The 72,089-nt window shown below is 35.9% G+C and overlaps 1 protein-coding gene across 7 annotated transcripts; it reads left to right on the top strand.

Annotated features, from left to right (window-relative positions):
- The first annotated feature begins 24,041 nt into the window (after window positions 1–24,041).
- Plag1 (PLAG1 zinc finger) lies at window positions 24,042–42,509 on the top strand. Of its 7 annotated transcripts, none has more exons than XM_048782921.1 (5): window positions 24,042–25,564; window positions 26,796–26,914; window positions 32,815–32,913; window positions 35,327–35,685; window positions 36,212–42,509. In XM_048782921.1, exons 4-5 carry the CDS (start codon window positions 35,444–35,446, stop codon window positions 37,467–37,469), a joined length of 1,500 nt encoding a protein of 499 aa, XP_048638878.1. In that variant the 5' UTR covers window positions 24,042–25,564; window positions 26,796–26,914; window positions 32,815–32,913; window positions 35,327–35,443; the 3' UTR covers window positions 37,470–42,509. The 7 variants fall into 7 exon arrangements, with proteins under 7 accessions (XP_048638878.1, XP_048638879.1, XP_015341292.1 ...); XM_048782922.1 differs by lacking the exon at window positions 35,327–35,685 and adding an exon at window positions 34,408–34,479; XM_015485806.2 differs by lacking the exon at window positions 26,796–26,914.
- Window positions 42,510–72,089: the final 29,580 nt, after the last annotated feature.

The raw sequence follows: 72,089 nt of genomic DNA, 5'->3' as shown, positions 1-72,089 counted from the left end.
TAACTTTGAAGCTTTGAAATGAAAATATTTTAAAATTATGAGAACCATCAGTTTGCATCTTTTATATTGAATATATTTGTGGTACTTAACAGGAAATGTTTATCAATCATAAAATACTATCAGCCCGTATGTTTCAGATGTCCACAGTGTTTTCAAAATTTAAAATGTGCGAGTTGTTAGCTGTACTCTATTTGGGATTAAGATTAATCTTGAACAGAAGTTACTGATGTTCGTTTTCCACAGGTATATGGAGTTTCTGAGATAAATTCCTATTTTCCTTTGTTTTTATGATTTATAGAAATGGACTAAAGTTAAAGCTGAATTTTTAGACTTTTTACACAGAATGTTTTTCCTTGCCATACTATATAAACAAATTATTGTTTCATAGTCTATTGTATGTTAACTTGTGTTCCTAGCTGAGCTCTGGGCATCTTTCTGTAAATACCTCCATAGCAATATTACATTGGTGTGGTAGTGTTTGAGTCCATCATCTTGAGACTTCTCATTTTGGAAATGATTAAAACTTTCTAAGAACTTGTCTTAAAAATTAATGCCATGAACCACTGCTAATAAAAATTGATTGGAAAGGGATTGATCTACTAATGGAAAAACCCCCTCCCAACAATCTTTTGTGTAAAGGTTTTAGAATACCACCAATAATTATAAAACCTTTGAGGTTTATCTTGCATTTTCATTGTTTTGGCTCAAGACAGTTACATTTACTGTAAGTGGTCAGAATTTTTCTTCCTATTAAAAATAAATGATACTTTTAGATTTGAATAGTTGCCACTTTGACAAGCCAGATACTAATATCAATAAATTCAATCTCTATAAAAGTGAAGGGAAAGCATTTCTTCCAGTTATATTAAATCATTGAGCTGTTTAGATTGTTCAGACCCTTCAAGTTATGGTTAGGTTATTGTCAATCTAAATAAAAGTGCTGGTGTTGTGGGATTTTTTTTTTTTTTTCCCCTTACTATGACATTCTTGTTTGGGTTTTACACAACTAGTTACTTGCCTGTATTAGAAAATGCACTCAGAGTGCACAAATATGAAATCTATAATTCCTTAGAGAGTTATTTAGATAGGTCACAGCATAATACCTAATTTGAATTGGTTGTGTTAAGGTTTTTTGATGCCTTTAGAAATATTACCTGTTGAACATCCTTTGTCTGAAGCTACTATAAAATTATACCAGTTTAAAGAAATAATCTAAGGATATTATATACCCAGAATGCTCTTTTATTTGGAGAAACCTCACAGATTAATACTTTTATTTGAAATTTATATGCCTAATTTTGTTATTCTAAATGCTAAAGAATTTAGCTGCTCTGGAAGATGATTTTATAAGTATGGACTAATACTGGCAAAATATTATACATTTATTATAACCAAAGTATTTTAATAAACAGGCATTTTAAAGCTAAATAGTGAATTTTCTTTTATCAATATAGTTTTAAAATTTTAAGGATATTCTTTGTGTTTTAATATCAATCAAATATGAGGAATTTCCCTTCATTTTTAAGATAATCCTTGTTGTCACTGAATATATTTTGGTTTGGTATTCTGGAAATGTACCTTTCTTAGGATTAAGTTATTGTTTTCTAAATTAAATGTAATGTTCTTACATTAACTGAGATTTGAAAAGCCAGACAACTAAAACATATCTATAGCAATCTTTGAAGTTTTGTTTTAGTAATCAATTTGCTTCTTGAACTATATAATGAAAAATAGTCATACTTCTAGGATTGTTTTTAATATTTTTTTGTTTAGAATCTTATTCTTTGAAAAATCAAGATACGTGAAAAACTACCTGTTACACACGCACACAAACACACATACATACACACAAATATCAAGATAAGTTTTACCTGAATAATTTTACTTACAGTGCTTGGAATACATGTTCTTTTTTATATGTTTGCAAATGTATAAGAAATAAGTGTAATTTTTTAAATTTTGATAACATCTTAGATTCTTTAGTTGGGTGAAGGAAGAGTTTCAGAAAAGGGAGAAAACTGAATCTGTACAACAAAATCTAAGATAGTGAATATGTTCAAAGTGAAATGACTATAAATTGTCCCTTGAACCAGATCTTAAATGTTTTAAGAAACTAATAAACACCTTTTCTGGAACATTGAATACTTTGAAAAAAAAAAATCAGCCATTGCTAAAAAACAAAGGTGAACCTTTAATTTCTTTAATTTTAACAGGAATTAATGTAGGCAGCATATTTAACCAATTAGTAAGTGTTTAGGTAGCCTTGGAAAAGTATTTACAAATAAGTTAAATGTAAGGGCAGGGTACATCAGATTGATGAACTGTAAAGTTAACTATGATTTTATAATTCATGCATGAGAATTCTTTTATATTTTACCATAAGAACACTTCAGAGGTAACTAATTCTTGCTTTTGGTATCTATTTCATTGCCTAAATTTTTTGAAATGCCCAAACCCAAATTCAGTATGTTAATGCTTTTCCTTTATGTTAGGGAAACTTTTATATCTCATTTGCAAATTTAATTATAAAATTTAATTTAATAAATTAAATGAAAAATTTCAGATTAAAATGGTTTATAAGAATACTGGTGTAGGGTGTATACTTAATTAACATTTGAAGTTATGAGAAATATACTGGTACAAAAGCCTAGTAGAAATTATTACAGAGGTACAATTTGATTTTTACTTTTAATTGGCCTACTAGCCTATGGTTTACATTCTACTTAGTGTGTACACCTGTCCCTGCCTCCTCTTTGCAGGGTGGTATTGACCAGGATATAGTGATGTGAGACTATCAAGGACACTGGAACATTTTTTTTTAATTTTGTATATGTATTGGTATTTGTTGTTCTAAGAATTTTGCTTTAAAAAAAAAGAATTGAAAAAATATTATACAACAGAAATAATATCTCATTTTTAAAAAGTGAAGTAGTGTGATATTGCATTAAAATTGTTAGTATTTTAAAATCCCTGGATGTCTTGTAAACAGAGTTACTACAGGATCATGGTATTAAAACTAACCACAGTGTGTGTTGGGAATTTGAGATGACTACCTAAGAAATGTGTGTGTGTGTGTGTGTGTGTGTGTGTAGAATGAATGAACTTATGCAATTATATTCTAGGTTAATAGGAAAAGCAGTTTGCTTAAAACATTTCCTTGCTTTGTTTCTAAGTGGAATCTTTCCCTAATTTTAAAACATAGAAAACTTAGAAATGTGAAAGTGTTAAAAAGTAAAAATGTCTTTTTGATGCCTTTTTAAAATAAGAGTTTTAAACAATGAAAGTGTATAACAACAGCATAAGTGTAAACTAAAATGCTCAAAATTGATGGTAAAGAACTAGGTAAGTAAGAATTTCAGAATAAAATAACAATTGTGGTAAACTTAAAATTCAACATATGTGAGTAAAGAATAGCCAACTATAAAGCAAAAATAATAATTTTACTAAAAAATAAGCATGACAATTGGGGGAACCTATCAGAGAATATTTTTAATCAAATTGCTAGATTTACAGTGTCCTTTAAAAAATAAATCCCAAACCTTTCCTTCTTCATAGATTTGAATTAAACTAAAGTGGAAGAATAATTTGTAGTAATTATTTGAAGTTATTTTTTTAAAAAATAAGAAAAATCATTTTCTGCTATTTAAAAAACATTTTGAAGATTATTTTAAAAGTGTACCTGAGTGAAATGTTCTGAGAACCTTATAAACTATTGAAAATTGTTTTCTTCACTGTTATCAGAAAGCTTAAAACTTTAAGTTAGTGAAATAAATTTTAAAACTTCAGTCTAAAAATAGTTTGCTCTGTGGACTTCCTTGGGGCAATTTAAATTTCTGACAGACTTAATAACACTTCAAAAGCTTTTCATAAGATGAAGACAACATTTCACAAACAAAGTTCTTAATTTTTGAATGTTTTTAGGTGTATAGTGGCTGATTAAAGGAACTTTTCTTTCTCATTTATTAACAATTGATTTTTCTGAAAGAGAAATGAAACCTGTTGGTGTTATATTCTGGAATAGAAGTTGTCTTTAGTATTAGAAAATATTTTGAGAGTGCAGGAAGCATCTTTTCCTTAAGGCATCAGAATCCTCTACCTTGTAGGTGGTAGAATGTGAATCTTGAACTCTACCTTTTTTGAAAATGAGAGTCTCATTTTAGATTCCAGTTATTAAGTATCTGAATTATTGTCTCAAACCAATAGTGGAGTTGCACATATCTATTATTTATGACTTCATATCTTTTAGTTTCTGAATATAAGAATATTAATCCTCAGGAAAATCATACAGCTAAAGGGCTGCCATCTGATTTTTTAAAAATTATATCCCTTTAATCAATAATTTAGACATTAGACCTTTTAAGTTACATCTTTGGAGAACATTAGACTAAAAATCAATTAGAGAATGAGGAATTTAGCCCTTTGGCTAAAAAGCAAAATTAGAAAATGCTGTCAGTTTTGTTTCCTTGAAGATACATTAGTAAACGTTGATTGAATTGTTTTTGATCAGGAAATTTTAAAAAATCAAACTTGGAAACAAGGTAGTTCAAGAGTGCAGGTTCAGCATAGCACCAATTGAACTTTAGTCTGCTTGATTCTTCTCAATAACTTGATTTTATTTTCTTGTATTAATGCTAGAATTACATAGAACCAACATTGCTTTTTAGCATGCCCTAAATGATTTATAATAAGTAGATTTTACTTTTTATCATCTTTAGGCAATGAAGTGAAAATACCATTTTATATAGGAGTGTGTTTCCTTTCTTAGGTTGCTTTTTGCATTTCCTAAATATAATTTCTTTTAAAGTCTTCCATTTCAAAGAAATTAGCTTCATTACTTTAAAACTAAATTTGTTATAAATTTGCATATTATAGGAAAATTGTCAATTTCTATAGTTGGACAAGACCTATTATAACCTTAAAAATAAATATTAAATATTACTAGCCTATCTGAATATATGCTGCATCCCAGACATGAATTTGCTTTCCTTGTACCTTTACAACTGTTTTCTAAATAAATCTAAGAAAATCTTTTTCCCTATGTTTAGGAAATTGGTTATTGTCTGAAGTAGCAATTGAGTAAAATTTCAATCTAGATTGTTTGTTTCTCTTCTAATATTGGTAGTATTTTATTTGAAAAAAATCACTACTCACATGCATAGGATTTCAATATTAAAACAGAATTAGACATAAAATAAAACTGGTTAATTATACCAACAGTATAGAAGCAGCCCTACTAGTTCTTATTTGGAAGAGTTTGAAATATTTCAAAGAAGGAAAGGGCACACCAAACACGGGGTTAGAGACATTTTGTGCTTTTCTTTTTCTTGCTTCATAAAAATTGTGCATCCTCAGAGCTACTGTCATGCAAATAATTGATTTAACTCTGCCTCTGTAAAGTACATATACTAGGTTTAGCTTTTAATGTGATTTGCTTCAGTTTACTTCTAAGAAAAAGATTTAAGAAAAGGCAGATATTCATCAGGAATAATTTGGCATACATCACATTTAAAAATATATTACCATAATTGTTAACCCAAGCTGAAATGAAAATAAAACTATCAAGTAGTACATATAATTACACATAAAATAAAGTTTAAAACATTTAACCAAGTATCTTGATTTACTACTAGAGTATATGAATTTTAATCAAAAGAGTTATTTTTGTATCTGAATCTATTTTTAAGCCTAGAAGTTTGTAAACAAAGTGAATACATATAAAAGTCTGACAATCTACAGAAGTTCCTCAACATCTTCTTTGACAATTAATAAAAATATTTTTTTTCAAATAGCCAAAATTACTTACAAGATTTTGGTATAACCAACTATTCTAGGTATTTTTCAAAGAAAAATGGTGATGAATGGGGTAGTAATTAGGTAAATGTATATTGTATTTGAATTTTTCAATCATTAAGTATTTAATGCTTACATTGATATTTTAGGTTTTTTTTTTAAATACCATTGTAGTTATTTTTTTTAGAGCCCTTCTTTTGGGGTATTATAATATAATGCAGACATTTATTTTAAAACTCTTTAACTTTCTAACTACTACTTATTTTTTTAAAAGTACTCCTGTTCCCAAGATCAGGCTATTCTTAAATTCCTGTCTTAGAGCACTTTTAATCATAGTTTGGGTTATATTTTTAAATATATACTAGAGATGCAATTGCTCAACTTAAACATTGGGTCTGATGTGATGCTTAAATTTAATCATACTCAGTTCATCTTTTATTGGTGAGTGCAGGAAGAGGAAGAGAAAGCAGTTTGTTATGAGAGAAGTGCAATTGATCCCATTCAGAGGCTGACTCATAATAGCTTTTCTACAATGCATGATACCTCTGCCAGAATTAAAAGGAATTTCTTAATTAAAACCAAAACACCCGTGTGTCTAAGAACTTTTTTTCTAATCAGACTTCAGGCACACACACTTGTGTGCTTCCATTGGCCATCCCAAGTGTTGTTGCTATTTGGCTCTGTTTTGTTCTCAGTGCTGCCACCCTGTGTTTGGCAGCGCCTCACTACATGCACTTCTTTTCTGTGCTTTATTATCAAGCGATAACATCCCAAAACCACTCCTGGAAAGTGAGCATGTGTATTGAGATTAACATAAAAGGCTTTGTGGTGTATTCTGTTTCTGTGTTTAATGCTATGCTAAACCTAGATTTTTTTAAAGTTACACAGTTCAGAAGTATAGTATTCAACTGCCAGAAGTGAAATTTGGACATGTTTAAAGGTAAATACCTTTCTGTTTCATCTGTCATTTCACTAAAATAAAGTAGAATTGGATAAGTTTTTTTTTTTTTTAATCTATCTTGAAATTGGTCAAATAAGGAAGCAGAGGTTCTGGTCCTTTATTAAAGACGAGAGATATAGTACAACATTTTTTTTTAACATAGCCAAGTTTTAGTTAAAAGTTCTCTGTAGTGAAAACAAAACCAAAAATGAGCACAAAAAAAGAGACTGTTTCTGCTTAAAAGAAAAAGAAACTTAACTTGATTGGTTAAATTATTCCCCGAATCACTAGCCAACATGACTTTTAAATTATATCACCCAAAATATTTTGAGTATTAATACTGTGTTCCAGCCATGAAATACTTTGCCTGGATCACAGTCTTTGTTTTTACCTATATTGTCTCATTTCTCTTTCACAGCAAACAGTAAGATAGGAAGTGCGGGCATAATGCATATGCAAGAAACATGAATGATTTCAGAAATTGGAATTTTTACTTTTTACAATCTTTAGAGTGGATGGTCCATAGAAGCTAATTATTATAAATTGATTTGTTAGTATAAAGCTAAATTATGTACATATTTAGGTTATTATATTTTTAAAGTTACAGAAATAAAATTTTCAGGCATAAATTTTACATTGAATAAGTAGCTCAAGTTAGGAAGTACTGTGTGTCTACTTACTTTTAAGCTACCCATAAGGAGTTGGGGGGAAATTTACAAACTTTCTAAGTTAAAGGAGGTTTTTAAAGATATAAATCCAAACTTTGTTTTATAGTAAGGATCTCAGTTTTATTGATTTAACTCTGCCTGTGTAAAGTACATATACTAGGTTTTGCTTTTAATGTGATTTGCACAGTTTTATTAATTTTTGCTTTAAAACAAACTATTAGGAAAGTCATTTTTTGACTCTAATTTTAGAGTGAGTCCACATTTCTAAATTTGTGAATGGTTTTAGTTCAATAAATAATGTAATTCTATATGGTGACAATTGAAAGTATTGCTTAGTTTGGTTTAATTTTAGGTGTTAGGCTTCTAAGATAAAAATGCTACTCTTGATCTTCCCGCCCAGCAGAGCTGAAAAGAATTCAATACAGAACACAGTATTGTCCCTATGACTATAAAATTCCAAGTTCAAGATCTCTTTTTGTTATTCATATAATTCTCTCCATAGGTTTGGGGGATTAGGGATTTCTCTCTTCTCTCTTTCTTCCCCATAACACACAGAAATACCACTTTCAAATTAAAAAAAAAAAACTCAATCAACATGGGAAATATGATTAAATATTGAATCAGGATAGGAGTATTATTGCCTGGAGAAAGAAAAAAAACTTTAAAAATTGTCTGCTTCATTTTATTTTATTTTTTGTTCTTTTTAGTAACCTTAAGGTAAGACTAGATGTGAGATAGATGTGTGTGTGTGTGTGTGTGTGTGTGTGTTTCCTTCCCCAGAGACACAGAGATTTATTTAGGAAAGCAAGTACACATTCAAGGGATAATATGGTCCATCTCCAGAGGGAGAGAGAGCCTGCTAAACTTATTTCGATAAATAAAACAATATAAAAGATTTGTCTAAAATCACAAGATTTTACACTTTGATTTAAAATATAAATATGGGGCTGGGGTTGTGGCTCAGTGGTATAGTGCTCGCCTAGTATGTGTGAGGCCCTGGGTTCAATCCTCAGCACCACATAAAAATAAATAAAATAAAAGTATTGTGTCCATCTACAACTAAAAAAATAAATATTTTTAAAAAATAAAAATAAAATATAAATACAGACGCTTAGTTTCTTGCCTTTGCCCAACTCTTAGACTCATGTTGCTACTTTGAGCGATTAGTCATCAGTTATCAACCATTGATACCTTCTACAGTGAGAGAATGTGATTTATGTTTTGTTTTGCCTCCCATTGATTAAAACTTCATTCTTGTGCTGAGTAGGAACCAGAAGTGGTAAGAGTGCCCTGTGCCATTCTTAAGATACTTACATTTGCCTTCTCCTTTTTCCTTTTTAAAATGCCTAATTAATGTACAAAAGATCACAAAGCAGTGTATTTAAAAATGCCTAATGAATGATACAGAGTGGAAACAATAGGTTTTGGAGGGAGGGAGAAGTAGAACTTGAGATGGGCTTTAAAGAAGGCTTAAGTGAGAAATAGGAAGAAAGAAGAGAGGATGACATTCCGGTGAACGAAATGGCTTCAGCAGAGATTTAAGAGGACACAATGTGCCTTTTTTCCATGCCCACCAAGACCAGTCAGACTGGAGTGGATGGCTTATGAGGCAGCCGTGCAAGGGAAGTTGATAGAAAGGTGTGCTGAGGCCTGACCACCAACTGGAGGAGTTTGCACTATGTACTGTAGAAGGCATTGAGCAGGGAGAATGGATTTGGAAAATTAAGTTGACTTAAAATTCAGAATAAATTGAGGCCTAGGATGGCCTGGTTTAAATGAAACACCCATCAGATACCCATCAGTAGCCCCCAGGCATCAAATCTAGTGGCGTGTTTTACTTTTTACCTCCACGTGGCTATTCTGTAATATTCCACAGCTCTACAGACTTCTGCTGTTCTGTGGTACTTTTTTTGCAGTTTTCTTCTTCCACCTCTTCTGAATCACCGATTTGTTGGCATTTCTCAAGATTTGTAAGGTCTTCTCCACTTCCTGAGCCTTGACTCCCTGTCCCATGACTTGCAGCTTCCTGCTAATAAAGCCTCCATCTCTTCCTTTCTCAATTCTCCATTATTCTTTTCCTCTTTACATCACAATTCTCTACATGCAGGACACCTTTCCTCCCTTCTCTTAGGCTTTAAGCAGAATCTTCAAAGTGCTTGCCACAAGTCAGGCACTAAGCCTTATGCCCTCACTGAGGAAAGGAGGTGGTCAGCAGGGTCCTCTCTGATTGTGGCAGATGGTAGAAAGACAGTAAGAAGGAATACAGGGGTAAAGAGTGTTGGGGGCCTGGGGAAAAGGGACCTTTGAGACAGTGTACAGGAAGATCTCCTGATAAAGGAACTTTTGTGTAGAAACTTGAGTGATGAGAAGGAGCATAATCTCAGGAAAAATCTGGGGGAATGCTTCTAGACAGCGGCCCTTGCATGGTGTAGGTGGACTCGGCACCCTGGAGACAGAGGGAGCAGGTGAGGGAGGGGACCAGCCAGAGAACTTCCCCACAGGATGTCCTGTGATCTCTGTGATGACTGTCAGCACATAGTTCACTGGTGCTCCAAAGCAGAGCATGGGTTGCCTTCTGCAGACTGGCTGTCTCCTCTATCCTTATCCTCATCCTGTTATCTTCTGCCTGGGTCTACGGGATCCTAGCACCTGGAAGGCATCATAGCACCTTTGAAAGCAGCTCCCTGAGACTAATGATCTCTCACACAACCTTCCCTCACCGTCTTCCCCTTTTCACCTTCAGGAGGCCTGGCCTGCTCCCTCAGTCCAGGAGAGAAAGACAGACTCATAGAGAGGACAGGATGCACACTGAGCTCATACCCATAGAGGGGAAAGAGATGCACAAATGACTCTGGATCTTTCTCCTACCCATAGGATCTCCAAAGGAGAAAACACACCTGGTCAAAGGGGAGAGTGTGACACAGGTTTAGAAGGTAGAAGGGCAAGACAGGCATGTTCCAGTTTGGGCAGGTCAGAGAATTACTCTCACACCAGGATATGAGGGGAGACACACTCCTGCTGGTGAGGGGAAGAGAAACACTGACTGTGCTAACTAAATACTGACTGGGGAGAGACTCATCCCAGAAGGGCCTGTACACATGAAAAATCCAGATGTGGGAAAGAGACACCCCGAGAGTGGGAGGAAAGAAACAGACATGCCCTCAGTAGGAGAGAGACTCCCAGAGAGGAAGAGGGACCCAAACACATCAGTGTGATGGGGCCCAGGAGATGGACATACACAGACGCAGAGGGGAAGAGGGAAGTGTGCACACACATGCAAGGAAGCTGGGGGGACTACACGTACCCCAAGGTGGAAAGCAAGTCAACAGATAAGAGCAATTCAGAAGGGAGTTGGCATGTGCGCACGCACACACACACACACACACACACACATATACATAGATGCATTTAGATGAGGGGATGGAAATTCATAGAGGAAAATGCACATGCATGTACACATGCCAGGAGGGGAAAGAGAGGCAAACACAGAAGGCAGGCTCCCTCCCCCCACAGAGGAGGAGAGAAGTGGACCAAGCAAAGAATAGTAAACAGCAGGCGTTAAGAGGAGATGCCCAGAGAAGCACACGCAGCTCATCTGTGACTTTGGTGCTTTCATCACTGCCCCAATGACTGGGCTGGGAGAAGCTGACAGTGTACTGTTCAGTTCCTGGAAATGATGTGTTCTCACACCTTACTGGATTTTCCCATAGAGGGACAGCCATAAATGGAAGTCAGCATCAGGGTGCTGAAGACACCCTGAGCTCCAGCCTGTCCTTGTCCAGTCACAGATCTCCAGACAGAAGTTCATACCACATTCCTGTTACCCTAAGTGTAGTAGTAGTGTAGGTGTCATACACTCATCTGGAAGATTCTTTTCCTCAGAATTTAAAGTGCTTTGTGAACCACATCCATGTTGTAACTAGACAGTAAATAGATTTAAGAAACCTTTGGTTTAGCCAGCACAGTAGGTTATTACTGGAAACATTAACCCACCATGCTTTTGACTTCCCCAGAGCCTCCCCCCCCCCATCTCTCCAGGCAGCATCTTTTCAGGCCAATTCATGGTGCTTCTATGCTCCCAGAGTCCTCCTGGGGTACCTTTGTGATAGCAGTGAGCCTGCCTTACCTTACAACAAAGGTGTATTGGGAGTTGGTCTTATTTATCTTTATGTCACCCTCACCTGCACACCATCAGCATTCAGAAAGTTTTGCAAGACGAAAGCAGAGACTGCTGAAAGAAGAGACTCACATTGATGATTTGGGGTCTTGTCTTATCACCCAGAGCCTTTGGGATTGAACTGGCTCCCTCTGGCTTTCTCTTACCTCCCATTTTCCAAGGAAACTAGGCCTTGCAGGCTTCCTACCTACTCGGAGCTGAACTAAATTGGTTCAGCAAGGCAACCTGCTCAGCACTGGCTGCAGCTGCTTAGTGCACGCTTCTCAAGTGTCTCTGCCCACCTACATCCTCCACCAGGCCGATACTGGCTCCATCATCTGGCCCCAGCCTCCTTGGCCACCTCCCCTGCTTGTTCTCCTTGACTGGACAAGGAGGCTGGTTGACTTCTGTGAAGACAGGAGGCTACTGATCTGGTGAGCTAGGGAGTAACCTCCCTTCTCTAAAACAGTAGTGTTACCTGATGAAGTACTTGTTCCATGCTTACTGTTCAGGGCACCTCCACATAGTGATGCCATTAAATCCTTCTAGCAGCTCCCTAAAATCTTAAAACGTACTGTGGTTGAACTTCATTTGTACTCTAGCCACTCTCCGTCTTGGCTGTAGAGAAGCTCTTCTCACCTTTCCAAGGAGCATCATCTCTTTCCCTGTCCCATTGAATATGGGATTGTATTTGGCCCCACGGGCCTTCTCTCTTCAGCCAGTGACAGTGTTCAGGATTCTCAGACCATGATGGTTCACAGCCTTTGCTTAGCCATCTCTATCTGGCATTTCTCCTATAGGCCATCACATCCTGGCCTCCTTTGCCAAACCACACGAATTCAGGTTTCCACATCACCACTCCACTGCAGCAGTTTTGGCCAGGATCCCATTTGGTAGAGGCCTCTTGATAACACATGCACACACATGTGTTGGTGCACACATGCATGTACCCAATACCACTGCCAAGTTCAGCAGATGCTTTCTCTGGTTTTTAATCTTCCTGCTGCAAGATTCAGGTCCCTCCTCTACAGTGTACCCATTGCCTACTCAAGTCATCCTGCAGTCTAGGACATCTCTTTTATATATTGAAAGGCCATGACTCCTAATGACTTGTTATTGTGATTCTTGGACATTAGTCTGGAACTCAAAGAAATCAATGTTTCATTTCAGTAGAGTGGAATATTGCTTACTTGCCTGTGACATTTATGTCAAGGTTAAAGTTTCAAAAATAATCGTGTATATTCCTTAGTTTCCAGAAGTTGTGCCATATCCTACATGTAAATAATTTCTGTCTATGTCACTGTCGGCCAGCTTTTATCAAGAACCTTCTGAGTTTGTAACACGTTTCTACTTACTAGGTTTATCTTACAATGGCATGCTGCCATTAGAGATAATTTTAACTTTTTTATATAATATTTTAAAGATATACAAAAGTAGGGAGAGCAGGAGAGTAGTCCTTATACCAGACGCAATTTTGATGTTCATCACCTTAGCAACTTGTTTTGACCATGCCCTACCCATGTGTATGCCCTCTCCTATCAACTTTCAAATTTATTACTATTTTTATTTATTTATTTATTTATTTTATTTTTTTGTGGTACTGGGGTTTCAGCCCAGGAACACTCTACCACTGAGCTAGCTCTTCAGACCTTTTTATTTTTTAATTTGAAACAGACTCTTGCTAAGTTGCCAAGGCTGGCCTTGACTTTGTGATCCTCCTGCCTCAATCTTCAGAGTTGATGGGATTATAGGAATTGGCCACTGTGCTAGGCCTGTGGACTATTTTGATGTAAAGTTGTTCATATCATTTGTATATAGGTTTTGGTATTTCCAAAATGTGAAAACACTTTTTAAAGGTAAAATCACAACACAGGTTTTATGTCCCCAAAAAATAGTCCTTAATATCATCAGGTATCTACTTAGTGTTCACATCCCATGGTGTCTTTCAAAAAGTTTTTTGTGTTTTGGGTTTTTTACCAATTTTCATGTATTTTAGTCGGCTTTTTTGCTGTTGTCACTAAAACATCTGACCAGAACAATTTTAAAGGAGGAAAATTTTATTTGAGGGCTCATGGTTTCAGAGGACTTAGTCCATAGAAGACAGGCTCTATTCCTCAGGGTTTGAGGTGAGGCAGGACATCATTATGGAGGAGTGTGGCAGAGGGAAGCAGCTCACATTATGATCAGGAAGCAGAGAGAGAATCCATTCTCCAGATACAAAATATATACCCCATAGCCATGCCCTCAAAGAACCACTTCCTCTAGTCACACCCCATCCTGTCTCCATTTACTACTCTGTAAATCCCATCAGGGATCAATTCACTGGTTAGGTTAAGGCTATGACCCAATCATTTCTCCTCTAAACCTTCTTGTATTGTCTCACACATGAGCTTTTGGGGGACAGCACATAGGAACCATAACAGTATGGTTCAGATCCGTTAAGGTCCATAGATAGATTTAGTTGATTTTTAGCCCACAGATTTTGCTTTTCTTTGTTGAAGGGCTGGCCATTTGGATGAATGGTAGAGTACTTACTTAGCATTTGTGAGGCCCCTGGGTTCTATCCCTAACACTGCTGAGAAAAAAAGAAAAAGTCAAAGAAATGCTTGTTTTGTTTTGTTCTTATTTTTATCCTGTAGCAGTTGCTATAAGTTTGGATTTTGCTTATTATATCTCTGTTGTACTTTTGACATGTTCCAATAACCCCTGTTTGTTCTATAAGTTTGCTCTACTTTTTTGCTTCCAAATATATTCTTTCAGAATGCAGAGTTAAAAAAATTGAATGTCAAAGAAGTAAATACCGAAGTAAGTGTCATAAGCAATCAGGATAGCATAGCATACACATAGCAAAAATACCTTAATGGAATCTTATTCCTGAAGTAGTATTTGGATTCCCCTCAGAAAACACACATTGAATACTAACAGATATTTCCTTTATTTTTTCTTTAAAACTGAATGGGAGGGGCTGGGGTGTTGGCTCAGTAGTAGAGGGCTTGCCTACCATGTATGAGGCACTGGGTTTGATTCTCAGCACAGCATATTAAAAAAAAAAAAAAAAAAAAAGGTCCATTAACAACTAAAAAATATTTTTTTAAAAACTGGGGTTTTCTTTCTTTTGTATTCTATTTGTTAAAACCTAGCATCATATAAAGGTTATTTTCCCATGTACTTATGTGTTATTTGTGTGGATTTCTCACAAGCTAGATTGTTTTGTGAATAAGCATCAGATTATAGTTTTCTCCCAGTCATTGGCCATGTCATTAGTTTTTAGTCTTTAAACACTGCAGTGATAAAGCACCTTGTGTATAAATCTTTTCGTGCATCTCAGATTATTTTCTTTTTTTTTTTTTCAGATTATTTTCTTATGTTAAATTCTTAGGTATAAAATGAGTGGACATAAAGATAAATGCCCAGTTCTTCTTTGGCATGCCAATTGTATGGCTAATCTGACTCTAGAAAAGACTTCTGGTCACTGGTAGTTCATAGAAGTGTGCCCATTTCTTAACCTTTCCCAATGTGGGCCACAATCACTTAAATATTGCCAGTGTCTATACTTTTTTATTTCTTTTACATATTTGTATCTTTTTAGTTTTGCCTTCTTAGTAGTCATCTCTTGCTTCCATCATTACAGTTGCCTTTGATCTGGAGTTACTAGTCTTCCCTGTACAAAAAGTTGCAATAATAGAACTTAACTATTTTGCTGGAAGGACTGGTGCTAATAGCTCATGGTTTGTGCCTCAGTAATAAACGCACGATGTGTGTGGATTTGTAAGATCTACTTTGGCTGTTCAGAGCCTATGTTTCTTCTATTTGTTAGCCCCACTATGTTTTAGATCACTGATATTGCTATTATGTATTAGTACTACAAGTTTATGTTGGGGGTGGGGACACCTGCCAACTGAATTACACAGAATATGCAAAGTGGATAAGTTAAGGGAGGAATTATTCACATTGCCCAACAATTTACTTTAAAAAAATAATAATCTGAGTTGGGGTTGTAGCTCAGTGGTAGAGCACTTGCCAAACATGTTTGAGCCACTGGGTTCAATCCTCGCACCACATAAAAATAAAGATATTTTTTTAAAAAATAAGGATTCAATTAGCACCTAAACTATTGGAAGGATGTTAGTTGAGACATTCAAAGTATTAGGACCATTCTGAAGTCAATCAAGATGCTCTGAAATAACAGTACATACTAAAAATTCCTCGCATTCACATAATACTTCACAGTGTACCATCATTGCTTAGCCCTGCTTCACCCCTCTGAATTTGAATCCTCAAATGGTCCTTGCTGACCACAGCTTCATATTATTTACCTTTGCTCCTGCCGATTCCTGCATCTCTCACCAGAATTTATTCCTCCTTTTCTCTTGCTCTGTGGGTTCCCTCTGGTCTCACTTGCTCCCTGCCACCAAGCTGGCTCCTGCTGGTACTCTAGGACAGTTGGCTCCATCAACCACTCTGTATTCCTGCCTTTCTATTCCCCATCCCAGAAGAATTCTTTCCCCTGACCTTTTGTTTGCTGGGACCACCAGATGACTGGAAACCATTGTTCAAGCATTACTGGGTGAAGTACCATGTATCAGCATTAGTTCTGGCACACTCCTAGAAAGTAACGTGCATCCAGGGCCTGTCAAGGTTTGACTCTTCATGCTCTACAATTCTGTCTCTAAATCTTGCCTTCCCTTCCTCCGACAGTACCACATTCCTGAGGTCCTCCAGCTCCTTAGTCGGCTATACATGCGTGCCCTTGCCTCTATTGGAATGCTACCTGTTTGTCCACTGGATCACCACCCGTTTATCCTTGAACTGTACTTAGGTGTCTTTTCCTCTTTGAAGTGAATTGATTACTGAGTCTTCCTTCTGTGCTAGGCCCAGTTTTTGCTTCAGCATCTTCACACAACTCCTCTCTCCTTGTGTTCTGATTGGTTTCTGAATGGTCCTAATGCTTTGGATGTCTCAGTGGCATCCCTCAGAGAGTTGAGGTGCTAATTTGAATCCTTTTTTTTTTTAAAAGTAAATTGTTAGGTAATGTGAATCCTTTTCTTTGCCTTTCTATCTCCACCTGATCCTTCCTGTTAACATTTAAACATGTCAAAGTTCGCCGTCTTTTAAAGAACAAAAAATAGTGACAGCTCTGTTCTTTCTACATCTTTCTCTCCCAAGAGTGAGGAATGCTTAGTGCATCAGATTTCACTGGTGGTATGCCTTCAACGTCAGGGCTCCAATCTGGTTCCCCTGAAACAGTTCTTTCCAAGATTATCGAAAGCTTATGTGTAACTAAATCAAAAGGAAGCAGGGTCTGTCTATCTTGACTGCTGCCTCCCTTGAAACATTCTCTTCTTTTTGCTTCTGTGGGAGGACACCTTCACTGGTTTTCCTCCTGCTCAAGGCCTTTCCACCTTTCTGCTAGGCTCCGTCTTCCATCCATTCTGAGTGGTAGAGTCTCTCCTTTCCTCCTCTCCTGGCTCCTTCCCCATTCTCCTGTGGTGTTCTGCATCTCTGCCACAGACTCCTTTCACCTCCAGTGTCCAACTGATCTTTAAAACCTTCACTGGAGAGTTAAGTAAGATTCTATTCAAGATCTATATCATAAGGCTGTTACTTATCATTAGTAAAATTCTTACTGAGTGCAGCTCACTGTGATACGTGCTTTATACATGATTTAATTAATTGCATACAGCAACTCAATAGGGTTTGATTACCCCTCTTTACAGCTAAGGAAACTGAAGTGTTAAAAAAAAAAAAAAAAGAGTAAGTTATTTACCCAAGACCACAGGGCTAGTCTATGTGACCCTATAATCCCGAGACCAGATTGATTTCATAAACACAGCAGAGCTTGACCTATCCCTTCTACTGTTGAAGCCAGTGGCCCTGTCATAGCTGTTGCTCCCAGCTAGGCTTTTCTTACAGCCTCATGCCCACTCCTTTCATAAGATACCATGGCTCCAATCAAGGGAGGCCTAACCATTTCTACCCTAGTCTACATATTCCCCAGGCCCTGCCCTGCTCTGCTTCTCCCCCTCTCTGGGATGCACTGCCTCCCTCTCAACCTCATAAGCACAGGTCCACATCCTACCTCCTACTCAGTTCATTTGGTTCTTCCTTTTCAAACTCCCTCCTCCAAAGCTTGTTTCCGTATATTTTCATTGTACATAATCTATATTTATTCTCTGGCATTTTCTACCTTTCTATTTTATGTTATCAATAATTATCAATTTTTTTTTTACATTTTTTTATTGGTTGTTCAAAACATTACAAAGCTCATGACATATCATCTTTCATACATTAGATTTAAGTGAGTTATGAACTCCCATTTTTACCCCAAATACAAATTGCAGAATCACATCAGTTACACATTCACATTTTTACATAATGAGGGGAGGGGGGATAGTAGGGGATAGGAAAGGCAGCAGAATACAACAATCACTAATAATTATCAATTATAAACACCTTTTGGGGATACTTCCCCTAAGAGACTCCAAGCTCCTTTTTGTAGAACTGCTGACCAATTAATCTTTGTGTTCTTCATTATATCTTGATAGTTAAATTAAATGATAGAGATTTTTTTACCGGTAGGTAAGTCTGCTCTTGTAGCTCATTCCTGACACCTCTCTGTACAGGTAGAGGGACTGTGTGGTCTGTTGAGGAAGACGAACTTTCTAGATCCGACCACAAGATGGCACAGTGATTGCAGCGTGCTGGTATCTGTTGAGAATGGGCCAAACCAAGAAAGAAAACAATGTGATCTTGATAGCTGGATACTCAAGGAAAATCCAAGAGAATTTTCAAACTTAAAGCATTCTGTCAGTCGAGGAACTTTTTTCTTTCATGGATCCAGTTGACCAGCAGTATGGAAATCCCCATTCTTCTCTTTTCCCTTCTATTTATGCAAAAAATATTTGAGTATCTATGAACTTCCACGCTCTAGGTATTAGGCATACAGAAATGGGCATAAAAGGCAAGATCCTGCTCTGATGGACTAATATTCTGCAGCCTTCACCAGCAACCAACTGATGATACTACAGATAGAACCAAGAGTTTCTGTGCTATTTCTTGTTACTTCTGAAATCATCTTTTCCTTCTTCCCCAGCAGAGATCAATTTATAGTTTTATATTATCCAAATGAGTTTGAGTTCAGTAAGCAAAAAATATATATATAGTAGTTTTTTCTTGATTTTTTTTGTAATTATATTTTCACAGTTATAAGTGTGTTATAATCTTTTACCAACCACAGTTAAGCTCAAAAATAAAGGGTTTGTCCAACTTTTGATGGACTTATCACATATTACCTAAATTACCATTCAGTTTAACTCAAAAAATGACTGCCAGCTGCACGTGTGAATTGGTTTTATTTAAGCTATGATTTGGGTCTATGACCATGACTATCATAGAACTTGAGATATGCCATGCCTATGTCACAGAGATGAGAAGATCAAAAGTATGCACTTCACCACATAATCACTTTTAATGTGGGGTGTTCTGGTTTGTCTTTCCCTTGACTAAGATTCCATGTAAGAGCCCATGCCAGGGGTGGGGGGAACTGCTTCTTATTTTTTCAAGTCCACATTAGGGCATTTTGGAGCAGCACTTATTTCTGAGTAACAGTGAACATAAAAGTTTTGTATTTTTAGAGTCTTCAAAACCATACTAGAGATTTTATAATACATCACTTTGTTTACCTACCTCACTTGGTTCTCATGGTGCTACAAGGTAAGTATTCCCATCCTTCAGAGGAAAATGCTGAAGAGCGATTTAGTAAATTGTCCAGAGTTAAACTGATTGTGAGGGTCAGACAGGAGTCAGATCCAGTTCTGAGTCTCAAAGGCCAGCCTGCCTCTCCACTACTGTTCCTCTTCACTCACTGCTTTTGCTCTGCATCTGGGCAAAGATATTTTGAGACCTTCTTCCAGTAAGTTTTAAAGGAGTAGTTTAAAGATGACTTCTAAAACTGTACTGCCTGAGATTATGAAAAAATCTCTCTGTAACATGTCCCTGGCCACAGTAGGGAAAGGGCCCAGAGTTGGAGGCAAACTGAGGAATTATCAGGCAGTGGAGAAGGGTAGGCTGATGCTTCAAGAGAGAGGAACCCAACAATTCATACTGATGTTTTGAACCCCTTTTTGTTAATTATCTATCAGCAAATGCTGCATAGGTCTGAGTATATAATTTAGAAGCTCACAATTTCTTTTTAAAAAATAATAACCTAAATAGAATTTGAAAGATCACCACTAATTCTGTTTCAGAAAACAACAGAGGCACACAAAGATTGGATATGTTCTAAATAATCTGAAAACAGGGACAGTAGTATGGGAGTAGGAAGAGCAAGTTGTACATGCACCTACCTTCAGGACAATTTATAAATTATCAGAATAATTTTAGAAGTTTCAGCCCCTAGTAACATGATTCCTTCACCCATCTCCAGTCTGTGTCTCTTAAAATTTGCTCCAAAAATAGTGAATCTCCTAAAGCTACCCAGGCCCATCATATAGTTAGACTCCCCTACCTGGAATACCTGCTCATGATTAACCAGCACTTATTCTTTTATCTAGGTTCCAGAGTTAACTTTCTTATTTTATTAATCAGATGCAAGCCTCCTAATTAGCATGGTGCTTCTTGTTTTCTAAGCTACTGCTAATGAATATGGAGATGCTTCTCAACTTACATTGGAGTTACATTCCAATAAACCCATCATAAGTTAAAGATACTGTAAATTGAAAATTTAATACACCTAACCTTTGGACACCTTAGCTTAACCTATCCTACTTTAAATGTGCTCAGAGTACTTGCATTAGCCTGCAGTTAGAAATCTCTTAACACAAAATCAATTTTATATTAAAACACTGAATATTTTATATAATTTATTGAATACTGCACAGAAAGTAAAATTAGAAGAGCCGTGTGGGTTGCTTTCACAATGTTTCAAGGTCAAGAAATCATAAATTGAACCATTGTTAAGTAAAAGACCTTCTATATTTAAAGGTGCTCTATGAAGGTTGAATGCAGACATTTCAGTTGGTAGTTCCTTTGGTATTTGATAAGTGAAACTTATCCCAGAACTATTTATCTGTAGATCTCAGTTCCAGTTAGAGTGTATTCCTGGAGCCTTTAAATCATGTAGTGTGATATGCCAGTTCGTAAGCAACAGGTGAACTGCACTGGCTTCCTCCAAGTTCAACAGCTGAGAATGTGGCCCTAAAAACTGCCTAGATATATATCCTTCCTAGTAAGGATTGAAGGTTACTCATATTTAAGCCTCTGTTCCTCACATCCTAACCCCCAACCACCTTTGAATGGGGAGGAGAGATTTTGGTCTTTTCCAGTCATTGTCCTTGTAAAAGATTTTAGTTTAATAGTTTACAGAAAGTTTTCTTTTCATATTTCAGTAAATTCCTGTGAAAGTTTTTCTCATCCTTGTTAATTTTGTTTTTCCAGTATGAAAACCTTACCATTTTTTGTTTTCTATAGCTTTACTGAGATATAATTTGATATTTTATAAATTGTACTTGTGTGACACTGAATCTACTCTGGCCATACATATATATCCCTGAAACCATCACCACAGTCAACATAGTGAGCATATCCGTCATTCCCAAGAGTTTACTCATGCCTGTTTTTGAATGGTCCTTCCCTGTCCTAGCTCTTATCTTACCTCCTGTCTCCAGATAACCACAGATTTACTTCCTGTCACTATCATATATTTTGCACTTCCTACACATTCATATAAATGGAATTACACATTATATATTCTTTTCTCACCTGGATTATTTCATTAAGCATAATTATTTTGAGGTTTATCCATGTTAGTGCATGTATCAATTGTTCATTCCTTTTTATTGCCCATTTAGTAGCCCATTACTTGAATTTACTACAATTTGTTTATCCATTCACAAATTTATGAACATTTGGGTCATATCTAGTTTTGACATTTATAAACAAAACTGTGACTATGCATATACAAGTCTTTGTGAAGATGTGTGTTTTCATGTCTCTTGAGTAAATACACAGATGTGAAACGACTGTTATATGATAGGCCCATGTTTAACTTTTGTAAAAACCACCAAACTGTTTTCCAATGGAATAATACTGTTGTTACCCTACCATCAGTGATGGATAAAAATTCCAGTTACTTCCCATCGTCAACAGGTCTTGATACGGTCAGATGTTCAGTCTTTTTAATTTTGGTCATTTGAGTGAGTGGATAGCATTGTCTCATTGTGAGTTTTATAAGTTTTTGTTTGTTTAAATCTGATGTATAATGTGCCAGCCAGCAGTGTAACAAGATTTGAAGTAGGCACATGATGGCTTAAAAACTAAATCATGCTGAACCACAAAAAGATTTTATTGTGATATTAATTTGCATTTCCCTGATGACCAATAATGATACACATCTTTTCATATGTTTTTTGCCATCCATATGTATACATGGGTAAAATGTCTATTCAAATCATTGACTCATTTTTAAGTGGAGTTGTTTTCTTACTGTTAAGTTTTGAATGTTCTTTATATATTCTAGATGCAGGTTCTTCATCAGATATACACTTTGTAAAGGTTTTGTTGTAGTCTTAGTGGTTTGTCTTTTTATTCTCTTAACAGGGTCTTTTGAAGAGTAGTTTTAAATTTTGGTGAAATCCAGTTTATTGATTTTTAACTTATGGGTTGTGCTTTTGGTGTTGTAACCAAAGAATTTTTGACTGGCTGTCCCAGAGATTTTTTCCAGTGTTTTCTTCTAGAAAGTTTATAGTTTGGGTTTTTTACTTAAGTCTGTGCTGATGTAGACTTAAGCTTTGTATGTGGTGTGAGATGTGGCTCCAGGTCCATTTCTTGGTATGTATACATCAAACTTTTCCAGCAACATTTGTTAAAAACATTTTTTGGTAAAATAATTTTTTAGTTATAAAAGTAAGGCATTTATATAATACAGAAAAGTATAAAGCCTGTATCTTGCCTATGTTATATTTATAACTTGCCTGTGTACATTTAAAGGTAATTACAATGGGAAGAGGGCTAGCATGTGTCACAAAATTAGGATTGCAGTGTATGCATTTAATGCTGTGTCCTACTTTTTTTTGAAATTTTAACATTGTATGTTTTCCCATATTAAATACTATTCAATATTCTTTAACTGCTCTTTTCTGTGTAGTTAAATAATCTTAAACTGCATGATATTTAATAGCTACATAGTTCTTCTATCATATAGATATATTTTACCCCTTTTATTAGTTATTACCAATTTTATTCTTAAAATTTGAACATCTTTGTTTTAAATTTATTCTCATTTTTTGCTTTAATTTTTAGAAATGAATTATCAAGATAATGTTTTATAACTGCCTACTTCTTACCCTGATATACCACACTAGTCATCACCAATACCATTTGTTTTAACAGATGTATTTCTTAACTTGACCAAAAATGCATACAAGTGCAAGATGCCCAAACCATTGGGGTTTCAGGACACTTCACTCATTTGAATCCTTATAAAAATCTATAAACTACACTTAGAGTCTACCATAATCTGCAATTCTAACCCTTGAGTTCTTCTGGATGTTAGCCACCCCCTCCCCCCCCCCAAGAAACACACACAATTTTTCTTTCCCTGTTTTTTCTTCTTTTGGGGGTAGGAGTTGTGCTGGGGATTTCACCTAGGGGTGATTTACCACTGAACTGTATGCTTAGTCCTTTTTTTTATTTTTTATTTTGAGACAGGGTCTCACTAAATTGCTTAGGGCATCTCAAAATTGCTGAGGCTGGCCTGGAACTTTTGATCCTCCTGCCTCAGCTTCCTGAGTCTCTGGGATTACAGGTATGCACCACTGCACCCAACTGGGGAAGTGTTTTCTTTTTTTATTATTATTTTTTATTTCTTACATATATGACAATAGTGAAATGCATTACATTCATAATTATCCATTCACAGCACAATTTTTCGTAACTCTGTATGTAAAGTATGTTCATGCCAAATTATGCCATTATACATGAGCTCCCTTACTTTTTTGCATTACAATTCTTAATACACCTTTATAGTACAATTTATCATATATCTGTTTATATATAAGGTATGTTGACACCAAATTCACATCTTCATACATGTATTTTGTATAATGGTGACTGCGTCCTTCCACCATCCTTGCTATTCCCCTTCTCCCTCCCTTTCCCTCCCATCCCTACTCCCTATCTAGAGGTAATCTTCCTCCTATGCTCTCCCTCCCTACCCCACTTTGAGTCACCCCCCTTATATCAGAGAAAACATTCGGCATTTGTTTTTTGGGGATTGGCTAACTTCACTTAGCATAATCTTCTCTAATGCCATCCATTTCCCTGCAAATGCCATAATCTTATTCATTTTTAGTGCTGAGTAATATTCCATTGTGTATAAATGCCACATTTTTTTTATCCATTCATCCACTGAAGGACATCTAGGTTGATCCAAAGTTTAGCTATTGTGAATTGAGCTGCTATAAACACTGATGTGGCTGTGTCCCTCTAGTATGCTGTTTCTAGGTCCTTTGGGTATAGTCCAAGAAGAGGAATAAATGGGTCAAATGGTGGTTCCATTCCCAGTTTCCCAAGGAATCTCCATACTGCTTTCCAAATTGGCGGAAGCATCTTCTTAATTGTACGTTCTTCAATGCAAAAATCATCCAAAACCCATAGAATTCTTTTCTTTTTCTAACTTTCTATGGTACTTGATCAGGCCATATAATATTGTTTTTAACTGTTGATATACCACACTAGTCATCACCAATACCATTTGTTTTAACAGATGTATTTCTTAACTTGACCAAAAATGCATACTTTGCAGCCACAGCTAGATTTCCCACTCCTAGAGAAATGGAATTGTGTCTGTCAGTAGCCATAGTGATAAGATCTGTAATGTAAGTGCTAGGTGTTGGTAATACTTATTACATCAGTGTCCCATATTAATCTTTTTTAAACAATTTTTTATTTGTTGATAGACCTTTATTTTTATTTTATTTATATGGAGTGCTGAGATTCAAACCCAGTGCCTCACACATGCCAGGCAAGTGTCCTACCACTGAGTCACAGCCCCAGCACCCCCTTATTAATTTTAGTAGTGGTACTGTGTATAATTGAGCATCAGCTCTAGCTTAGGGACATGACGCAGTTCTGCAGAGAACATCTGGCATCCTTTTCTGCCTTGGTTTTCTGCCTTTTCTGCTCCTAAAGGTTAATCTTCATAATATGCACCAATAGAAGGACATAGAAGGTAACCCAAAACACAGGTTACTTGAGAAAACATTTTTTTTCTTTGTATTATTGTAGATGGACTTGCCCTTGGGAATTCACTTGGAAATGTAATATTCACATCATAAAGACAAACTCAGGATCTTAGAAATTTTCCCCAGTTCTTTATTTTGCTTCTACTTTTGGATACTCAGTTGTTTGTATCTTTCTGTGTGAACAGAGAAATCAAGGAAAGCACTGGTGGAGCAGGATTTTTCCGTGGCCCTTGCTCAGATAGACACCACAGATTTTTCCAAAAATTGTTCTGAAAACTCTCCCAGAGAAGATACTGGATATATTTAGAATAAAAAGAAAATAAGCAACTGACTTGAGAAATGATAGTTAACTTGGAATAATATTGCACTGAATAAAAATATGAGTAATGTAAAATAATTGTGATTTCGAGGATATAGATATAAATATATAGAGAGATAGTAATTGACTGCTTTTCATTTTTCAATGTACTATAAATGTTTTGCTTGTTTCACATTTATTTCTAACAGAATTTAAGAAAGGTTTTTGTTTTGTTTTTGTGGGGGGTTTTTTGTTATAAAGGACAAAGAATAAGTGATAATGTATACAAACAAGTTTGTTCATATGCCATTAACCAGATTGGGCCTGACTTTTGGAATTTCAAACTAATTCTTCTTTTCTTTTTAGGTTGCCTCTTGGTGCTGCCTTGGCGGTATTTGGCACCCAGAATGCTTCATTCTGTGACGGTCTATTAGTAAGATTGCCTTGCTAGAATTTGGAGCAGGGCCTCAGGTAGGTGGCTTTTATCATTATATGGCATGACTTTCAAAGTGATCAGTTATTTCAGTTTCTAAATAATGTAAGATATAATATTAAAAACTTTGAAAAGCATGCCACATAATAAGCATGCCACTTACAATTTTAGGATCCACCAGTGTATATTGTGATCAGCACAACTTCAGTAGTAGTTGCAGTCTAATGGAAGGCAATGAGCAGTCTTCTTCACTCTGCACAAAATATGTAGCTGCTGTAAAAGCTTGTTTGTTCATCTTCCCCAGAAAGTCCCCAGATGAACTCTTAATTGAGTCTTCCTTCTCTGAATCTTGCTTAGAGTGGCAGAGTATCCTGTACTGTCACTAGATGTCTGTCTGCTGGGGAGGATATGATTAACTGTTGTCTAGTGGAGAAGGGGATTAGATCTGCTTCCTGCAATGGGGCAGATGCTTGAGTAAGGCTAGGGTTTTGGGGAAGAGGACACACATGAGCATCTAGATTTCCCAACCTGTAAAAGATGTGGCTCAATAGCACAGAATGAAAGTGTAGAAATATTTGGGAATCCAGGTATACGTGGATTTGGCACCAGGTAAGTCTGTCAGCAGTACCTCAAACACAGGGTGGGGGTTTAGAGGCCAGGACCCCCAGGATGGAGAGACTAGGGAAAAACAAAAGTGGTGTGCCAACTACCGGGGAATGAGCGCAAACTCTTAAACTCTCCACTGATGGCAAACAGGGACCCCACCATGGGGAGGAAAGGAAGACTTGGGCTGAGAGCCAGGCAGGCCCTCACAGTACATATAAACAGAGATTCACAATCAAATTAAATGTGCATAAATTAATTTGGCTAAAATTTTCTAATAAGCACAACATTCTATGGAGATTAAGCATTAAAATCAAGTTAGCATAAATTTTTAGCCATCAATTTACTGTAAATATTTTAAATAAAAAGTTAATGTTTTTTAGTGTTATGAATTACAGATTTTCTTTACTTTTTGTACTTCATTATAGCTAATAAACTTTTTCATGAAGCTATTTTTTAGTAGTTAGAAAAAGGAGAAAAAAGTTACTTTTACAGAGATTAAACTCCATTTTTGCGGGTTTTCTGTTTAGATTCCTCTGTATCTAATCAGTCAAAATTTATCTCTGATATTTTTAATATTACCCTTTCGTACATTTTAATTCCACAAGAAGAACATCCTCTCTAAAGATTTACAATTTTACTTTTGTTCCTTTTTCCCTCCCATAGAACTTCATTATCTATTTTCAAACAGTAAATCATGGTCAATCATGCTTAAGGAATTATTGGAACAGAATATTTGAAGGCAGAAATGTTCTGAAAATGCAAGTCCACTAAGTGCTGGCCAGGTTTGTCTCCTTGCGCATTTAGCCTCTGAGTAGCATGTGCCTGAGTCCCCCTAGCTTTCAAGGCCTGCTGAAGCAGAGAATGCTTGTCACCAACACAGAAGCAGTACAGACTGCCAGGTGGTTCTCTTGTGCCACTAAGTTCTTACCCCTTTTCCAGAGCACACTAACCATTTAATTCTATTGGGTTTGTCTTCTGAGCTTGCTTTATAACTTATTTGAGATTTCAGGAGCCCTGAAACACATTTTGTCTGCTTGCTTTGATTCCTGAACTTCCCTGAAATGGACTATAATTCTGTTCAACAAATATTTATCAAATGTCTTTTACATGCCGGGGCATTGGATAGGTGCTGGGGTTACAAAGATGAATAGTACCCTTTTTGTAGATGAGTTTATGGTCATCAGAGGAGAGACAGGTCATTTCAAAAGAGCCTTCCAATCCATACTGGGATTAAAAAATTCTGAAAGGGAAGATTTTCAAGTTCATTCTCATACAAGTGGAATTGATCAAGGTATATAAATATCAAATCTCTCTTTAATTGTGCATGCCAGGGGAAGCCCCAGGGTCCTCTGGAGTCTGAGGGAAGTAGTGGCCATCCATCCTTAACTTGACAGTTTTGCCTGTTTACCTTCAGCTATGTGGAAGTAAATAAAAGTGGTTGTTTCCAAAAGTGATTTTACCCTGGACAGCCACATGGTGCAATTTAGGAGAGGTTCATGGCAAGTACAGAGTCTTACCTGGGTATGGATTCTGTTTTCATTACATTTTTAGTGCTGCTTGAACATGAGCATATAACATCGACAACATACATATCTCCTTAAGTAGCCCATATTTAAAATGTGCATTGTTTTGAGATGGCTTAAAACTAATTTCTCCGCATGAGCTTTTGTAAATAAGTAATACTTTCTTTCCTTAGCACTTTTCTTACATTGCATCTGATTTCTACTTTTCATTTGAATTTGTAGACAGATTCAGTGTGTGTGCTTGAGAGTTGAAACATTAAATCTGCATTATCCTGTATGTATGATTTTAACAGCATTAGGCAATTAACCATATAAGAATGGTTTTTTAGGGTACTTCAATGTGAACATTTTTATAATTGGTGTCAAATATTTTTGTTGTACCTCCAGAAACTTTAGGGAAGTTAGTGGTAATAAGTGTATCACAACTTACAGTACACAACCTTTGGGCTGCCTATATCATAGAAATAGTTGAATTATGAATATTCTGGAAATGTTTTATATAAATTTTATTACAAGCTCAGAAAATTCTTTAAAGTATTGATTAAACAATTTTTATTATAATTTCACTTCTTTGCTCTTAGGCATCATTGCTTCCCTTTTGCACACTTCCTTCCATTTGCAAATACTAACTGATTTCCCTATGAGAAGAAAATGAAAATACCCCAATTTGCCCTCTGTTTTTAATTTTTTTATTTTGATAAGAACATAGAATCATAGGGACCACACACACAATAGTTAAAATGAAATGCTAGCTTCTGACTTATAGATCAGAGAGAGCTTTTAAGAAAGAAGAAAACCTTTTTAATTCAACATGGCATTTTCATTCCATAAAATTTTTTAAAAAGGAAGAAATATATTTCTGAATTGGAACATAATATTTGTTTCATTATTAAACCTTCATCAAGTTGTCTATTCATTCTGTGGGTATCCAGAGAACACATGGCCTTAACAGAAACTCCTGTTTGGTAAATAAAAGAAGTTATATTGGGATTTCTTGGAACTTGGGAATGTCAGCTTTGAAATTCATTGATAATTTTCTATTAGTTCTTAAAAACAAATAGATTGGCAATTTTCCTCCACTTTTTAGTTGTTATTACATTTATATTAAATGTAAGATATTTCTAATATCTTACTGATATCAGTAAGGTTAATTTCTTTTGTAAATTCCAAAGATTGTCTAGAATTACATTTTAATGAGTTGCTCACAATAAGTTGAAAAATATCAAATATACTAATTTGTAAAAGATCTCTTTATTTTTTATTTATTTTAGCTAACTATGATATCTAATATAGAAAAATAAATACTGTAGTTTTCCATATTCTGGTTATAAAATGAGGTCTTTGAGAACCTACTGTAACTCAGGTGAGTTAGATGCACATCTTTGCTGTGTTTCCTGCTTCACAGGTATTCTGGCTCTTTTCTATTCTCTGTAGGGATCTGCAGCCCCATCCAAGTGTCACATCATCTTCCCTGCTCTATTCCAGGCACCAATACAGCCACCAAGTTTTTATTAGGAAATTTGTACTAGGAATGGGGGCTCAATTAATGTTATCTACTCATCTAGTTGATTCCTTAGTAATAAAATCATCCAGAGCATGCTTGTTTTCTGAAGCAAAATAAGTATTTCAAACAGCTTTTTGTTATTATAATTGCTATTATTTTAATCTAAGACTTTTTAAATAATTGCTAAGTTTTGACAAAATACCTTTCTGTTGGTTTATTTGTTTGGTTAGACCAAAGCATATCCATGCTACCCAACTTTGACTTGAAAACACATGTTCTACCTTATGTCTTCTGTGGCAGTTGAGCAAATCTAAAGGTCATTGTTTTTGCTGGTTTTAATTTTTCTCATTCATTCAACAGTTATTTTACTGCATTTTTGTGGAAAACAACAGTGAATAAAACTGACATAGCCCTGTCCCATGCTGCCTGTGGTCAATTGTGCATTCTCTTCTGGGCTTTTCTAATAGTATAATTTTTTTATTCTTCAGTAATAAGTGATTTTACAAACCTATGGAAATTGAATGCTACAAATTATTGTACAGGATCATTGAGGTTGTTTTTTTTAAAAAAAGAAAGTTCTAAGTATGCTTTTGTCCTTCAAAATTGACTGTCTTCAATTGTCTTACTAACAGTTTCTTTCATATTGTTTCAAAACTCTATTAGTGTTTCACACATGTAAATTAAAATATTATAAACTGGTAAGTTTCCTTTTGTAATCTACCTGATTTATTCTATGAAAAACATGCTTCAAACAAATGTTGACATATTTTGCATTGTTTACTAATGATATTTGATGGTTAGCATAAGGTAGAATAAAACTTAGACAGTTGATAGCATTTGTCCCCACTTGACATTTAAATGTGAAAGAATTATTGATGCTGGTAAGTATTATAAAAATTCACAACTATTAATAAAGTAACTATGAGAACTATGAACTTTTTTAAAATACAGAAACAGTTTAAAAATAGTCCTGTTCTTTGTCACAGAATTGGTTTTAATAGGCCATCTGATGTGTGATTTATTTATTTTTTGCTTATTTTTTTGAGTCACTACTTTAGAATAATATAAAAGCCTAGAAGATAAACCTCTGTATGTATGCACAGTCATACAGTATTCCCTCTAACTACTATTTCTGTGCATTCAGTCATTCTGAGGGGGAAAAAATGCCCATTGTGGTTATCAACAAAAACTAGAAATGCTGTTGAGTCTTAGAGCAATTTAAAATAGGTCTGTGTATTTTCTACTTCTTTCACAAATCTTCACACCAAGGTAAAGAAGAATGTTTATGACTTGAAAAGCATCTTTGATGCATAACCAATATTTGATGTGTTTTCAAAAAAAGTAGAAAAGAAAAACACAAATAAATATATTTCAAACTTTTGAAAACAGTAATCCCAATACTCTTAAAAGTTTTTCGTGTTCCTATAAGAGAGAACACATCGATAATTTTAGTTAACATTTTAGTTAGGATTACATAAATATACAAGGTAAATAATAATTAATTCTAATCAGTTCTTGATTTTCTTTGGAGAAATAATTAGCAGTTGTTCGAAATTATTTGGCAGTTCAAGAATTTTAAATAGATTGAACATAGGGAAATTAACCATAACTGGAATAACTAAATTAAAATGATAGCTTTATTATTATTTTGTTTCAAAATAAGATACATGAGTTTTTATTGAAATGCTTAGACATTAAGATTTTTAATAAAACACAGTTGAAGAGTATACATAAATAAAAAATTTATATGGATTCAGGATGCAATAAAATTTATATTTTTCGGGAAAAGAAGAAAAAATGTATGAATTTATTGTTTACTAATAAACTTTGGTTTTAGATTTTTTTTCTCTCTAGATCATTTTCCACTCAGTTATACCAGCTATTTTAATAGTTAAATTTACTTTCTAAAATCTTTTACACTTTTTAAATGTTATGTTTGTTTCCTTTTGGAGATATTTAGCAGCTCTGAGAAAATTGGTGTTACCCTCTCTCTTGATCTTTTTAAATATGGGGACAAGATTTATCTACTTGTAAATTGTTTTGCTAACCTACCCTCGTTATAGAATGCAGTAAAATATATATGAAATAGAAGTTTGAGGATATAAGCACTTTCTTAACCACTCATTATGCCATCAAATTGTTCAACTCCTATGGGTCTTTCTTAAAATGGCAGTGGTGATGAATAAATGCATCCACCTCTTGGACTCACTGAATTCCAGGGAGGTAATAGAGGTGAAAACACACTATACTTGTAAGGTATTTATATTATTAAAATAACATAATATACAAAATGGTCTTTCATTTCTTACTTACCCCACCCAAAACTTACTATGTTCCCTGGGCAAGTAAGTATTTACAAAGTTAATTTTATCATTTTGCAGTTTTGATGTGCATAATTCAGTTCTTCCATTTATGCATGTCCTGTGCTTTACAAAAGAATGGAGCTTTTGCTTTAACTTTTAAAGTATCTTTATTGGTCTAAATTTTTATTTTTCTTGTCTTTTATACTGTGAAAATAATGCTGCTTTCATATATTCCCTTAGTATTTTTGTAATGATGCTTGAATGTCCTCTATTAATATTTTTAATATATCATCGAATCATAAAGTATGTAAAAATTACATTTCAAGAAAAATTATTAGGTTGTTGTTTAGAACTTTAAAGTTATTTTTACTTAATCTTTGGCTATTGTATTTTAACTACTTGATTTATATTTCAAGTTCTTGTAAATAATGATTTCTAAATGTTTATCTTTAAAATATGCAGAGTTTACTAATCTCTGTATGCCTTGTTCTCTCTATAATAGATAATACTAGGTATTTCTGCCTTTTGACCATTATTATTTTCATATATACTTGTACAATCAAGAATTAACACTTTTTTTTCCTAAGCATGCTCTCAGTCTACTGAAGATCATGCTACTGATGGGAATTTGTATGCTATTTTAAGATTTTTCAACAATAATCTTGTAAAGCAAATGATGCTTCTTCCTAATCCTCCTCCTCCTGTATCAAATCTGTATTTAATTTTCCTTGCATGTTTTTGAAATCTAACAGTGCAGAATTTTTGCTACATGTTAGCAATCCTTATAGTATTCTTAAAAATAAATTGACAGGTATTAAAAGTAACAAGTGTGGCTCTGAGAAGCCCCATTTGCACAAGCGTACACAGTGTGAACAGGAGTGCTTTGGAGTGCTTTCACCAGAAGGCCGTGGTTCTTTGGTGTGGTTCCAGATGTGCTTTCTAAGAAGGACCTGAGTGTGTCTCTTCCATAATATTAAACTTAATGAAATTTTGATTAGTTTACTTTACAAACAGTAACTCTAATCCCCATTTCTCTATGTAGACAAGTTAGTTTTATTTTTTTAATTTTTAAATTGAATTTGGGAAACAAGTAGGGAGTCATTCAGCATCACAAATTACATTTATCTAGATAATACTATTTTAATTTTTATTTCTGCATTTATTTGTTCATGTAAATGTGCTTAGAACTAATAAAAATATGCAATTGGTGACAATGCATGACTCATCAGCAGAGTATGGAATGTAAGCATGTGCCATGAAATTGCAATTCTTTCATCCTTTATTTTCTGTCGTTTACATACTAGTTCCATTTAGAGTGTAGTCCATTCTTTTTTTTTTTTCTCTCCCCATAGATTAGCCAAAATGGGAAGAATTGGATTCCACTCTCTTCCACGAAGAGTTAATGGGACTGGCTAAGATCAAAATCTGAGGCTTTTTCCATCTGTAATCAGGTATGCATTGAACAAAAATCACTATAATACTGTGCATGCACCTTTAAAATAATTGGCTAATATGCATTATTGTGAATATGGTCTTTTATTAGATGCTGAGCTCACAACATTATATTTATTCTGTAGTTTTAATGCACCTATGATAACTAATTTGAGTTCTGTAATATATTAAGATTAAAAGCTATTATCAGCCATGAAAAAATTTCAGCTGGTCTTAGAAAAGTGTAATATTTGATATTAGTGCCTGTCTTCATTGCTCAGTATGTACATCAAAGATTACCATTCATTTGTTGTTCCATATTGAGTATCACCAATTTAATATAATCAATTTGTTTATATACTATTTCATAGTACACTTTTCATACTTCTTTCCCAATAACATAGAAGATATTTTTCCCAACTGAAATTCTCTTCATTAGAGTTGGATTCTATAACACAATTACAGTTATGACCAATTTCTGATGTATTTTCAGATACCAGTTAGAAACTCCATTTTATTTTGATTCTGCAATTGGAAAATGATCAAATTGTTCTAATAAGATTCATAAAAGTATTGTGTTAGGGAATCAAAGAATGAAAATTATTTTTTTCTTCTTGCCATGACAGAACTTTTTATTAGAGTTTATAGTACCATTATTGATTACAGCAAAATAGCTGTGTAGGTCTAATTTCAGAGAGAGGCAGAGAAGCTGTCTTCTGAATGACGATATAACAGGAAATGAACAACCCCTTGAAGATTCAGAAAATCCCAAAACAGAGGGAACATATTATGTTAGCATTGGTAGTGTCAGTTGCATTATGTTAGTGTCACTTTTAAACTGCAAGAAGAACTTTCAGACAATTTGAACAGCATGAAGTTTACCTAATCAAAAAGAAAGGACACTTGATTAGCTTACCATACATATGCTTTATCACTTTAATCAAATTAGTGGATCATTACTGTATTTTGTCTGCTTAGGGATAGCCTCTGTTAAATACAAAAAGACCTATTGGAACATACACTTAGGTTTACCATAATGTACTTATTTTAGAGCTTCTGCAAAAGTATTACTGGAATCTGAAAGTGAGGATAATAGACCTAGTTTGTGAAGGCAAGAGTCAGTCTAATACCAAAATACAAGTAATACAAGGAAGGTGGTTTCCATTTTTTTAATATATAATAGGATGAAAATCCAATTAGTTCGTAGTTGGTAATCATCATTTAGCTACCTTTGAGTTTTCAATTTAAAGATCAGGTCTTTTTAAAAGAGGTTGCAGGTATTATCATTTATGTGGCCTCTTAAAAATACCTCACTACACTACTTTAAAGAAACATTGAGGAATTATTTAATTTATACATTAGTTGGATCTTTGGAGGCTCAGTTTTTTTAATCTGAGTAATAGTTGATAATATTTGCTTGTCTATGTAGGTTTCAATTCAGTTTTAATTTTTTTGTTTAAATTTTAAAAGTCATACTCTGCTATACAATATATACTTTTGATTCTTTCTCACAGCATCAATAATGAATTGAAACTCTGACATCTGACATACATTTTTGCCAACCCAAGTGATGTACTCATGCACAGGTATTGTGTGCTATTTATTGGAAGTCCCAGCAGGTGTGGTACACTTAGGTTAGGGGTGTGTCAAAGGCTGACCCCCTTAGCTTTTGGGGATGCCTAATGTAACTCCAGCTGATCTACTAAGCTCACTGTGTCCAGTGAACTTAATCATTCTCTAATGTAAAAAATATTGAAGGGCATTAAGCATCTCCCTCCCACTATAATGACAAGGAACTATGTTCTTCACCTAATAACACATTGAAAGGTTTTATCATTTCAAGAATGTGTATTTGTTAAGAAAATAAATCATTTCTATTATTGACTTGGGATCCCTTAGAGTACAATGACACTGGTTTAAAGAGTACATTTTCACTTTGGGTGGTGCATTCTACCGTTCCAGGCCTTTAATGTCTGGGCTTTAAGTATTTCCACAGACTCAATGGTTTTCAGTTGCCTGTTTGTACCTATAATACAGGTGTGACTAGAGCTGACAGGCATAAATTAAAATGACTTTTCCACATTTTTATATTTTTAGTCAAATTTATGTTTTCTAACCCCTTGTGAAAATTGAAGCTAAATAATGCCACTTTTAGAATCATGTTTTGTTGCTTCCTGAGAGTTCCTGAAATCACTACTGCTATGCCTAAGTACATCATTTGTCAGGTGGAATGTCAGGGTATGTATGAACTGTTCATTCTGAGCAATGCATTTATATGTGTTTTGACAATATAAAGAAACCTACAGATATTACATTGGACCAGCTGAATCCATTTTATGGTTTCTTTTTTAATTCAAAAGCATCACATAGCAAATAAAATTTTTTAAAATTGAGTTTAGTTACAAACTAGTTGTTTCTTATTTTTTTTTCCAGTCCCTTTTTGCTTTCTTTTACGACCACATGAAACTTGAGAAGCCACCTAAAGCTATATCATTTAGTGGAGTTGGGCAGTTCCCAAGTGTCCAACAAGAAGGCCTGGTTTAGGCTGCGATGGCCACTGTCATTCCTGGTGATTTGTCAGAAGTAAGAGATACCCAGAAAGTCCCTTCAGGGAAACGTAAGCGTGGTGAAACCAAACCAAGAAAAAACTTTCCTTGCCAACTGTGTGACAAGGCCTTTAACAGTGTTGAGAAATTAAAGGTTCACTCCTACTCTCACACAGGAGAGAGGCCCTACAAGTGCATACAACAAGACTGCACCAAGGCCTTTGTCTCTAAGTACAAATTACAAAGGTATTAAACTCTATTTGTCTTTCAGATTATATTTTCTCTTATGTTGGCCATTTGAAGCCATTGTAAACGTATGTATTTGTATACACATTTTTCAGCTAATTTGCAGAAAGGAAATGTTAAGTAGATTAGACAATGGCTAGTTTTTACTATTCTAAATCACATACTTTTGTGTTAGTGTCTTTGGATTTTTTTAAATAAAATGCTTAATGAGAGTAGAATTTCTGTTTGTAGAAAAAAATTACGAGAAGAAAAGGGTATGGACATTTACGTGAGTATATTCAGTCTTGCTCATTTGCTTCTGTAATGATAGCTAAAAACCAGCAAAAACTAAAGTGGCAACTTAAATGGCTCAAGTTTTGCAGTGTTTAGGTATATTAACTATCCTTTTGGTACATAGTAAGTTGAGCAGATTCCATTATTAAGGGAAGTTCTGTGTTAGCATAGTAGTTTTAGCTGCCCATTTGAAAAGTGAATACATGCCATTTTCATTGTACCAGTTACTTACAAAATATATCTGTGTTTAAAGGCACATGGCTACTCACTCTCCTGAGAAAACCCACAAGTGTAATTATTGTGAGAAAATGTTTCACCGGAAAGATCATCTGAAGAATCACCTCCATACACATGACCCCAACAAAGAGACGTTTAAGTGTGAAGAGTGTGGCAAGAATTACAATACCAAGCTTGGGTTTAAACGACACTTGGCCTTGCATGCAGCAACCAGCGGCGACCTCACCTGCAAGGTATGTTTGCAGACTTTCGAAAGCACAGGAGTGCTTCTGGAGCACCTTAAGTCTCATGCAGGCAAGTCATCTGGGGGGGTGAAAGAGAAAAAGCACCAGTGCGAGCATTGTGATCGCCGGTTCTACACCCGAAAGGATGTCCGGAGACACATGGTGGTGCACACTGGAAGAAAGGACTTCCTCTGTCAGTACTGTGCACAGAGATTTGGACGAAAGGATCACCTGACTCGACATATGAAGAAGAGCCACAATCAAGAGCTTCTAAAGGTCAAAACTGAACCAGTGGACTTCCTGGATCCATTTACCTGCAATGTGTCTGTGCCTATAAAAGATGAGCTCCTTCCGGTGATGTCCTTACCTTCCAGTGAACTGTTATCAAAGCCATTCACAAACACTTTGCAGTTAAACCTCTATAACACTCCATTTCAGTCCATGCAGAGCTCAGGATCTGCCCATCAAATGATCACAACTTTACCTTTAGGAATGACATGCCCAATAGATATGGATGCTGTTCATCCCTCTCACCACCTGTCTTTCAAATATCCATTCAGTTCTACCTCATATGCAATTTCTATTCCTGAAAAAGAACAGCCATTAAAGGGGGAAATTGAGAGTTATCTGATGGAGTTACAAGGTGGCATGCCCTCTTCATCCCAGGATTCTCAAGCATCATCATCTAAGCTAGGGTTGGATCCTCAGAATGGGTCCCTAGATGATGGTGCAGGGGACCTCTCCTTATCAAAAAGTTCAATCTCTATCAGTGACCCCCTCAACACACCAGCATTGGATTTTTCTCAGTTGTTTAATTTCATACCTTTAAATGGTCCTCCCTATAATCCTATCTCAGTGGGGAGCCTCGGAATGAGCTATTCCCAAGATGAAGCACATTCTTCAGTTTCCCAGCTACCCCCACAGACACAGGATCTTCAGGATCCTGCAAACACTATAGGTCTTGGGTCTCTGCACTCACTGTCAGCAGCTTTCACAAGTAGCTTAAGCACAAGCACCACCCTGCCACGTTTCCATCAGGCTTTTCAGTAAGATTCTGGGACATGAATTCATTACAGAAATGTATGTGTAGCCCTGCCTTAGGTGATCTTTTTTATTTTAGTGCCTACTTTAAGACAGAATAGAAATTTCTGCTTTTGTATAATACCAGTTTTCATTAAGCCAGTATAAAATAGAAACTAGCTTTTTAAATGAGCTTTGGAACCATTTGTGTTCAGTTATGTTTACCTGGGTATTTTGTCCTGATTCACTGCCAATTGTCATAGTCTTAAAGAGTTTTATTTCATATAGGAAAGCCATTATTATTAATAAAGTTTTACAAGTCCCATGTTCAGATTACTTTTAGATCTTAGATTGTTGTTTTTATCCATTAACAATGGCTCTTTTTGACATTTGGCTCATTATTAAAAAAAAAATTGAAATAGAATGTAAATTTTATAAAATGTATGTGAATAACTTGAGAGTTTTAAAATTTTTACTAGCCATGAAATGGATTCGTAATCAAGTGTTTTACATGACTTAAGAATCCAGTTTGGGGAGATAACAGATGTTTCCTAGACATACTATAATTTCAGATCAGTATATTTTGAAAACTTGTTATTATCTGGCTAAAATATTTGCTAATAATTTATGAGCATATAAAGAAGATAAAACCAAAACACAAAGCACCAGTATTTAAAGCAAAAAGACTCCTAGTAAGGTAACACAGCATTCTGTGTTACATAAGAGCCAGCCCTTAATTAGTGGCCATGGTTCAGCCTTCTTAACTATCTTTCCATTTAATAATATTAATAGTGTATGGCATGGGAGCCTTCAAGGGTCAGCATATAGATAATTCTCTTTAATCTATACCACCCTTCACAACCAGAGGGTGGCTCAGGTGCACCAACAGTTTTATTTGGATTGTTGGTCCACAGTTAGTCCAGAATCTAGAGCCATTGGGAACTATAGACAGTAGGTGTGTTAATCCCAGAGTAGACTCAGCCTGTAAGGTGTGATAGACTTATAAGCAGGAAGGAAGGTATAAAGTACACAGTTGAACTTGGGAACTTACCTAGGGATTCTGTCTGCTGTTGCCAGGGTTGAAAACTGGACTCTTTAAAACAGTAAAGTAAAAACATTACCACTTACATCCCTTCTTGCTGAATTTGATACATCTTTCTTTCTCTAAGAGCCAAAGCAGAAAACAAAAATAACAGTTTTGCCCCATGGTATCTTTACTATTCATTAGAAATCCATCTTTTCCTGCTATTTCGGGATGGAGAATTTAAAGTTAAATGTATTAGAAAACTATTTAAGGAATTACCATAAAATTTTGAGTAACTAAAAATATATACAGTAAAGCCCCACTTTAACATACCTCTGGGAAATGGGAGAAATATTGCAAATAAGTTGAATTTGTAGGGAAATGAAGTAAAGTAAAACTAGCACTGTCTTAGTGAATGTCAAAACAAGAATATTGTTTTCACTGAATAAAATAGTTATGGGTTTTTTTCACATTAGATAATTATCATAATCTTTTCAATGGTATAATCATTATATTTTTTCAAAGGGTCATTTGGGACATCAACCTAAGAAACATATCTATTAAGCACTTCTTAACACCTTATTGTGGGACCCCGTCTGTGGGGGCAGGGGAAAGGGGGAAGGTTTATAGAAGAGTATATATCTCTTTAAAAAAGAAAAGAAAGATATTTTTGAGCACTCATTAGCCCTGTATGGGAGCTTGTTTCCCTTTTGTAGGGCCAATTATCACTGCAAATTGCAATGTTTACCAAGAATTTTTTAAAATGAGTGCAGATTACTGAATATAATACATTATTTAAAATATTTGGGAGTAGTATAATTTGTGGAGAACTGTAAATTGTAATAATGTAAATGGGGGTTTCACATATTTTATATATATATATATATATATATATATATATACACACACACGTATATCGCACTTCATAGAATCAAAGTTGCTCTCTGAAGGAGCTTTGGCTCTTCATATTTTATCATTGCTCCTATTTTATTTTTAATCCTAGGAGCAGTAGTTTTTATACTTATGTATTTAAATTTTATTATGAAAAATTACATTTTATTAAAAAAGTGTGTTCCAAAGGCATTAAAATTATATATGTTAATAAGGAAATACATTTTTAAAATTTTCAAACTGCTCCTAAGCTTTTGGTTAGGAGAATATTTGCTCTGAAAGTAGGCTTTCGCTCTGCTTCATTACTGCTTCCTTTAGTTTCTATGAAACAGATTGCTTACCTAAATCTTTAGTTGAATGATTAGTGTTCAATATTGCTTTTAATCACCATAAAAAAGGAAAAAAGAAATTTGGTGACAGAGCACAAATAAGTAGAAAACCAATTTTTAAATAGAGATCGCAAATAGCAAGTGTGGAAGCACTACTTTATTCTGAAATTTGCTTAAAAATAAATCAAATTAATGAACTGAGACGATGGCCTTCATGGGCTGTATTTCACTACTAATTAAAAAAAAAAGGGAGTACCAGGATTTATGAAATAAAGCATTTTAGAAATGGAGAATGGCGCCATATATGTATATATATATATTTTTAAACCTATACTTGCCCTGCATGGATTCAAAGACATGGAGGCACATCTTCCAGGGCACTAGTGTTAAAATTATGGAGTCTTAATTTTCATATATGCACCTATTTGCCTGTTATTGCCCCAGACTTGAAATAACACTTCAAAGTAAGAGGGAATTCAGCTAATTCATTTTTTAAATTGACTGCAGTGGTCACTAAACTGTTTTTGATAGAATTTCTATGAAAGATGAGGCAGACTTGGTTATATTAATTGCACAATGTTCTAATAAGGATGTAACACAGAATTGGCTCTTTTTCTAGATTAAAAAAAAAAATTGTCATTTGTTTTTATTTGAAGTAGATTAAGGATGATTATTGCCAATGCTGTTTTCATTCTCCAGTGGCCAGAATCATCATCCTTGAAATTTCTGGTAGTGCCTTAGCTTGGTTAAAAAGGGGGTGGGATTAACATTAAATAAAAATATTTTAGTGTAGAATTTGGAGCTCAGACAAGATATTGAACCTCATTCAGTTTGACTTCCACATGTGTGTACAAACTAGGTCACAAACACAGAAGTGTAAATGTGGAAGGATCTTGGCACTGTAAGCAATATTACCCATTGATGTATCCAAATATCATCTTTATATTGCTATTGGTCACTGTTAAAACTTTCATTTTAAGATCCTATTATCAAGTTCAGTTTTTAAAAACTTTGTCCTGGCTGGTCATATATCACTCTTTGTGCATCCTTTTAATTTTATCTAGTGTTTCTTTCAAGCTGTGTATTTTTGCCTCTTTGTTGCTTGTGCTTTATTTTTCTTAGTCATTTGTGGAATATAGTGATACATTGTGTTAATTTGGACAGTAGCGGTTTTTAAAAACCATATACTGACTGAAACATGAGCCAGAGCTGATTGCTTTATTAAGCTAATAATGAATGTTATAGAGTACATACTTTCAGGATCGTTCATCTAGTGAGCAATACACATACTATATAGGCCAATATTTTTTTTAAAAAAAAATAGAGCTTGGTCAACCTCTATACTACACATATTACAAGATATAGCACTTTCAAAATGAATCTAAACCTTTACAGAAACTTTCTTATAGGTTATGCCTTTTATTTTAAGACTTATTATAATTTGTTTCAAGTGCCATTAGATGATATATATGTAGGCCTTTGATATATAATGCTTTGTGTACAAAATATGGTAGATGGTATTTTAAACAGGTACATTTTTACAGTGTTTTCTTATCAATTTGCTATATTGCACAGAATCAGTGTGTGTCTTTTCATAAGGTTTTACAATGGTTTATTTTTTTACAAGGTTTACGTGTCTCAAAGCACACTGTCTTCCCAGTACGTAAGTTAAATACCAGTTCACCCAAGTTGCTTCTAGCCTACTGAGATCCATGTGACGTTGGAGGAGATCTTTTAAACGTTGAGTATTCCTCATTAGCAATGGCAGACTTGTCTCTGACAAATGAGTGCTTGAGTTGAGTTTGTCTTGTTTTTCTCACTGTGTCAGCAGCCGTGTCTACAACACGGATAGGCTATTCTGATTACATAGATTTATATAAGTTGTGTTGTGTAGATTCGTGCTTAAAACACCACAGAGAACTCCTTGGAGATCATATAAAACAAGATAATTCTACCAGTCTTGGTAACGGCACACTTAAATCACCATTCAGGTACTTCAACAGCATGATCAGTCCTCTGAGGATGGAAGGCAGTGTCTTTTGATAAGTTTTCTAGCTCTAGAAATGACACAGAACTATTGCTAATGTATAAACACTTCATTGTATAAGCTTCAGTGGTACAGGTGAACCAGAATGAATGTCTCCTCAGAAACACTCCTTCAATATTATGTTGGATCATGCTGCTAATGTAACTTGGGATACAAGTCTTCATGGTGCTACAAACTTCTCTGTCTCGTTCAGTTGTATTTTTTTATCCATAGGAAAAGGACTACATTAGGTGTAAAGGTGTACAATATATTTTTATACTGTGACTTAATTTGTCATTAACAAACTTTTACACCACCACAATGTATTCATGTGCACTTGCAAAACGAGATCTTGGACATGCAAATGTTATCAGAACAAACCCAGCTTTTGTCCACAAGGTGACTGTGACTCAGAATGAAAAGTGGGCTTCATATTAGAGTGTGGAGTGAAGAACATGCTGTAAGTTACTAACAGCCCTTTGAATTTAACAAAAACTGGGAATCCATTAGGAAATGGATTGCATCATGCCTGAACATAAGCTGGACTGCTGAAAATGTATTTTTAGCTAATGAAAAAGTGTTTGGACTAGTACTCTAAAAATGTTCTAATGGCAAAGTATTGAGTCAAAATAGAAAAGAAAAAAATCTGCATTCCAGACTGAATTTTGTATATTTTTATTGCATTTAAAATGGCTATTCTGTGATATTGGGAAATCAAGTGGCTTATCATGTATATCATGTACTTAAAATGTATTCACAAACTACTGTTGTATTTGTATAAAATATAGACAAAGATCATATTTGTGTGTGTGTGTGTATATATAAGCTCTGTAAAATAGCGATCACATTATGGAGCTGCAGTGATACTACATTTTAAACATTCACATCCAGAGAAGCAGGCTATTTATTGTCCAGATACCCAGATTTAAAATATTAATTTGCTGCCAATTAAACAATAATAGTACTGCAGCTTCTTGTGGCCTACAGTGTTATGTTTGCTGTAAGAAAAAAATGTAATTTCCATAAAATATATGAATAAAATTAGAGTGCCTTTAGATAATGTAGATATTCCTGAAATTTTCATAGGCGATACACTAATAGAACATTTAGAACATTTTTTTCTTAATTTATAATTATAAGTAGTTTCTCATTTGAAAAGTGTAAGTTTCTAAGTAAATGTAAGATTCTTGGCAGGGGAGGAGTTTTAAAATTTTTCACATCTTTAGAGAAAGCTCAGAAATTTTAAATAAAAAATAGTCAAAACACCAAAACTTTAATCTAGGGGAGTTTAGAATTCAGAAAAAAAAAAAAAAGTAACTTCTTCTTTGTGCTACAATTGGCATTTAGCATTTCTTTAGCACTTAGTGTCAGTACTATAAACCTTTTAGAAATTCCCCTGGGATTGTTTACCTAAAATTTTACTAAAGAAAGCTCTCTTGACAATTCATGTGGACCAAAATGGTTATCACACACCTATCATTTCAGCTCAAACTTGTCAGTTAAATAGCCAGTAATGCAGCTCCCTAGAAATATTAATTTTGAAAATTCAATTAATACCTGTCCAGGAACCAACTATGGAAATAATTTGTCATATATCTCACAGCACCTCTTTGGGTATGATAGAATAAATTCTTCCTTTTCCTGTGGCTCTCTTGTTTTCAAAGAGTAAAGATGATAGACAGTGATTCCAGTGTTAACAGCTCCTCATTTTGCGTAATTTCAGCGAATCTGAAAGGGATACCAGGTCACTTCTTAAAATTAACTTTTATTTTAATCTACTCATGTGAAAATACCGCAAGGACAGTTTATAGAGGAAAATGCTTTTGCTCTCTATAGTACCAAAGAATGGACTACTCTTAAAAAGTATGTTTGGGATTGATTCATTTAAAATATAAACCTCTTTATGGAAAATTAGATGCAATTTACTTAACGCAACATAGACGCAATGGGACTGAGAGACTCCCACTAGTTTTGAATGAAAAGTTCATTCTAATAGTTTACCATTAAAAAGAGGAAGAAGTGCAGTCTGGCCATAGACAGCTGAGTCTTTGCTGTCACTTTTCCTTAATTGAACATTTATTCAACAAGCATTTCTTAAGCAAAAGGGCATCATTTTGTGCTAAGACTTAGGGATATTTCAAAGAGGTCAACTCTATAGAAAGGAGCAGTTTGTTTTCTGACCAAGCATCTGAATGAAGATGGCAGCAAATATGGGGAGAAAGTCTAAACATATGGAGCCATACTAAGTTCTCCTTTTTCAGATCAAAAATGGTCAAATATAGTCAATTTTAGTAAAAAAAAAAAAAAAAAGTCAAGTTCAAGTGCATTCTATTCCACCAAGAATTAATATTCAATAATAAATCTACTCTGAAAATGTTGATTCTTGGTTGGTTCAATAGTTTATCTGTCAACTTGACTAGGTCTTAGTACCCAGTATTTGGTCAAATTTCAGTCTACATGTCACTATGAAGACATTTTTTAGATGTGATTAACCTGAAAGTCAGTAGACTTGAGTAAAGCTACCTTCCATATGATGGGTGGACCTCATCCAATCACTTGAAGGCCTTAAAGAGAACAGACTGAGGTCCCACTAGAGGGAATTTTGGCCCCCCACCCCCGACGGTTCTCAGACATCACCTCTTCCTTGTGTCACCAGCCTGCTGGCCTGTACTGCAGATACATACTTGCCAGCCCCAACAACCATGTAAACCACCTCCTTAAACATCTCTCTGTATACTTACTAGTTCCGTTTCTCTGGAGAACCCTGATTAATACAACCTTGTTTCAACTGTCATCGTTTATAGGAGCTGGTTTTACTTGGAAGGAAGTAGAAACACTTTTTTTTTCCCCTATCCTCTTATGGGAGAGCACAGAGCATGTAAGCTTCAGAAAAGGAATAGAAAAGAACATAGGGATTGTATCTATGAAACCGTTCTCAGAAAATATCCTTTTTTAATGTCTTTGCCATTATTTCAGATACGAATCTTTCACCTAATGAACAAGACTTGAAACAGCTAACCTTGCTTTACTCAATAGCTGCATACTTGGAATGTAAGCTAATGTGTATATAAATGCACAAGTGGGAATTTCTATAAACTGAATGTTTCAAAAACAGACAGATGATCCATTTGTGATAATACCACAGTCAAGGCCCTGGGGTTTTGAGGGTAAAGGTTCTCAGATAAAAATAGACATTTTCTGTTTTATGGTATTAGAATTTTTGGAAAGGTTTTACTTTATTCCTTTTCTCATTAGAGAGACATCATCTTTCTTGAGGCTCCTTTCAAAGTGTTGCAAGTGCAGCTGGACATCTCATTGTAATGTTAGCAAACTTCTCTGTTTCTAAAAATATGTAATTGATCTATTAGTACTAATCACACCTGATGACATTTTTAAGCAGATTCCTGTAACCAGACTTTCATGCCCTTGGAATGCTCATTGCGTAAGTAGGTTAATAACCTCAGCAATGGTGCCCTATTTAAAGATTTTAAGATGTGTCAGCTTTCCCTACCCCAGAATGAATGGCAATCAGTGACTATAAAACAAACAAATCCTATATGCCTCTTAAGGATCATTTTGTTTGACGTTTCCAAGAAAGTGAGTTCAGTGCAGTCTCTGTTTTCTAAGTTATCTTTCAAAGGGGTAAAGCATTATTTACTAGTTATGTATTTTGTGTCATAAATTTTCATGTAATATGTCTATATTCCTAAGTACTAGTTTTATTGAGAGAGCTTCAAATTAGTTGTTCGAAAGACCCTAAAAATTTCCTTCCATTCTTAACAGCATCTGCTGTCTCCCCCAACTCCTCTTTTTTTCCTCTCCTGTTTTTTCATATGGAATTACTCTCTGGTCCTTATAACAGAACCTGTTCTCATTCATCCTTTCATCTTCAGTGTCTTGTTCTTCACCCATGCGATACTTTCTTTTCTCCTCCTGCCCATGAATTTCACATGCGGAAATCTTATCCATTCTCCAATCCGTCCTGAATGGTCTCTCTTGCATAAAGCTACTTCTGGCCTCACCCCTTGAATAGCAACTTATTTTCCCTCTGAACATTTATTACCGTTTATTAGATCTCAGGGCATTGCATAGCCTAAGCACTTGAGGGCAAAATCCTATCCACGTAGTTCCAAACATGGCAGATAATCAGCACATACCCATTGGATGAAGGGCAAATAGAGCTCTTACCTAAAAAACTCTTAGCCATTTCAAGATTTAGAGCACATTTTAATTTAAAAAAAAAAAAACTATTCTTTGAAAATTTGATCCTAGAAAATAATAAAAAATAATAATTTTGACAATTCAATTATATAAAAGCTTATTTCATACAGTCAAGATTCTAATATCACACTTAAAACTCCATTTTGTTCCTGCTTTCTGCATAACAAGTAAGCAAAGTTATAGGCAATCACTCAAATCTCTTCACTACTAGAAACAAAGCTAGAGAAACCTTGAGGATTCTAAATTTTGTAATTTTGTCCTTCAAAGTCTTTCGTTGTGGAATCTCCACCTCTGATTTATGAGAATAAAGGGGGAAAATCTATATGTCCCCTATATCTACAACTTAAAAGGATATGAGACTTGACTTCAGCTGCCTGAAACAGAATGATAGAAGCCAGTGAAGCCATATTAAACCTGATTGTGAAATAGATGTTCAAACAAAAGGTGAGTTCTAATTTACTTTCAGGGTTCTGAAAGTAAATTATGCTCCTTTTACTTAAAAAGAAAAGAATTCAATGGAATACATACATCTCCAGAAAACAGAAGATAAAGTGGTAAACAATGATACAAATAATTCTTGGCTAAATCTAAATTATTGATGGTTTTTTACAAAGTATTTACAAAAGGGTAGACCCCAGTGTAATTCTAATGTTCTCAAAACACGGAAAAGGAATGAAAGACCGTTGTTAACCCTTTGGCAATACACACACATGAAACCACATAACAAGAAGCAGTGGAGTTTGAGCTAGAATACCCAACACAGGTGGGGAGCAAGTCTAGAGGAACAGCAATATTGGAAAGCTTAATGTGTTTTTTGTTTTTTGTTTGTTTGGTACCAAGGATTGAACCAGGTGCCCTTAAACACTGAGCCACATCCCCAGCCCTTCTCTTTTTTGTTTTTGTATTTAGAGACAGGATCTTCAGAATTGCTTAGGGCCTCACTAAGTTGCTGAGGCTGGCTTTGAACTAGCAATCCTCCTGCCTCAGCCTCCCAAACAGCTGGGATTACAGGCCTGTGCCACCATGCCCAGCTAAACTTAATGTTTTTAAGCAATCTGGAGATATCCCCAAATTCTTGCTGTGGGGAAGAAGGACAGGGAGTCACTTCAGGCATCTGGACAAAACTGCAGACATGGAACCAAAAAACAATAGACATTTGGGGAGCTAGATTAGGTGGCAAGTATGACCTAGCCCCCCACCAGCCCAAGGTATAAGTCCCTGATAAACAGGATCCATTCATTTATTCACATTTACTAGGCACCAGTAGTGTGCCAGACATTATTGCAAGCAATGGGAATACAGTATTGAACAAGACAAAGTTTCTATTTTCATGTAGCTTACTTTCCATTAGTGTGAGTGCCCAAGGAGTGAATGTTAAGAGTTTTCCTGCTCTTGGTCAGAAAGCTCTCCAATTTATGATAAGCCCATTGTAAGTTGAAAATATCCTAAGTTGAAAATGTACTGAATACAGACATCTTCCTACCAAACATAATAGTTCAGCAACACAGTACACTGTGGTGTAGATTGTTTCCCTCAGGATCAAATGGCTGATGGAGCTGCAGCTTCTGGCCTCTACTTGGCACCAGAGGGACAGGGCCACTTATCTCTAGCTAGCCTAGCAAAAGATCAAAATTTAAAAACAAAGTACAGGGCTGGGGTTGTAGCTCAGTGGTAGAGTGCTTGCCTTGCACGCATGAGGCACTGGGTTTGATTCTCAGCACCACATAAAAATAAACAAATAAAAATAAAGTTATTGTGTCCATCTACAACTAAAAAAAATATATTAAAAAAAACCAAAGTACAGTTCCTGCTACTAAATGCTTGTAGCTTTTGCACGATTGTAAAGTCAAAAATCGTAAGTCAAACTATAAGTTAGGGGCTGTAGTCAAGAGCCTACTTTAAAAAAAAATTAGGCAGGTACAGTGGCGCATGCCTGTAATTCCAGCAGCTCAGGAAGCTGAGACAGGAGGATCTTTTTTTTTTTTAATATTTAATTGATTTTATTTTTTAAATACATGACAGTGTAATGCATTACAATTCTTATTACACATATACAGCACAATTTTTCATATCTCTGTATATTAAGTATGTTCACACCAATTCGTGTCTTCATACATGTACTTTGGATAATGATGTCTATCACATTCCACCATCCTTGCTAACCACCCCCATACCCTCTCACCCTCTGCCCTATATAGAGTTCATCTATTCATCCCATGCTTACTCTCCCTACCCCATAAGGGTCAGTCACCTTATATCAGAGAAACATTCGGCATTTGTTTTTTGGGGATTGGCTAACTTCACTTAGCATTATCTTCTCCAGCGCCATCCATTTACCTGCAAATGCCAAGATTTTATTCTCTTCTATTGCTGAGTAATATTCCATTGTGTATATATGCCACATTTTTTATCAATTCATCTACTGAAGGGCATCTAAGTTGGCTGCACAGTTTAGCTATTGTGAATTGTGCTACTGTGAATATTGATGTGGCTGTGTCCCTGTAGTATGCTGTTTTTAAGTCCTTTGGGTATAGACCGAGGAGAGGGATAGTTGGGTCAAATGGTGGTTCCATTCCCAGGTTTCCAAGGAATCTCCATACTGCTTTCCATATTGGCTGCACCAATTTGCAGTCCCACCAGCAATGTATGAGTATGCCTTTTCCCCATATCCTCGCCAACACTTATTGTTGTCTGTCTTCATAATAGCTGCCATTCTGACTGGAGTGAGATGATATCTTAGAGTAGTTTTGATTTGCATTTCTCTAATTGTGAGAGATGATGAACATTTTTTCATTTTTTTTATTGATTGTATATCCTCTTCTGAGAAGTGTCTGTTCATGTCCTTGGCCCATTTATTAATTGGGTTATTTGTTTTTTTAGTGCTTACCTTTTTGAGTTCTTTATATACCCTAGAGATTAGTGCTCTATCTGATGTGTGAGGGATAAAAATTTGCTCCCAAGATAGAAATCAAAGAAGACCTTAGAAGATGGAAATATCTACCTTGTTCTTGGATAGGCAGAATTAATATTGTCAAAATGACCATACTACCAAAAGCACTATACAGATTTATTCCAATCAAAATCCCAATGATATTCCTCATAGAAATAGAAAAAGCAATCATGAAATTCATCTTGAAAAATAAGAAACCCAGAATAGCTAGAGCTATAGTTTAAGGTCTGGTATAGTGATGCCATCTGCGTTACTCTTTCTGCTAGGAAGAGTAAAGCAGGTGGCATCACTATACCAGACCTTAAACTATACTACAGAGCAATAGTAACAAAAACAGCATGGTATTGGTATTAAAACAGACTGATAGACCAATGGTACAGAATAGAGGGCACAGAGACTAACCCACAAAATTACTATTATCTTATATTAGACAAAGGTGCCAAAAACATGCACTGGAGAAAAGATAGCCTCTTCAACAAATGGTGCTAGGGAAACTGGAAATCCATAGCAATAAGATGAAATTAAACCTCTATCTCTCACCATGCACAAAACTCAACTCAAAGTGGATCAAGGACCTAGGAATTAAACCAGAGACTCTGCATCTAATAAAATAAAAAGTAGGCCCTAATCTCCATCATGTGGGATTAGGCCCCAACTTCCTTAATAACACTCCTATAGCACCAGAATTAAAACCAAGAATCAATAAATGGATGGACTCAAACTAAAAAGTTTCTTCTCAGCAAAAGAAACAATCTGTGAGGTAAATAGAGAGGAGGATCTTGAGTTCAAAGCCTTCCTTAGCAATAGCAAGGCACTAAGCAACTCAGTGAAATCCTGTCTCTAAATCATAAGTGCAAAATAGGGAAGGGGATGTGGCTCAGTGGTTGAATGTCCCTGGGTTCAATACTTGGTACCCACCGCCCAAAAATAATGAAAACTGCACCTCCTTCTTTGCCTCCAGTATGGGGATTTGGTCTCAAAAGTGGACTGTTGTGCCTACTGAACCACACACCAATCTCTGTTGATCCCTCACCCTAGCATCACCTGAGCATGCAGGTGTGTTTGTGAAATATGTAGTCATGATGAAATATGAAGGCCTCTGGGGTTGAGGCTCAGCGGTAAAGCACTCACCTAGAACGTGTGAGGCGCTGGGTTCAATTCTCAGCACCATATAAAAATAAATAAATAAAATAAAGGTATTGTGTCCAACTAAAACTAAAAAAATAATTTAAACAAACAAAAAAAGAAAGAAATACGATGAAAACTTGGGAACAAGCAGGGGAGGGAGTTACACCACTTCTTCATACTGCACAGCCCTTACTCCCCAGCCCCCCAAGCCCTGAGCGGAAAGGTCTTTGTAGGGTACCAAGTTCCCAATTCCAGAACTGTTTGATGCAAATGTAACATTGAGAAAGACCCAGTAATGGGGTCAGGCATGGCCAAGCCCAGAGGCACAGGAGCAGCAGTGAGATCCCAGGAAAAGGAAGCAACTATGAGTCACGTGGGTGCATGGAAATGAGGGATTCATCAATATCGACTATTTTTGAAACTTTTGTAAGACATCAAAATTGATCATGCACTGGATCTCACATACACACACACACACACACACACACACACACACATACACACACACACAAATAATCCAAAAAAGTAGACAATTCAAAGGACATGGCAGAATTTCAAATTCCCCAAATTTTTTAAAATTCTGATAAACATTGTCAGGATGCTCTCCAAAACAGCAACACAATTTACATTTATTTACCTTTCTCTAATGGTTGAAGATGACCATTTTAGATTCATTCTACTTTAAATTGCTATTTCTATGTGCTTATCTTTCCAGATAGATGTTACTATCATATTGTTACCTTCATTATTAAGATCTGGAAATATGTAAGGAATTCAAGGACATAACAGGAATGCATAATACCATTGGTACAAGTTCTCATCTAAATATGTTAAATCTATAAACCTATGTCTTAGTCTGCTTGGACTGCTATAACAAAGTACCGTGGACTGGGTGCTGAAAAAAAAAATTTTTTTTTTATTTCTCACAATTTTGGAAGCTAGAAATCTGAAGTTAATTTTACAGCATGGTCAAGTTCTGGTGAGGGCTTTCTTCTGGGTTTCAGACTGCAAATTGTCATTATATCCTCACATGGAGAAAAAGCTAGCGGCCTCTCTGGCCTCTTTTTTATAAGGGCACTAATCCTATATATGAGGATTCCATCCTCGTCACCTAATTACCTCCCAAAATCCCAACCTCCAAATACTCACTCTGGGATTAGGAATTTGAGGAGAGACACAAGCATTCAGTCCATTACAGTATATTCAGCAAAATTTTCTAAATAAACATTACTAATACAAGTCATCAAAACAGTAATTGTACATATTAACATTAGTCACTTGTCGCAGCACACGACTAAACCAGTCAGGGTCACTCCAGGTGAACTGGGCTGGCATGAGATAATCACACAGACAGAGAAATACCTTTTTCACTGGATTCTGTGTTGGCTCCTCCGACCCAGCTCCCACAAAGGAGGCAAGGCAGGCAAGAAAGAGTGAGGAGCACGGTTCTGAACCCTTTTATTGGGGAGAAGCCCATTCAAATGAGGCAAGGGGTCAGGTTTCAGGGGATTGAGTCTGACTTCCTGATGTCTTGCTGTCAGCAGGTTGACTAACGTCTAGGAAGGCCACGCCCATTCCATGTGCTGTGTGGGGATCATGGCTATGTTGCCTGCCCAAACGGAGGGACAACGTGAGTTCAGTCCACCCTGTGTGCTCAATGCTCATACTTCACACACACACAAAGCCCATGGCTGGCTTGCCACATCTCCACATTCTCATCGCTCAAGGCAAAGGGGCGCTGGGTTCCTAGGTAGCAGCTCCCGACAATCATTGATTACAAAAGTATTTAAATGAATTTGCTTAAGATTTGATAATAATGGGCAATCTTTTTCTTTCCAAGTGATAACATCAGTAACTATCCTTGATCATAGGTCTTTATTCATTGATCTGTGGAATAGATTCTTAGAAGTGAAATTCATGAATTGAAGGGTGTTTTAAAATTTTAATTTTTAAGAAATTTTGCCAGAATGCTTTCCAAAAACATTGTAGTTAAGTTGCTGTAACACTTCCCTTCTAAAACACTTCACATTCCTATAGAAATGTGTAAAAACACTGCCTTCCGCCTCCTCTCCAGCAAGTAACAGATATTGTATTTCTTTTAGATTTGCCTGATTGGAGTAAAGAGAGATTTCAAATGTTACTTTAATTTGCATTTCCCTGATTTACTATTAAACTTGAATAGCTCTTTGTATATTTGATGACCATTTAGATTTGTGTGATTTGCCCTTTTTTACAACATTTATTTTTTAGTTATAGGTGGACACAATATCTTTATTTTATCTTTATGAGTTGCAAAGGATCGAACCCTGTGCCTCACGCATGCTAGGCAAGCACTCTACCTCTGAGCCACAACTCCAGCCCGCGACTTTCCTTTTTATATAATCTTTGTTCATTTCATATCTGTTTTCGTCTATTTGTAAGATTTTTTTGTATACTAGCGAAATTAATCATTTGTCATCTACATTATAAATTTTTTCTAGCAATGTTTTTTTTCCCACGTCTTTGGTATGAAAAGAGAGCAGAGTCCCAGAAATAAAATTACTGGGTTGAGAAATATCTTTATCACCCTCACTTCCCAGATTAGATATTCATTGTTTTAATTTTCAATTTAAACTTCAATCTATTTGTTTTATTAACAGCTGCAAGAGGCTGATAAAATTTTAGTTTCTTCAGAAAGTAGATGATCATGCTGGCATCACACAACTGAATAGTCTCTCAGTATCCTTTTCCCCTCCACCCCAACACTCCCACATCCCAGTCCGATCTACTTCCACGATGGTTATATATGGACTTCTCAGGTATATCAGGACCTAATTCTTGTTTCTCTATTCTGTTTCATTGATCTGTTTGTCCATTAGCATACCAATGCGAGATGCATATGCTTAAGCTCACTTAGGGCAAGTTCCCATAGCTAGTATGGCAAGTCTCTCTTCTGTCCTTTTTACAATTTTCTTAGCTATCCTCATAAGCATTTGTTCAACCGAAGAACTTTAATAAGACTATTTTACTTAATCCCAACACACACACACACACACACACACACACACATCAAACCTGTTTTCCCCTAAATATATTCTAATTGGAAATTGCAATATATTTAGATGTTACTTTTGAAAGAATTGACATAATATGGATACATCTTTACATCCAAGAACATGGGAGACCTTTCCATTCTTTTAAGATTTTGTTTAGGGTCTGAATATTACAGATTCTTACTATTGGCTCTCAGTCTTTCTTGTTAAATTTTTTTCTATGTATTGTAAAGCTTGTTCTTTCCATTTCACAACCAGGTTTTGTTTTGTTTTGTTTTATTGTTAGAACATTAAAAATAGGTTGATTTATTTGAATGAATCTATCCTGTTAGCGAAATTTGCACAATTATTCAAACCCCCTCTATTCTCTTCAGCTTACTAAAATGTGTATTCATATCATAAGCAAGTTGATATTTTACAAACTTTTAATATGCATGCCAGTCATTTCATATTCTTGGTTTTGTGAATTTACTAAAATCTCTGAAAAAAATAATAAGTAACAATGATGTTAGGCATTGGCGTCTCATTCCTGATGTTAACGGAAATAGCTTTAGTGTTTTGATAATGAATATATTTGCTGTCACATTTTGGGGAAATTCAGACTTTTCTCCTACAAACGGACCTTTTACTCAACAATATTCTTTAAATATCGCTCACGGAGTTTTCGACAAGGAGTGCTGGGACCAATAGAGACAGCCAGCCTGCGCAACAGCTCATAGGGGCAGCGCCCAGGCTCTCCTAGCTTGGGGCGTTGTGCCAGGGCACCAACGGTGCGCAGGGACCTGGAGACCCCCAGGGCCGTGGGCGTGGTCTGGAGCGGAGCGGTCCTGGCAGTTCTCCCGGGTCCAGCCCCGCCCTCCGAGATGCTCAGCTGGCCCTCTGCAGCAGAGCTGGCCTGCCCCACTGAGATGGGGACCTGGTCCCTAGACAGCCTGTCCTAGGTGCGTTCTTCCCCCGCAGCGCGCTTCCCTGGCGCGCAGGTCTGGGCTGCACCTGACAGCTGTCTCCAAGTCCTGCGGCTCTGGAGCTCTCCGGGTCCAGGTCTTCTGGGCTGCGGAGGGACCTTGGTGAACTAGAGAACAGCGTCAACGTGAAATGAGCATCAGCCCACTCCTGACACCGACAGCCCCTCCGGTCTATATTACATTCAAGAATTAACAAATTTGCCTGCTGACTCCTAGGAAAAGCCTTTTCAACATCAATTGATATATCTGTATGGGTTTTTTCTTTTAGTTTACTGATAATATTTCCATTTCATATTGAAACACTTTTGTACTCCTGGAATAATCTCAGCTTGTCTTTGATCCATTGCTGAGTTCTGTTTCCTAATATTTTGCTTAAATTTTTGACTCCATATTAATATGTGAGATTGGGACGTGGTTTTCTCTTTACTGAAAGAAAACTTGCCTTTAGAACTCGAGTTATTCTAGTCTCAGAAAGACGGGAGGAGGAGAATGGGGCTAATCTTCCCCCCCCCCCATTTTGTTATATCTAATCTACTCTATAAAGAGTAGGCGGTACTCTATAAAAAGTAGTAGGTATCTTTGAGACGTACCTACTCACTTTCCCATCTCTTCTAGGGCCATTGCTCACTTCAAATGCTCCTGTCATTTCTGAATCACATTGGGGAGTTGGGAGTGCCAGAAAAATCATCCCTATAGATTCTCATCATTTACTGTGGGAGACCAACCTTGCAAGTGACTGGGTCACACTCCCCGGCTGGGTGCTGAGACACTCAGTCACAGAAATGTGGCAGAGCTTTCCCTACCCTTCTTGGGTTCAAGGGTTGGTGTCTCATGCATGGGTGTGTCTTGCTACAGTCCCAGGGTGAAGCTACTCTCACCTGTTCCTTTGTGATATAACCCCTTGCCCTGTTTAGGGTAGAATCTTCCATGGAAGTGCCTTGTGTGTGTCCCCTTCTCTTACTGTGCCCTTGGGTGTGGCCTACCCAGGTGTCAGTCAACCTGCTGACAGTGGACATCATGAAGATAGACTCAGCCCCCTGAAACCTGACCCCTTGCCTCATTTGAATAGCTTCTCCTCAATAAAAGGGATCAGCGCGTGCTCTCTCTCTCTCTCTCTTCCTGCAGACACTTAAGGTCAGAGGAGCCTTCACAGCGTCACAGCGACCCCAAAGAAAAAGGTATTTGTGTCTCTTGTGTGGTTATTTTGTGAGCCCAATTAGCCCAGTTCAATTGGAGTGACCCCTGAGCCTTTTAGTCGGGAGAACAGACCTGGCAATTTACTGCTGTAGGTCTTGCATGTTGTGGCTTTCTTACGCTTTTTAATCTCAACTGAAACTATCTTACATCTGTGGCCCTCCTAGTTTGCCCTCATCATGCTGATATATCCAAACATAGCAATAGCCAGGATCAATGTGCACCCCTGTAATCTCAGAGAAGCCATGGACTAAGGCAGGAGGATTGAAGAATTCCAGGTTAATCTCGCAATTTAGCAGATCCTGTCTCAAAAGTAAAAATTTTAAAGGGCTGAAGATGTGACTCAATGGTAAAGTGCCCCTGAGTTCAATTCCCAGTACTGAGGGAAAAACCAAACGCATCAATATACATTTATGATATAGTCACTCTGACTTTACTGGCTTTATTATTTTTTTCATGGGATACCTCACTGTTGGCTTTTAATATTTCACCTTATTTTTTCCGAAGTTAATCATTTCATTCATATTTAGAATATTATATATGATTATACTCTTCTATCTTACTCTATATTTATTACGTACTTTTAAGAGGTTTTTTCCCCACCTTATTTTTGTGAATTCGAGTTGCCAATCATTCCACTTCTTTCCCTTGTTAATTTCGATGTACCTAAAGTCTTCATCCCACTGATCCCTATGGCCCCTTTTCCTCCAGTTTTTATCATTGGTCACATATGACTCCCCTTTTATCTGAACACAAAAATAACCAATTATTTTCCTCCATTGAATCAGTCCCCACATCAGTTCTTATCTTCTCACCTCCTGGAGCCTTTTCCTCACAAACTGTCCTTTTTCCAGCCCCTCTTATGATTCCTTCACGTACTACCCATACTTTGCAAGCATAGTTTAATGTTTGTTATTTTTGCATAACTCTGAACAAGTGTTTTATTCTGAAGATTGAATTTAGGGACACTATACCACTGAGCCACACCCCCAGCCCTATTTTTTTGTTTTATTTAGAGACAGGTTCTCACTGAGTTGCTTAGCAACTCTGTCATAATTGAGTTCTGAGGGATATAACTTGTTTTTTGTTTTTTTGTTGTTTTTTTTTTTGCCTCATGGTTGAATTGGCTTTGAATTTACAGTTCTCCTATCTCAGCCTCCCAAGCCCCTGGGATTACAGGCGTGCACCACCACACCGCCGATAGTGTATTTTTAATCTTTCTCTTTTTTTCAACAGTTCTTTTTCTCTCCTGGAATTTCCTATTTGTTCAATCAGTGAGCACTTTTACTTATTAATACAAGTTTTCTCAGACTTTGGTTTCAACTGTGTTGAACATGTAAATCAATTTGGGAAGAACTGATATTGCAAATATTGAGTCTTCCAATTCAGGAGCACAATAGCCTTCTCCAGCCATTGAGACCTTTAATTTTCTTTCATTGATGTTTTGTAATTTTCTATGTACAATTTTTTTCCTAAGTACTTTTTTATGCTATTATAAGTGATATTTACTTCAAATTCCAATTGTTTATTGGTGGTGTATAAGAATATTAATGTTATATTCTGTGATATTGCTAAACTCAGTTTAGCAATAAACTGGCTTCTTTGTGAATGTGTAGATTTGTGGGGATTTTCTACATAGTCATATCATTTGTGAAGAAAAGCAGTTTTATATCTTTCTTTCTTGGCTTTATGCCTTTATTTGTTCTGTTTGCCTTATTACACTAGCAAGGACTTTTGATTTTGATGCTAAAGAGAAGATTTTTCATAAGTATCCCTTATTTTTTTCTAAAGAGAGGGGGAGAGAGAGAGAGAGAGAGAGAGAGAGAGAATTTTTTAATATTTATTTTTTTTTTAGTTTTCAGCGGACACAACATTGCTGTTTGTATGTGGTGCTGAGGATCGAACCCAGGCTGCACGCATGCCAGGCGAGCGTGCTACCGCTTGAGCCACATCCCCAGCCCATAAATATCCCTTATTAGCTAAGGAAATTATCTTCTATTCCTACTTTGTGTTAGTTTTTTTTTATTTAGTCATGTTGAATTCTACTGAATGCTTTTTGTGCATTCACTGATTGGGTTTTTTTCTCATTCAGACAACTCCTAAGGTGAGTTGTATTGATTGATTTTTGAATGCTGAACTAGCCCTGCAATCCTGGGATGAATCTCATTGTTTGTGAGATATTCTTCTTTTCAATATATTGCTGGATTTGATTTACTAATACAACATTAGGAATTTTTCAAGAAAGAGGTTGACCTGAAGTTTTCTTTCTTTGTGAATGTATGAGAAAAATCGTGTGTCTCTCTGTGTGTGTGTGTGTGTGTGTGCGTGCGTGCATGCCCAACTCTAGTTATCCAAGGACTTAAAAACTCTGCATCTTCACTTGATACCTGTGTGGCTTGTACAGAGGACAGATGGATCTTGGAGAATAATGGTAGATCATCATATACTTAATCAAATAAAATCTGTGATTGCAGCTGTTCTACAAGACGTGGTTTCAATGAGGAAAATAATACAGTCCCTGGTACCTGGCATACAATTATTGATCTGACAAAAATTTCCCCTCAAATACTTGTTAGTAAAAACTAAAATAAGTGGCTTGCTTTTAGCTGGCAAAGCCAGCAATACACCTCCACTGTCCTGCCTTAGGGGGACATCATTCTCCCACCTTCTGTCATAATTGAGCTCTGAGGGATCTAACTTGCTTTTTTCCTTCCAAAAAAAATATCATATTAGTGAATTTGGTGATAATCATGAAAGACACCATGCCAAATGCCCACAATCCTGAATGTTGAAGTTCCAAGGGATCAAAATCCCCAAGACATAATTCTAGAAAAAAAATTGTTTAATTTTTTAAATTTTTATTTTAAACGGGATTGATTGGAGGAACATATAAAAAACACACAGAACATTTCATAAGCCACTTTATACAATAAGATAGGCAATGATAGCAGATTTTTGCAAGCATAAACATTTGGGTATTCTAATAATAGTACCATAGATATGTCAGTTATGAGCAAAGGAACTATATTCATAAAGAAATACATCAATGTCTTATGGGGCCATACTTTTGAGAAAAATAAGTTAGACTCATAAAAATATCACTTTTTCTCTCTTAGGTTAAAGCTTAAGGGAAAATAAAGGATGCCATGAAAGTAGAAGGGAGACAGCAGGGGAAAAGAAAGGAATCAGGGGAAGGCATCAGGGGAGGTATGGGGATGATATTGGGGTGTGAAATTTATCTAATTACATTTTTACATATATACTAATATGCCACAATGAAACCCACCATTCTATATACCAACACACACACACACACACACACACACACACATCAATTAAAAAAAAAAAGTTTGTGGACACATTTTTTTTTTTTTGTACTGGGGATTGAACTCAGGGGCACTCAACCACTGAGCCACATCCCCAGCCCTTTTTTGTACTTTATTTAGAGACAGGGTCTCACTGAGTTGCTTAGTGCCTCACTAAATTGCCGAGGCTGGCTTTGAACTTGTGATCCTCCTGCCTTAGCTTCCCCACTTGCTGGGATCCCAGGTGTGCACCACCATGCCCAGCAAAAAAAGAGTTTTCCGAAAACATTTTAAAACTAAACATCGTATTTTGCTTGTTAAAGAACTTACCTGAAATGAACATAAAATTATTTTTAATTAAACATCAGACATAACTATATAAATATTTTCCTCTCAGTTATCCCTGAAACTAAGCAGTATATTTATAAATCAAAAACACCTGAGGACCAGGGCTGGGGATGTATCTCAATGGAAAAGCACTTGCCAAGCATGGGTGAGGCACTGGATTCAATTCTCAGCACCACATAAAATAAATAAAATAAAGGTCCGTCAACAACTAAAAAATATTAAAAAATAAAAGCTGAGGACTCAAAAAAGAGAAACATATCAAAAAGAAAAATGTGTGTGTGTGTGTGTGTGTGTGTGTGTATAAATGATCATCTGAAATACTGTGACAGACAACCTAAGTCTTTTAAAGTGATCAATCAAAAACCATAGTGGGTCACCACTGTGTATGCAGTTACCCAAAGAGGCAGACTCTTGAGAAATAAATACAAGATCTTGAGAAATAAAAGTTAATGCTGGAAATTTAAAGAGTGAAGAAAAAAATCTTAAGAAAAATAATAGAAAAAAACTAAAAACTCCAAGAAGAAAAAAATTTGATGGACAAAAATGTGTATTAAGGGGAGATATTATAGGTCTTGGCACAGAGGTTTGCCATAAGAGCTGGCAATAATGACTTTCACAATCCTTAACTATATTTTGAAGTCTTAAATCACAATAAATTGCTCGATTTTTTTTCTTTTCTTTTAGGGCATAGCTCTCCTTGGAGAATACGTTCCCATTTACATTCTATGTGGCACTACTTTTAAAATTATTCTGTGGCATTAGAGCAGATTATGCTAAGTGAAGCTAGCCAATCCCTAAAAAACAAATGCCAAATGTCTTCTTTGATATAAGGAGAGTAACTAAGAACAGAGTAGGGACGAAGAGCAGGAGAAGAAGATTAACATTAAACAGGGATGAGAGGTGGGAGGGAAAGGGAGAGAGAAGGGGAAATTGCATGGAAATGGAAGGAGACCCTCAGGGTTATACAAAAGTACATACAAGAGGAAGTGAGGGGAAAGGGAAAAATAATACAAGGGGGAGAAATGAATGACAGTAGAGGGGGTAGAGAGAGAAGAGGGGAGGGGAGAGGTGGGGAGGGGGCAGGGTGGAGGATAGGAAAGGCAGCAGAACACAACAGACACTAGTATGGCAATATGTAAATCAATGGATGTGTAACTGATGTAATTCTGCAATCTGTATATGGGGTAAAAATGGGAGTTCATAACCCACTTGAATCAAAGTGTGAAATATGATATATCAAGAACTATGTAATGTTTTGAACAGCCAACAATAAAAAATTTAAAAAAAAGACAAAAAAAAAATTATTCTGTGGCTCAATATAAACTGGCATGAACATTTCCTATTAAATTCCCCCACTTTCTATGCTTCTATTGTTTGGGACTCGTGGAACTCCACTTCACGAGCATATATTTGAAGAAAACAATACAAGTGATTGAACATCAATACCATTGAGGAAGAGTCTTCTCCTACCATGTTCATAATTATTTTGGAACCAGTCTGTAACTTCACTGCCTTCTTCAGACAAACACAACTTTCATTTATTAAAAGCTCCTGGAATTTCATTCACTGGAGGGAATGCCAAGGCAGACAAATGATGCATTTTAAAACTGAAGTTTTCATCATTGCTATATTTCAAAGCCAAACCCATCCCTAGAATTCAGCTTTTCACCCCTTTCATATACCTTTTTCATAATAAAAAAATTATGGTTTGGGGATTTTGGTTTTCAGAATTTCAATATTTGGAATTTTAATATTTCAGAATGGTGATTTGAAGAATTTTAGAATTTGAAGATTTTAATCATTCAGAATTTCAGCATTATGGATTATGGTATTGAGGATCATTTCTTTGGGGATTATGATCAGGACCAGATACTGCTTCATTTTACTGACAACATTATGCTGACTGGATCTAGTGAGCAAGAAGAAGCAACTGTTCATGACTTACTCATGAGATGTTTGCATGTCAAAAGATGGGAAATAACTGACAAAATTTCAGGGGCTCCCTACCTAAGTGAAATTTCTAGGGATCCAATAGTATGAGGCATGTCTTCTAAGGTGAAGGATGTTATAATTGCATTGGTACCCTCCTACAACAGAGAAAGAAGCACAGTGCCTAGTGGATCTCTTCGGATTTATCACTTGGGTGTGTTATGCAAGCCCATTTACTGAATGACCCAAAAAGCTGTATGTTTTGAGTGGAGTCAGAATAACAGAAGGCTCAGTAACAGGTCTAGGCTGCTGGGCAGGCTGCTCTGCCACTTGGGCAATATGACCCAGCAGATCCTTATCAGTAGCAAATAGGAATGCCATTTAGAACATTTCATAGGCCACTGTGGGTGAATCACAGGGAAGGCCTGTGATTTTGGAGAAAAGTCCTAACAGTCTCTGCATGTAACTACTGTCCTTCCGAGAAACAACTCAGTCTGAGAATGGGCCTTAATAGAGACTGAAAGTTTACCGTTTACCATGGGCCAGCAAGTTACCATCAGTCGAACTGCCCATAATGATCTGGGTGTTATCTGGTCCATCAAGTCATAAAATTGGGCTTGCACAGCAGTATGCTATCATCAAATAAAACTGCTATATAGGTAACTGGGTCTGAGCAGGTCCTGAAGGCTTTAAGTAAGTGACATTAAGAAGAGGCTCAAATGCCCACTGTCCCCTTTCCTCCTACTCTACCTTCTCTCTCCCAGCCTGCACCTACCGTCTTGTAGGGAATTCCCGATGGTTCAATGACAGAGAAAGAGAAGACTAAGTCCAGTTTACAGATAATTCTGTAATATGCCTGAAGTACCTCTGGAAAGTAGGCAGCTACAGAACTACAGCTCTTTCTGGGACATTCCTGAAGAATAGTGAAAGGAATTGCTCTCAGTGGACAGAACTTGGAGCAGTACACGTGGCTGTGTACTTTGCTTATAAAGAGAAATGGCCAAACGTGCAGTTGTATACCAAGTCATGGGCTATGGAAAGTAGTGTGGCTAGATCATCAGGGTCTTGGAAGAAACATGACTAGAAAATTGGGTAGCCAGGGATTTGAAAGGAACATGGTTAGAAAACTGTTGACAGAGAAATTGGAAGACAAGGTATGTGGACAGATCTCTTGGAATGCACAAAAAGAGTGTGAAGAGATTTGTGTTCATGTGAACCAAAGTGTGGCCTCAGTCAATCAGTTCAATCAAATGAATAGGATGACCCGTCTGTGGATACCAGTCAGCCTCTTTCCCAACCACCTCTGTCCTTTTTCAGTGGACTCATGAACAAAGTGGCCATGGTGACAGGGATGGAGGTTGTGCATGGATTCTGCAGTATGAACTTCCTTCCACTCACCAAAGCCAACCTGGCTGCAGTTGCTGCTGAGTGACTAATCTGCAGCCAAGACCAACATTGAGTCCCTGGTATGGCACCTGGGAGGAATGATGGCAGCTACCTGATGGCAGGTTAATTACATTGGTCTGCTTCCCTCATGAAGGGGGCAGAGTTTTTGTTCTTACTGAAATAGACACATACTATGGAAATGCATTTCCTTCCTTGTAGACAATGCTTCTGCCAAAGTTACTCTCTGTAGACTACAGAATGCCTTATTCCCTGTCAGTATTCCACCCACCATTGCTACTGATCAAGGGACTCACTTCACAACAATGGGCTCATGTTCACAGAATTCACTATTGTCACTACGTTCCCACCATCTTGAACTAGCTGACTTGATAGAAAGGTCTTTTGAATACTCAGATATAGCGACCAGTAAGGTGATAAGACTTTGTAGAACTGAGACAAGGTTATCCATTAGACTGCATATGCTCTTGCATATGCTCAGACAAAGGTCCATGTGTTAAATGTTTGGTTCCCAGGGTGCTATTGGGAGGTGGTGGGAACAACATGAGATGTTTGCATGGCAAAAGATGGGAAATAACTGACAAAATTCAAGATACGTGACATAGTATGAGGTCCTTAGATCATTGAAGACATACCCTTGAAAGGGACTGTTGGATGCCACTCTCTTCCTCACTCTCTTTTGCTCCCTGGCCATGAGGTGAGTGAGTAGCTTTGTTTCATTGTCTTCCTACCATGATCTGTTGCCTCACCAGAGACCTAAAGCAATAGGGCCACCTGATCTTGGACTAGAACCTAGAGAACCATAAGCTAAATAGTTTTTCTCTTATAAGTTAATTTCCTCAGTTATTTCCTTCTAGTAATGGAAAGTTATCTAATATAGCTCTGAATTAGTGTTTAACATGTGATGCTGTTTCTTCCATAGACAGGATACATGGGTCCTACAATCAAGGGATAGAAATGGGAATAGTACCACTCATTATTATCCTTAGTGACCTGCTAGAAAAAATTTTTGCTGTGACCTTATGCTCTCCTGGCCTAGAGGTCTTACATCCAAAGGGAGGAGTACTTTTACTGGGAGACACAGCAATGATTCCATGGAATTGGAAGTTAAAACTGCTGCCAGACACTTTGGGATTTCCATGCCTCTAAATCAACTAGCAGAAAAGGGAGCTACTAAGATACTAGGTGACTGATTCTGATTATGAAAGGGAAATTGGACCACCACTCCATAATGGAGGTACAGGAAAAAATATCTGGAATACAGGAGATCTCTTAGGGCTTCATTTAGTATCACCGTACCCTGTGATTAAGATCAATTGAAAATTGAAACTCATTATGGGAAGGGCTACTAAGGGTCCATATTCTCAGGTTCTTTACCACCATGTTAAGAACAAAAACAGCTGAGGTACTTGCTGAAGGCAGGAATGGGTAATGGAAGTATTGATAAATGCCAGCTATGACCATGTGACTAGTAACAGAAATAAGGATTGTTATTTTCTTGAGCATTCCTTTTTATTTCACTTGGAATCATGTTTGTGTGTGTATAAATACCTTTGTGATATTCCTTCTCTTTGTCCCTTATCATTTAACCTGACATGTATTGACTTTATATCATAACATTTAAGTACTGATAAGCATTTTAATCATAGTACTTCAGGTATGAGATATCAAAAGAAAGAGTAAAATCATTCTAAAACTTGAACTCCTCTGCTGGGAAAAGAGTTAGAGCATTTCTGGTTATAGTCAGGAGAGTTGTTTCATGTTAGGGAGAATTATGTCCTTATTATTATCTTTGTTTGGAGATTAAGTATGGTATGGTTTAAGGAAATGCATATGGGTGTCAAGTTGACAAGAAGTGTACTTCTGATGGACACTTTTGTGTGCCAGCGTACTGGTCCATGAGATGCCCAGATATTTGGTTAAACTTTATTTCTGGATGTGCTTATGACCATGTTTCTGGATAAGGTAAACACTTGAATTAGTAGACTAAGTAAAACAGATAGCCTTCCTCAACATGGGTGGGCATTATTCCTGTGCATTGAAGGCCTGAATAAAATAAAAGGATGAGTAAGAAAGAATACTTTATCTCTACCTGACTGTGTTTGAGATGGGACTTCAGCCTTCTCCTGCCTTTGGATACTGTCTACAACTCAGACTGGAACTTATACTATTGCTATACTGGTCTCCAGTTTGCCAGCTGCAGATCATGGATTTTTTTCAGCCTTCATAATTGTGAGTCAATCTCTTATTGTAAATGTATGTAATGTGTTCGTGTATGTGTGTATGTGTATGTGTGTGTGTGTGTGTGTGTGTTGCTCTGGGAAACCCTGATACAAATAATAAACATAAACTTGGAACAAGTTTGAATATCCATGTGAATGCAAACTTAATAAATGAGATATTCTCCTATAAAAAGATACACATTGTTGTAACAGATTTTTTAAAAGCTTATACTTATTGTTTACAAGAGCCACATTAAAAACAGAGGATAAAATAAGATTAAAAATCAATTGATTTTCCTTTTTTACTATCTGTAAAGATGTAGAAGAAACAAAGAAAAAATTAGATTGATGACATAGAAAGAAGTGGCTACTGCCAAGGTTGAAACATGACAAAGAAAGGAAGGAAAAGCTACTTGAGTCTATAACTTTAGTTTTTGTGGGTCATCTAGTCTCTTCCTCTGCCATTGTAGGACAAAAGAAGCCATGATAGCCACTAATTAGTGCGGTTGTTTTGCAATAAAACTTTATTTACAAGAACAGGAACAGGTAGGATTTGTTGTGGTACACTGACCTCTGCTTTATGGCAGAGTCATATTGTGTGCTTGTGGTCCTGAATGAATTTATGGAGTGAACCACCTATCTATCTAGATTCTTCTGTGAAAGAACAACAACAACAGGGTTTGGGGATCCCTTTGCTATAACAATTTAATCTTCATCAGAACTAATATATTGATTTAATAAATTAGAAAAAAGAAAATAAATCAGATTAAAGTAAATAGATAAAATAAAGATGAATTCAGTGAGGTAAAAATACAATTAAAAAAATAAATGCAAAACTAATTATTTGGAACAAAAATAATCCTAAGTAGATTAATTTGGTGATGATTTTAAAGAAAAAGAGAGATTGTTAGGGTCTGTAAACAAGTCAAGATGGCTCCTGGCATTTTGCCAGAGGGAGTGGTTTGTGAAGTAATGCCAGTGAGCCATTAAGTGAGGAGATTCCTTATTGGTTGACTGCTGTATCTAGTTTATGTTAATTAAGATAAGCTGTGTGGAATGTATATATACCCCTCCTATCCTACAATAAAGGGCTCCCACTCCTGCTGTATCAATGTACACAAGTTCCTCGTCACCCCCCGGTTATTTTGCTGCAGCCGGACTGCGGCAGAGATAAAGATGAGCGTAAAAGAATATTAAAGAGACTAATCTAAATCTATGGAAAATACCTGAAAATTTAGAGTAAATGGATAGTATTCTAACGAAATGTTAATTACCAAGACCCAAGTGGTAGAAAATTGTCTTAAATTACTACAGGCAAGGGTCTGGGGTTGTGGCTCAGCAGTAGAGCGCTTGCCTAGCATGTGCGAGGTACTGGGTTCGATCCTCAGCACCACACAAAAACAAATAAATAAAATAAAGGTATTGTGTCCAACGACAACTAAAAAATATATTTTAAAAAATTACTATAGGCAAGAAAAAAAGACCAGGGCCCTATGGACAAGCTCATAGCTGAGTTCCATCTTGCAAGGGTAGATTCATTTATTCCTTAAATATTTACAGAGTGCTTACCACCTGCCAGGCACAATTCTGGACCTGATTTTTTTTTTAAGTGGAAAAACATGTTCCCCACCATGTTTTGCTGAAGGGAGACAGATGATAAAGAAACACACAAATAACTATATAAATATATATTGTGATAATAAATTTGCAAATGAAAGCAAACCAGGATGTGGGAGAGAGTGAATATCTACAATGATGGTGAGTTTCTCGAATGGAATATACTTGATTGTGATTGCTTATCATCTGTAAATCCTCACCAGTGTAATGTCTCTCCAAGTCTTTTTGCCCATTTTTAATTGGATTTTTTTTCTTTTCTTTTTTTTTAACTGCTGAGTTTTGAGAGTTCTTAATATAATCTAGATTCCAGTCCTTTTAAGTGTTTCCTCCCAATCTGTAGCTTTTCTTTTCATCCCTTAAACAAGTTCTTTAATAGAGTAAAAGTTTTACATTTTTATGAAGTCAATTATATAAATTTTTCCTTTCATGGGTCACGTTATTAGTATGCAGTCTAAGAACATTTGGTATAAACTTAAATTTTGCCAAGGTTTCATGCTTTTCCCTGCAAGTTTCATATTTTACATTTAATTTCTTCAGTTGGGGATGTGGCTCCATGGTAGAGTGCATGCCCAGCAGTACCAAAAAAAAAAAAATTAGCGGCTTGGGAGGCTGAGGCAGGAGGATCTCAACTTCAAAGCCAGCCAGCCTCAGCAATTTAGAGAGTCACTAAGCAACTCAGAGAGACTCTGCCTCTAAATAAAATACACACACCAAAAAAGCCTGGTTTTGTGGTCAGTGGTTGAGTGCCCCTAAGTTCAATTTCTGGTACCAAAAAAAAAATTTAAATCCTTCATCAATTTTAATTTTTGTATAAATTGTGAGATCTAAGAAAATGTTTATTTCATTTTATTTTCCCTTTATAATCCAATTGCTCTAGCAATCATTTGTTAAACATGTTGCTTTCCTTTTTTTAAATTGCTTTTGGGTCTTTTTCAAAAACTAAGCAGGCATATTTTATAAATGTATTTATGGGTTCTCCATTCTGCTTCACTGATCTATTCATTTATTCCTTTACCAATACTATATGGTCTTGATTATTATCACTATATGAATATGTCTTAGAATGAAGTAGATTAATTCTTCCTATTTCATTTTTTTCCAAAATTGTTATAGCCCTTCTATCTTCTTTGAAGCTCTATATAAAATTTGGAATACTCTTGTCTATATCTATAAAAAACAATCTTGCTGAAATCTATAAAAAAAATTTCTGAGAATTTGATAGAAATTGTGTTGCACCTGAATATCAATTTGAGACAACTTTACTATGTTGAGTTTTCTAATTCATGTATATGATGTCTATCCACATGACAAGGTCGTTTTAAATTTTTTCATCTCCATTTTATAATTTCTTGTATTGATATTTCATTTTTTAGTTATTATATGTAAACGTGATTGTATTTTTAATTTTGACATACACATCTTTATTGCTGTTGTATAGAAATGCATTTTGTGTATTATATTATATTTGTGTATTATATTATATTATGTGACCTTCCTGAACTCATATACTTTCTATGGTTTATTTTTATTTTTTGTAGATGGAGGGGGCTCTTCATAAATAAGGCTGTCACTGGCAAATAGTAACAGTTTTATTATTTATTTCTGATTTTTTTTAACTTTTCCTTTTAATATTTTGCTTTATTGGATTGGTTTTCACCATTAAGTACATTATAAAGTGTAGAGGTTTTTTTGTTTGTTTGTTTGTTTGTTTGTTTTTAATAAATGCCCTGCATCAACTTGAGTAAGGCCCTTTTAGCCCTACTTTTTAAAGAGTTTTATCATGAATGGGAATTAAATTTTTTCAAATAATTTTTCTGCATTTATTGAGGTACTGATGTGACTTCTTATTCTGTCTGTTAATATAGTGGATTACATTTATTTTTAAATATTGAACTCAGCTTGCATCCCTTCAATAAAAAACATTTGGCCATGGCATACGATTTTTGTATATATTGATGAATTTTCTTTTGTTAAGTTATTATTATTATTATCATTGCAGTAATGTTCATGAATGGTATTGAAGTGCTCTTGTGCTATTGTTTTTCTTGTAGTGGCTTTGGTTTTGATATCAAGGTAAAATTAGCTATACCAAATGTTCCCTTCTCTTCAGTTTTCTGAAGTAGATTATGAAGAATTGATATAAAAGTTTCTTGGAATCTTTGGAAAAATTCTCCAGTGAAACCACTGGAGCTTCAATGTTTCCTTTAAGATGTAGTATTTTCATAAAAATGTTGAGGTATGGTAAGCCCAACAGATCAGAAAATAATTGTCATTGAAAAAATAGTTTATTACTCACAGTTCCCAAAGGAGAAGCACAACATGTCACAGAGAGCCACCAGGGTTTCCCAGGAACCAAAGGGAGAGGGAACAACTCGGGTGCGAGCCTGTATATGGCTTCCATAGAGAGAAACAGGCGAGGCAGGATGAGCAGGTTAGGATTGGCTGTTTTGAATCAAGCTTTGGGGCTCAGAACTGTTCCCAGTCATCTGGTAGCTGGCTCTGGGTATGGACAGGGGACAGTGACCTGAAGTCTGATTGTTGGGGGCAGGCTTTGGATTGGTTGCTCTTTATTTGAAAGGTTCACTGAGCTGCTTTCTCTCTCTAGGAACTGGCTAACCCTGGGATCAACCTTTTCTTCACAGTCAGCAAGGCCCAGATGTCAAAGCTTCAGGATACAGAAAACAAAAGAAAAATCCGATACACTTATCCTGTTTTAAATATACTGAAATCAGGTTTACTTCCCTACCAGTGCTGATGTCTTTCGTGCTGATAACGACATTTTATTCCTCCTAGTTTTCTTTTTTATATAATTAGCCACTCCTTCTCTGTTTCCTTCACTGAACCCTCTTTCCCCACTCATCCTCTAACAGTTGAAATATCCTAGGCTTAATGTTCTTCTCTTCTCTGTCTGCGCCAGCAACTCACAAAAGTGTGATGCATAGCTCCCCTGGGGTCTCCGAGGGTCCCTCTTAGGAACTCCACAAGATCAAAACTGAATTTGTCTTTTTTATTCTGTAGATATTTGCATTTAAGTTGCAAAAGCAAAGGGGTGGAACTGTGGGTCCCTTAGCACAAATCAAGGGGGTGACACCAACCTATATCAGTAAACGTTGTTTTCTTCATACACATGTGCGTGCGCACGCATACACACACACACACACACACACACACACACACACTAAGGCAATTTCATTTATGAATGACTCTGAAAAAGTACAAAAATATTTTGCTTTTATGAATCTCAACTTTTGAATACATCTTATTTTAACATTCTATGTGATTAAATAGGAAGTGTGTGTGAGGCACATCCACTCTACACTGATGAATGACTATTGTCCTGAGCAACAACATTTGGGCAGTTGTTAAAGTAACAAGGTGAACCAGTCTCTTTTTTCATGGAACATCATTTTACTGGAAATAACAGACCAATGATGGTTAATCAGAACTGGATATTTAGATAATCAGTCAACAAATACATGAAAAAAATATTTAACATCTCTAGCAGTTAGAGAAATGCAAATCAAAACTACTCTAAGATTTCATCTCACTCCAGCCAGAATAGCAATTATCAAGAATACAAGCAACAATAAATGGTGGTGAGGATATGGGAAAAAGTTACACTCACATATTGCTGGTGGGACTGAAAATTGGTGCAACCACTCTGGAAAGCAGTATGGAGATTTCTCAGGAAACTTGGAACCACCATTTGACCCATTTATCCCTCTCCTAGGTATATGCCCAAAGGACTTAAAATCGGGCTATTACAGTGACTTGACCACAGCAATGTTTATAGAACTCAATTCACAATAGCTAAGCTATGGAAATGACCTAAGTGCCCTTCAATGGATGAATGGATAAAGAAAATGTGGTACATATCCACAGTGGAATATGCCATAAAGAAAAATGAAATTATGGCATTTATCGGTAAATGGATGGAACTGGAGACTATCATGCTTAGTAAAATAAGCCAATCCCCCAAAACCAAAGATTGAATATTCTCTCTGATACATGAATGCTGACTTACAATAGTGAAGGTGGGAGTAGAGGTTCACCAGATTGGGGGGAAGGAAGGAGGGATGGGAATGGGAAAGACAGAATGAATCAGATATAACCCTGATATATTCATATATAAATACAAGACTGGTGTAACCCCACATAATGTACAACCACAAAAATGGGAAGTTATATTCCATGTATATATGATATATCAAAATATATTCTACTGTCATGTATAACTAAAAGAACAAATAAAGAAAATTTTAAAAATAATTGGGTATTTAGTGGATGTTTTCTCAAAAGTAAAATGATCTTATTCTTTTTTATTGCTGAGTAATACTCCATTGTGTATAAATGCCACATTTTTTAATCCATTCATCCACTGAAGGACATCTAGGTTGGCTCCACAGTTTAGTTATTGTGAATTGTGCTGCTATAAACATTGATGTGGCTGTGTCCCTGTAATATTCAGGGAAATGGATGGCATTAGAGAAGATTATGCTAAGTTTATTTTTTAATCCCAAAAAATAAATGCCGAATGTCTTCTCTGATGTAAGGGGGGGGGGGTGACTCAAAATGGGGTTGGGAGGGAGAGCAAGGGAGGAAGATTACCTCTAGATAGGGAAGAGAGATGGGAGGGAAAAGGAGGGAGAAGAGGAATAGCATGAATGGTGAAAGAGACCCTCATCATTATACAAAATACATGTATGAAGATGTGAATTTGGTGTCAACATACCTTATATACAAAGATATGATGAAGTATTATATAATGGTGTATTAAGAATTGTAATGCAAAAATAAATAAATAAATAAATTAATTAACTAAAAAGAAAAAAAGTAAAATGAAGTGTGCCTTTGCTTCTAGAAAAACACAAATAGTGTTGTTTATGATAAACTCTGAGCTTTCAAGAGAATATTAAAATTTGAGAAAATGTTTAACCAGCAACTTGATTTTGATGGCTTCCTACTATTTTTCCAAAAAGATCAGTGGTGATATTAACAAATGTGATTTCTTGACATTGTATAATGAAACATGTCAATATCTGGAAGGTATCATGACTACCACATGCCGATTTTAGTTGTTTAATATCAGAGTAGAATACCCAGTTATTTGAGAATGCAAATTTTAAAAGTAACTACATTTCTATGAGACTAGTTTTTTTTCATAGTGTCCAACCAAAAGAATATATTACAGTAGAATGAACACAGAAATGGCATGAAAATCTGGTTTTTCCTTTATTTTTATTTTATTTTTTTGGTACTGGGAATTGAACCCAGTTGAACCCAGGAGTATTTTCCTACTGAGCTACATCACCAGTCCTTTTTATTTTTTCTTTCCTTCCTTCTTTCTCTTTCTTTCTTTCTTTCTTTCTTTCTTTCTTTCTTTCTTTCTTTCTTTCTTTCTTTATTTTGTGTGGTGCTGGGGATTGAACCCTTTGCCTTATACATGCGAGGCAAACACTCTACCAACTAAGCTATATCCCCAGCCCTGTTTTATTTTTTATTTTTTTTATTTTTGGTACCAGGGATTAAACTCAGGGATACTTGACCACTGAGCCACATCCCCAGCCCTATGTTGTATTTTATTTAGAGACAGGGTCTCACTGAGTTGCTTTGTGCCTTGCTTTTGCTGAGGCTGGCTTTGAATTTGCAATCCTCCTGCCTCAGCCTCCCAAGCTGCTGGAATTACAGGCATAGGCCACTGCACCCAACTCAGTCCTTTTTATTTTTTTATTTTGAGATAGGATCTCATAAAGTTGCTCAGGGCCTCGTTAATTTCCTGAGGCTGGTCTCCAACTTGCAATCCTACCGCCTCAGTCTCCCTAGTTGCTGGGAGTAGAAGCATGAATTACTGTGTGCCCAGTTCCTAGTTGTCTTTTCTTTTATTTATTTATTTTTAGTTATAGATAAACACAATACCTTTATTTTATTTACTTCTTTCTATGTGGTGCTGAGGATTGAACTCAGTGCCTCATATGTGCTAGGCAAATGCTCCACCACTGAGCCACAACAATAAACTAGAACTTTAAAGGTATTTTTTAAGTATAAAACAATGCCACTCTTCTTAC

Source organism: Marmota marmota, unplaced genomic scaffold, assembly GCF_001458135.2.
Source record: "Marmota marmota marmota unplaced genomic scaffold, marMar, whole genome shotgun sequence".
Taxonomy (NCBI): Eukaryota; Metazoa; Chordata; class Mammalia; order Rodentia; family Sciuridae; genus Marmota; species Marmota marmota.
The sequence above is the reverse complement of the archived record's forward strand: the minus strand, read 5'-3'. Positions and strand labels throughout refer to the sequence as shown.

Coding starts and splice junctions, on each gene's coding strand:
- Plag1 (XM_015485806.2), top strand. CDS start 35,444: ATGGCCACTGTCATTCCTGGTGATTTGTCAGAAGTAAGAGATACCCAG. Junction 35,686..36,211: donor TCTAAGTACAAATTACAAAG/GTATTAAACTCT, acceptor CTGTGTTTAAAG/GCACATGGCTACTCACTCTC.